The sequence below is a fragment of the Gobius niger genome (genome assembly GCF_951799975.1).
Source record: "Gobius niger genome assembly, chromosome: 6".
Classification (NCBI taxonomy): domain Eukaryota; kingdom Metazoa; phylum Chordata; class Actinopteri; order Gobiiformes; family Gobiidae; genus Gobius; species Gobius niger.
Window position 1 is genome coordinate 25,395,221 of NC_136857.1, and position 72,089 is coordinate 25,467,309.

Consider the following 72,089-nt stretch of genomic DNA (forward strand, 5'->3'; position numbering starts at 1 on the left):
TGTTTAATGTGATACAAATACTCTGCTTCCTAGTAAAAAATCCAGTCTCCTATGGCAATGGACAGCTGGTAGACTCGATGTTAGGGAACTAGGGAAGCAGAGCTCTGTATTAGATGACCTGTTAGGGAAATAAACCTTTGTGATTTAATCTTCTGAATCCTGGGTCATCTGTGCTGGTATGTGTTATTAGCTGGTAGTGTAGCGTTGTTTGTCAATAACTCTTCTTCCAGTGTTGAACACGCTTGGTGTTGTCCGACGTTTGGGTAATTAATTAGGAAGTGGACAACACAGGAGAAGGAGTGAAAAACTCCTTACTCTTCACCCTCTTTGGTCTGACGGCATCAGAGACACTTTGTTAGATATTGGGAGGCTTCACACAATTATGTAGCCATTTACCAAGTAAGCTAACGTCAACGTTAGGTCCGTACAGTTGGATACGCTTTGTCACGTTTAGTTGTAGCCAATTTATTAATCTCTTACTTGGCAAACTCTAGACTTCGTTTAAAGTTAATGTCAATGTTGGAGTTTAAATGACTTAATTGCATTTGAGCACCAACACTAGACTGCCTGATAAGGAACTAGCTAATTTCGCATTTAACAAACTTTTAAACAGTTGTACAAATAATACTCCACCAACCATGTACAACTTTTTAGAGGACAAAATTCGAATTTGTTTGAACTAGGTAACTATCCTGGTTCTATTTCACCGTGGCAAACTTGACCTAGTGAATAATCATCATGTTTTTTGCATCCAAAACTGCACCAAACCTGATACTGCAGACTCCGGCCGTGCCTCCATGGCCTCTGGTCTCCCGCTTCTTCCACGCTTCTTAAACGTGACTACTCTACATGTGATCCAGCCTGGACCAATCAGAACGCGCCATCTGAGCTGCGTCACCATTCACGTTTCACAGGCCCTGGCGCTGCGTTTGAGGCTTATCGGAAAAGACAGTTTATACTTTTCATAGTCGCAGCAATACCTGCAGACTATGAACAATACTGACGTTATCGAGGAAAATGACGGCTATCAGGCTGTGTCTAATACGAATGACACAGCACGTTGTTTAAAACGTATTATGACTTGCATTCTAACCATAAGAGGAACTTCCTGTGTAGAAATGTTTTTAAAATAGGACGATGGTTTTGCTGCGTGAGAATACAGTTCATTTTAAAACAGCTGAACCGACTACGATTGATTTTTTTTTTTTTTTACAAAGCATATATACATATTTATGTATCACTGAATGATTGCGTTTTAGACACAACATTGTAATCTGCACTTGCGTCTCGCCTAGTGTTGTTTTTAAATCCCGAACTTGAACGCAACGCTTGACCGGGGATGGAAGGCGGGGCATGCGCAGTGAGTCAAACTCTTATGAAACAAACCAGAGCAGCAGCAGTGGCAGCAGGTACACCACAGGCATACAAGAGGATCTCTCACGACTCCTACACCTCTGCACGCCGAAGAAATGCTACTTTCCTTGGGTTTGACATAAACTACACATCCCGGGAGCCAGTATACGGTAAGATCGTTGATATTCCGCTGTTTAAGCATTATATTTATTGTCAAAGTGATGCCAAACAGCGCCGCCGCTTTGCACTTACATAAGTTGCGTTCTGGTGACCCCATTTCTTGCGCTGCAAAGGTGTTGTGTCCAGTGTGTTAGGTACTACTTTCTTTGAAAAAAGATACACGAAGGCTTTGTCATAGATGGTATTGGTATTTGTGGCCATTTGTATTTGTGATTTAGGGTAATAGTTGTAGTGTTTACATTTGGAAGGCTGTACAGTCTTACGCCATGCCCAGGCAGAGGGAACAAACTGACCTAATTTCCATTTCTAGAAGTCATGCGAGGTGCCGCTCAAGTTAAGATTGGAACAATGTTTAATGTAAAATGTCAAATTGTATATTGTGTATAGCTTATATTATACTGTAGGTATGTGTGTATATGCTTTACAAGATTGTTAGGAGATTCACTTCAAAAAGTATTTCTCTACCTTTTTATCTATTGCATAAGGTAACTTTAGCATATTGCTTTTTATTTTTTATTTTTAGAAATGACAGTTTTCGGCATGGTTTTGGCGGAAATAGTATCTGGATTAAAAGTTACAGAGTGAACATTGTCAATAGAGGTCACGTTTGGAGGAGAAGGCAGAAGGAAATATAAATGGTTCGGTTGCATATTTGCATAGTGTAATCTCACATGCCTATCTAACTGCATGATCACTTGCTACAGAGTGCGGGTTTGGTGTTGCAAACAGAAGAAATTCCAAAAAGTGAATGGATTTGAACAAAAAGCCATACAGAATAATATTTTTCCATGACTGTCACACTAGTATTGATATTTCGGTGTGTGAAAAATAGGCAATGTTAGACATGAAATCACCACATTGTGAGATGTTTTATTTTAGTTGTGATAATAATTGTTTCATTTCAAGGCAATATCAAGAGATGACCAATGTGTTCCTTTTTGGTCAGGGCTTTTCCTTGTTTAGTGCTGATTTAGTCACGGATAACGTTAGACCGTTCTTTTGAATCTGTTTTGTCCATGTTTTTGTGAATCAGAAGGCTTCGCTGATGATAATTACGCTCGCTTCGTCACACATGCAAGAGCCAAGAATTTGCTCTGTGAAAATCTGTGCTTTTTGGCTATTTATGTTTCTGAGCATCTCAGATCTATTTCAGGCCAAACTGCAGATAATTCAGTTGTTCTGCCAGAGAGATTTCTTTGTTTCTCTTCTACTCTCAAAAGAAGAGAAATGGAAAGTCAGAAGGAGTTGAGTGTTGGTATTAGTAAAATAGAACTTATTTTTTGTTAAGATTGTAAAAAAAAAAAAAAAAGTCAAAATAGAGACGAAAACATGGTTGAAAATGGAACCCTAAAAGCAACAAAAACGTGATACTTTAACAATAACGCAATAATAAAGCAACGAAGTAAAAAAAAAAAAAAAAATGAACAAAAAAGCCACTAAAATGTGACAAAAGAAGCAACAAAGAAGCAACAAAAGAGCGACATAAACATGCTGGAAAAGCAACAATAACACAATTTTAAAAATGACCCAAAAGGTGGCAAAAAGTGATGAAAAACACTTTAAAAAAATGTGACAAAAAAGTTACGATGAGTTTTGTAGGTGTTACCTTTCAAATGAAGCGCCACACTGGCCTAGAGGCTGTAAGTTCTCTGGTCATTAAGCTTTTAAGATTCTGGTGATGCCGAACTGGGGATAATGCACTCGGTTAAGGCGGGGGTTACGAGGTTAAAAACATGAAAAAAGTATTGTATTTCTATAAAAAACAAATATTTAAACCTTCATTCATTTCCATCTCGTGGAGCAAAGAGCAACAATGTTTTACTCGGAGTACTGATGCTTCAAAAGTAGAAGTAAAATGTAACGCCTGATAAAACTACTTCAAGAAGATGCAGTACAAGCATTCTCCCACCAGCTTGAATTTGTTGTGTCCATGGCATCTGGTGTCTAGATTAAATAAAAAATTTAAAAAAGAACTGTTACTATTGTACAATCCAAAACACTTGTGGTGACAGTGCGTTACCCTGTCCATCCAAAGTTTAGCAGGCATTTTCAGGAAGGACATCTGGCTTCTATTCTACTAAATCTACGAAACACTTACCGTTTGTTTTGATGTTTTGTTTTGGAAGAGTTTTTTATATTGTTGTGGTTAATTTGGCCTAAAAGTGATCAAGAGCATCAAGTACATAATATGTTGTAGACAGAGTACCGCAAGGAGGAAGTTAACACTCTGACCCACTTTCACTACTGAAAACCAAAACATTTGTGTCACTTGTGAGTGTGATTGTTTGAAAATCACTATTGTGCACGCACATAACAGGCTGATGCCAGATAGTCTGTTCAGGAGGGATGATCTGCTGTGAAAACATGAGATTTCATGACACAAAATGGGAACAGCGGCATAGTTAGGGTTATAGTTTGAGTAGTACCTTTGCCAGATGTATCTGTCTGTCATCAATAATGTGTATGTCTCCTAAGTTATTTCAAATGCATGTTGTGTGAAGTTGATCTATATTGCAAATCTAACCATTGCAGTAATTGCCACTTCCAGAAAAATCACCATGAGGTTTATTTCCAAAATTGTGCAACCTTTCCAGTTGTTTTATTTTTTATCACAACTGTCGGTCTACAACTGTCCCCATGGAGCAATCTGAGTAGTGTTCTATGCAATGTGTACTTTATGCCACCAGATGATGACAAAACGCTCTTATTGTTTTGGAGACTTTATGTCCCCAAAAACCCTGGTAGTGGCCAGAATCTGATGATCTTTGGCACACTGTGAACCATCCTCTTGACAGTGAGATGATTCAGAACACATTCATTTTATGGCTGTACGGCATATTATCATTTGCAAATATGGAGGTGCCAGTATTAGCAGGGGAATACTATAGCTGTTTTTTGACTATAGTATACAATATCTGAACCCAAAACGGCTATGTATTAAATAAATTTGTTTCTTTATTAAGTTTCTATTGTGAAGTGATCATAAAATAGTTCCACTAAAGCTTACGGAGCCATTGCCTTAACTGATTGTATGTTATGGGGCTATACCATTACCACCAATTGTATTTTTCCCTTGTGAGACACAGGCCTGGAGTTGTGTTGTTTTTTTTTTTCAGTCACGTTAGCCTTTTTTTAATAATCTTGCATTTTCAACCCATTTCTCTGATTTATTTCGGCTCACAAATTGCCATCAAATCATGACCGAGCATTTCTCTTTCTGTCTTTGATGTCAGGTATAGGCTCTGTGCATGTTGTTGTTGCACTTACAGGTTTTATTAGAGAATTAGCCACTAGCTGAATGAGATCAATGTTTAAACCGTATTTAGCAGACAACAAGCAGGTGTTGGATAATTAAGTTGAGAAGTTCAGAACAACTGCTCTAAAACCTACTTTGACAATATGATCACTTTTTTAATACTTGTCCGATATCACACTTCAAGTTGAATCAATTCAGAAACAACAAATCACGCTGTAGGCCAATCAACCGCAGCTTCAGCTAAATGGGTCACTATTATTACAGACTGTCTCCATCTCGAAATGGCATGAAACCCACAGGGAACAGCTTGGTCAGTCTGGCCCTGGTCTTTTCTCCATCTGTTGGTTGTTGTTTCTGCTCCTGAGATGAACATGATCGCAGCAACACTCACACTCGCTGTGGTGTGGAGTCGATAGCTCCACGGTGAGTCAGCCGTGGGCCTGTGACTTCTCTCTCCTTGGCCACACGGTCCCCAGCACATGTCACTGGGGTTGAGTTTAGCAGGACCGGACAGGCAGGTGGCTGAGGTCAGGGGAACTGGGTGTCTCTTATCAATAAGCATGTCCCACTTTCCAGCACGGGAAAGTGGGACATGCTGTCCTTCCACCAGTGGAAAGATAGTTTAAGTCAAATACTTAACAGGACATGGAGTGCTATGCTGTAACTTTAGCTGCACAGAATACTTTGGAAATTGTCCTTAAAATTGTGGATTTACAATTATTATTATTATATAGAAAATTATTGTCTGTAACTAAAAGGCCTTATCTCTTCCTGACACACCAGAGGATGGAGAATAAACTCCATTTAATCACTAAAAAACTGTAGAAGTCATGTGTGATTGTCATCTTGCATTGTCTATGCCTTGTGAATGATTTTTCCGGCACACGTCAATTACATGACCCCATTGTCAGGTCTGTTGCATTTACTGAAATCTTGTGATCCAACTGACCTAGGAGTGTATTAGAGCTGGTACAATGTTTTCCTTGTGCACTATAATACAGTACGTCTTGTGTACATGTATCGATTAGGGCTGCATGCTTTTCATTACCGTTAAAGCAGTACTAAGTAACTTATTTACCTTAATAAATCCTTTCAGTAGTCCCTGTGGGGGTAATACAAGTGTTTATGGGATGATTGGAGGGTCTTTCATCTCCCCCGGTGTCTCTGGCCAGAAAGCCATGTTTGCAACTTGACTGCCCCCGGTGCGAAGAAAGCAATACACACTAATGGAATCACGAAGAAGAAGCTAGCATGCTAACGGGCAAAGCTAACTGCAGGTTAACGTCACTTTAAACAGTATTTACAGCCAAGTTTGAGTGAAAAAAAAATATTTCTATTGTATAATTGGATGTACAGTAACCCTCTGTCCCTTCGCCTTTCCTGTCAGTGTAGTATTTACTCTCCAAGACAATTAATAAATTAAAAAATCGTAACTTGCTACTACACCTGCAGTTGCGCTTATGGCCTCTATGGGGAAGAGTTACTTAGTACTGCTTTAACCGAGGATTAATTCTCGGTTAACCATTAATGTGCGTGCTAGCACCCCCGGTGTACCCGAAAGGGGAATTTCATTTTTTACACCGTTATTATATGGCTGGAACACATTTTGAAACTAGATTAATTTATAGAAATGAAACGCCGTGGTAATTACAGAGCAGTAAATGGTGAACACTGACTTTTGTGTTCGTGGCCCGTGAGCAAGGCATTTTAATAGTATTTGAGTTTATTTTGCCTGCAGTCCTTTAGCACGCCTTTTTAGAAACATTGTCGGAAGAAACAAGTCATTCATACGTCCAATAACATTCATCTCCACCCCTTTTTAACAATAAAGAAGAGAAAGATGTGTTGTGCTTGTTTACCTAGCAACCTCTTTAGTGATGCCCGGGTGTTGCCTGTTGAGCTGGTGCAACAACAAGCATGTACTTGAAGACGTATCCAAGCGCTGCAAAGCAATACTTGCATTTTGACCCGTCGTTCTCGTTGTACAGTGCACCCACTCTGTGCTTTTTTTGGCCCGCATCATATTGAAAACTAGCTAGCCATGGGATGGACTACTTCTCGTGGGCAAATGCTCTGGCGGTCTCTGGGTGTGGAAAAATGTATTACAAAATTAATACATTGTCAAACACTATAACGTCATTAAAACAGTTTCCAAGCTATTGTTCAAAACTAGTGTTCATATACTTTTCCCTATCCTGTTTAAATTCCCCTCATACAAACACATAACCGATAGTTCGGCGCGTGTTGCTCATGTTCTTGTCTGGATCTGTCTTGGCTGTGATTTGGAGCTCTGTTTTCTTTTCTTGGTGCCGCCTCGTCTGTTGGCTCAGGACCGTGCGTGGATGTATTGTTTTGCTCTACTTCTCTACTTTCTGAATGCGTCAGAGCACAGATTTCAATTTGAGTCATCTTGTAAACTGTGCCAATATCCTGCAGTGCCCAAAGGCAGAACAATCAGCATAATGATCAGTTTGCTTCGATACACGATGAGAGATTTTTCTTTTAATAATCAAGATGCACTTTTAAATACTGCTAAATAGTTACATGATCATTTTCCATTTGGTAACTGTCTCATTCCGATTGTTTTTTTTTTTCTCATTGCGCACACTCTTGCAGCGCTAATCAGCTGTAAAATCTTTGTTCTAGCGAGTGTTTTTACAGATAGTACCACCAAAAACACGAGCGTACTGGCCTACAAATCCCCATGAGTCACTGCAGGATGGCGCTAGTTAATTAAGTATTTAAAGCAAGACAAATTATTCACGTCTTCATGCTGATGTATATAACCCATTACACATATTGACATGAGCTTTTTTTTTTTCTTTAAAAATGGCAAGAAATGTGCAGCTGTTGGATAATTATTTACTACAGCATATATTGAACTTTTCACGGGAGACTTTGGTTTTATAAATGTAGATGTTTTAGCCTTGGAGCTAAATGCTAATGCTAATTTGACGAATGATGAACAATGTTAATGTATTGCCGCAATCTGAACTTTTTACTAAACAACCTCGACCTGACGTCAGTTAAAGTTTTTTCAGTCTTATTTAATTTATTTTTATTTTTATTTACGTTGCCAGATTTACGTTAATACAGACGGACAGGAAGTTGGTCAAAAATGTTCCGTATTTACTAACTTGTGTATTTATTTGTCTGTGTCTGTGCAGTGAACCATGGCTCCAAATTCCATCCACTGGTTCAGAAAGGGGCTGCGTCTCCATGACAACCCAGCCCTCCAGGAGGCGGTCCGAGGGGCGGGCACTGTGCGCTGCGTCTACTTCCTGGACCCTTGGTTCGCCGGCTCCTCCAACGTCGGGGTTAACAGGTGGAGGTAAAATCCACCGCTCATGTACAGCATAGGCCACTTTCAAAGCTCTTTCAAAGCTCTTTCAAAGCTCTTTCAAAGCTCTTTCAAAGCTCTTTTTGGAAGTGGCTCAAGTTGCTGCGCGACAGTAAAGGCGCGATAAATTAATCAACCTACAGTTGGTTTTTTAATTGACTCAAATTGCACTGATAGCAAATAAGATTGGCAAATAATTGTCTCCCTGAGAGGGATGCACATTTTATTAGTTTTCTTTTTTTATTAATTGGTCTATTTTGAAAACTATTATGAATTATTTGTTGACGTCCTTGTACATCTCAGCCCATTAAGGATAAGCTGAGCTCAAAATGCAACGAGATATCAACATTTTCTAAAGAGGACCCTTCATATGTCCTTGAAGTCAGTTGCCACATTTTGTTGACTTGGCTCAATTCTCAGATGGACCATATCTTTACCCCTCAATACAACAAAACAATTACTTGTTAGTGTCTTCTTTAATTAATCGATTAATTATGAGCCCCCCTACCCCTTGAGGTCTTATTTTGAATAATTCCTGCCTATCCTGTAGTTTTGACCTTGACCCTTTTGAACTTTCATATTAATAAATACACAAAAGAATGAATCGTTACTGTTTTATGTAACCTTCTTTATTTTTCAATAACTGCATCTCCCGGTCGGCAGTGGGCGGCCTTCAGCCTGCTTGCGTTTTATGCTCTTTATATTCCTCGATCATGTAACGTCCAGAAATTAGGTCAGTTTTTAAGTACTTTTATATAAAAGACAACCCAAACGGAAGTGCCCAGGGGAGTTCAGTCAGACGAGCAAACAAAGTACTTACGAGATCCGTCCTAGCCTCGTGGAGCGAGCGTCGGCTGCTTCACGTGACTCCACCTGTACATCGTCTCATCTTCTCCACAGGTGACAAAAATCGATATCTCCCCAAGGTCTAACAAGAATAGCATCGTAGCAGAGATTCAGTGGTGAACCGCACGTGAGCAGGCTCAAAAGTAACAGATCAAATTCTGCCGTATTGTGGCTTGTACCAATTATTCGCAATTTCAGGTTTTATGATCATTTTAAAATGAAACGTCGGCATCACGGCTACTTATCAACTATGGCTTGTCATTTGGCTAGAATTAGGTTATTCTGTACACAAGTAGATGAAGATTTAATGGTCAGACTAACGGAAGTGTGAGGTATGTACATTTCCTTCAGTGCGAGTGAAGACAGATTACTTTCCTATTGGGTCGCGTAGCAATGGTGTTGAAAAATGAAGGCAATGGATTTGTTGTTAGTATCGTGTCAATCCTGTAAAATGAACAGGAGGTGTCGTGCTGTGGGAGCCAGGCTAATGAGAGAGTTAGTCAGTCTTTCTTGTTCTAAGTTGGCTTGTTTAGTGCTATCATTTTTAGATAAAATTTTTTGACCTAACCCTCCATATGTTTTTGGGTCAATGGGTGGAAACCAGAATTCCAGGAGGACGGGAAACAGAACATGCAAAAAATCCACACGATAACGCCCCACACAGTTGCTCCCACACCTGTAGCTTATAGCCACGTGCCTTATCCAATTATCTACTGGCTTTGAACTTGGTCCTGTTTTAAAATGAGCAAACCACAACCTGTGTTGTTTTATAACCCCTCCATTTAGACGTCGACCTTCATACATCTCCACTCATCCGTATGGTTTGTAGCCGACGTAACCGCTCACCTGTTTGTCCCACTTATAGTGCTCTCGGCGCATGTCACGTGTAGAGTGTTTTTGATGCAGGCCTTGACAATAATCTGAAACGTAATGCAAGTACCATACTAGCTCGATGGCTGCAAAAGATCGTGACATAGTTATGAGAATGATAGAATTCTTAGTGAATCAATGGCTTCTCTTTCCAGCTGCGAGAACCTTTGTCTTCATGGGTTGGGTTCAATAGGTAAGGATTTGGGCAAGTTTGGGGGGAAAGGGATGGAATAAATATCCCGGCCCGGATACTACAAGACAATAGACACATTTTTATTTTCAATTTACAATAATGTTTTGCAGGATCACTTACCTTGAGCGCCTGTTAACCTGCTCCACACTTAGCTTCAATTGACCAGCAGATGTGTTTCCGAGGAGAGCGCTTGTACAGCTCCTTGCTTAGCTCCCGAGATCAGAAGACATTAAGGTGGCGACATCATGTTGCGACTTTGCTCCGTCTGATAAAATCCCACTGCTGAATCCAGAAAACGACATTTCGATTTACTGAAATAGTTGATGGTTATTTCAATAATCAATTATTTGTTGATTTAACAGTTTTTCCAGCCTGACTTTTAAATGCTGCGAGGCACAGGCATAAAAGCTGTTCATTCAGTCCATGGCTGTGTACAATGTACTTGTCATGCAAGGACAACTGTCGAGGGAACAACACAAACTTTTGCTTCGTAACATTAGCTCGGACAATATGATTAATATTACAGCAATACGCCTTTATCGCGATAGCAAGTACTGATACTTTAAAACTTGGATGCTTTCAATGCTTTTTAAAAGTAATATTTCTTCAGGAACACTTTTAACACTTTTGTTAAAACTACATTTTTCTGTATTGCCCTTTATACTCTTAACACTTCAGAAAATAGAATTTGTGTTTTCTTTTTCAAACGTTTCACAATATACAATGTATTGCAATACAGAAGTATCATGATATGTATTGTATCGTCCCTCCCAACCTTAATATCAACCAATCATTACAAAGCGTGAAAATATCTATATATTTTCCTTTAACTTGTTCTGTCATCTTAGGTTTAGGGTTAGTTATTTTCTCCAATTATGCATATCCAAATCTCAAAGTGTATTTACCTGAGAGCTCACAGCCCATTGCCAGTGTGATTTGAAAACCAAGACCTTCTAGTTTCTAGAAATATGTGTAAGATCTAATAAGTAAAAAAACAATTTATCCTAATCCTAACCCCTGACCCTAAACCTGACCCCCTTTTTGTTCAGTAGTGAAATGAGATGAGGTTTTGTCTTCCACGTAAAACGTGCCAATGAACTCATTCCTGTGAAGAAGTGAAGAACTGGGATATGTTAGGAATGAGTTTAAACGTTTGCTTCCGTCATTGACGCAGAATCAAATATTGGACCTTTTAAGTGAAAATATCCACAGTTGTTGTCTGTATCTCAAGTGTCCATCTTTCATCGACTGACCTCGCAAAGCTTTTTGCCGTTATGTGATTATAAAACATTTAATGGCTTTCTGCACTTCAGTTTCAGCACCGCTATTGTATTCCCTCTTCCCTGCAGAGCTAGAGAAAGAGACAGAAAAATGGTTATATATGTGTGAGTGTATCCTCATGTGAGCCAGTATCGAGGTCACTAGGCTAAGGGATTGTGCGCACAGATGTAGGGCAGTACAGTTATATAAGGCGCACAAGTATGACGCAGCAACATCAGGCGGACGCTGCCGCAGATGCATGAAGATGGAGAGAATACTGGAAGTGCGCAGTGATTCACATACACGCCACACGCCTGTAGCAAACATGATGACATTCAAATGAGCGACGTGCTTGAGCTGGTGCGACGGGATTGAAAGGATTAGTGCACGTGAGCTCGCATGCTGGCCGGACGATGAGCTTTGTTTTTACTGAAATTAAAAGAGCCGTCAATGTAAAAGGCAAAAGAAAAGGCAGAACAATGATGAATCCAAGTGAAAGCCTGTGATCTTTAGTTTCAAACAGTGGTACTTGGGCTTCTTTAGGTCATTATCAGCATCATCTGCAATTTTAGATTCAAGATTAGTTAGGGATTATTAATGTTTTAGTAATGCATTTAGGTCAGGTGTTTTGTTTCTGTTTTCATAATTTATTGCAGGACGTGTGCATTTTAGACACTTTAAAGATAAGATAATAAAAAAAATGGGGATTTGGTTAAAACATTTGAGAAAAACAATCTCATCTGTTGTTTATTCTATTTCTATTTTCTTGAAAAAAAAGGTGCCAAACGAGCGCAGCAAGTGTGACTCCATTTGCCACCATTCTTTTTACAACTTTTATTCATCCAGCTTTCATTTCTTCATACATTGTAGACATTTCCATTCAGAAACTCCCTCACCTCCATTGAGGAAAAAATCCCCCGCCCCCCTCTGTCTGTCTCTCTCTCTCTCCCCGACAGCAGAGGTCATTTGGCGCGTGCCGGAGTAGAACGGCACGTGCCCAAGTAGAGCTAGCTGCCTGTGTTCCATGGGGATTGGGAGCACCCGGGGCTTTAGCGCGCCACAGACGGCGGGACAGGGTCGAGCTGTCCCGCTAACGATCAGGTCAGACAGTACAGGCCGCACTGAAGTCTACGCCCACAACCACAGGTGGCTCGATTCACTGTGGAGGTTGAGAGCTACAGGCTACAGACCGGCATGAGAGTGCAAAAAGTTAGCCCAGCCGGGTCCAAGCGAGTGTTCGTTCAGCTTTTAGCAGTGAATAGAGTTGCATTAACCTCGTAACCCGGGCACATTTTCTCCAGTTCAGCGTTACCCAAATCTAAAAGCTCCTCTACTGGAGCTTACAGCCTATAGGCCAGAGTGACGCTTCATTCGAAAGCGTGTTGTCACTTTTTCGCTGTGTTTTTCATCGCTATTTCATAACTTTTTGTCACCTGTTTTGCTGCATTTTCGCCACTTTTTTTGACGCTTTTTCGTCGCGTTTTTTGTCGCTTGTTATGCTGCATTTTTTCCCCACTTTTTTGCTGCGTTGTCGCTTTTTCGTTGCCTTTTTGGTGACAGTTTTGTTGCTTTCTCATTGCGTTTTTGTTGCTCCTTTGATGCTTTTTTTTGCTGCAGTTTTAATCCTCATTTACATCTTGTTTTTTGTCGCTATTTTGCTGTGTGTTTTCAAGGAGCTTTTAGATTTCGGGTAAAGTCGAACTGGAGAAAATGAGCTCGGTTAAACAACAAAACCGACCTCATGAAAGGTTCAGCAGCTTGGCCCTATTCCTGACCTCGAGTAAAGCAAAAAGAGTCAAAACGACCCGCTCAGATAGACCTCGGTGACAATTATGGCGTGTTATGTTCACAGTCGTCATTCCCTAAACCATAAACACAAGTGTGCGTCACGAGTTACCTTGAAATGTTGAAAGTCTCTGCGTGCTCTACTGGTTGTGATAACTAATAAGCTGTAATTGCGTCCAGCGATATCTTCCTATGTGAGCAAACTTAGGCTGTGTTCAGACTTAAGTGCGATCTTCCTCATAAAGCGATAAGGTTGTACATGTGTTGGCTCTGATCCAATGTGACGTTGGCATATGAATGAAGTAGATTTCACACACACACAAAAACAACAGATTTGAGCATTGCGACTTTACCGTAACTTTGTAGTAAATGGTCAAACTGTGCGACTTGACAGCCTTGAGTCTCAGGGTCCCTTTAATGGGCCTTGCTCTGACGCCGCAGGCAAGTAATAATACAACAACATCATTTCAGGGAGACAGCGTTTTGTCCGTAATCATTGCTCCAAAATTTGACGGGGGCAATCTTCTCCCGGGGAGGTGAAACACGTCACCAAGTCTAAATGCCTCCCATCTTTCGCCTCATTTGCCTCTACTTTAGAGATGTCGGATGGAGCACTGGTGAACAGCTTCACTTTTGGGTTCGCAAAGTAACCACTGAATGATACTTACCATGTTTATTCTTCTTTGTTCTGCAGGTTTCTCCTACAGTGTCTTGAGGACCTGGATGCCAACTTAAGGAAGCTGAACTCGCGCCTTTTTGTGATCAGGGGCCAACCAGCAAACGTGTTCCCAAGGCTCTTTAAGGTAAGAAATAAGCTTCATGCGCTATTCTGTTCTATGGGCGAACGCTGTACTAATTTAGTCACTGCCACCAACTAAATATGGTGCAGATAATGTAAACATTTTGCACAAAGTACATAAAATGTGTGTGTGTGTGAATGTGTGTGTGTATAGGAATGGAAAATCAGCCGTCTGACCTTTGAGTACGACTCGGAGCCATTTGGGAAAGAGCGCGACGCAGCCATAAAGAAGCTGGCCATGGAGGCAGGAGTGGAGGTCAACGTCAAGACATCGCACACCCTCTACGACCTGGACAAGTACGAGCCACTCGAGCCTCGCATGCATTTAGCAAAGCGGTCGTGAAAGTGTGGGACATAGTTTTTATCAAAATATAGCTTTCTCTTTATAGATGTTTCCAACAGAACCTAGTGACCTAAAGAAATGAACAAACGTCCAGCCGATTTCCATGCGCGCTCAGTTTCATTTCCGGTTTTACCATAACATGACAATCGTAGCTGCACGTGGTTCTTTTGGGACTCTTCCTTCATTATAAACGAGTCATCTAAACAAATGAACAAACCTACCATGTTCTCGCACAGTTTCACTTTCATTTTTACCACAACATGACAGACGGAGCTGCACATGGTTCTTTTGGGACTCTTCTTTTGGTAGCGTCATGCAGTTATCACACAAAAATGTATTATTTATATGTACATGTATGTAATTTGACCCCCGCACATTGGACTATTGGACCTACCGCTGATTTTATGTGATTTTGGGGTGGATGGACGCTGTTCTTTTACCGTTCGGTTAGTCTTGACATCACTACTGTCAACCATAGCTTTGATAATGGGGAGATCAAGATTTTATTAAAGTGATAGACTGTAAGTTTGCAAAGTGAGGAGCGATAGAGTGAAATTTGAAAGGAAGCAACCAAATTCCTCTCCTATTTAACCACAAAGCTCCTCCCCCGCTCTCCTGATTGGCCCTGACAGGATTGTTCACAGGTAAAGCTCGTCTCATTGGTCAACGCGGGAGGATGCTAGACTCTGATTAGTTGCTGAAATCCGGGAAGGAGGGATTTTACAAAAAAGTTATATATATTATTACCTACTTAACATCAAAAGTACTCATTTTAAAGGAGATGTGCTGGTTTGAGTGAGGTGTGAAAGAGGGCACGACTAAAATCTTTTCTTCCGCAGGATCATCGAGCTGAACGGTGGCCAGCCTCCCCTGACCTACAAGCGTTTCCAGACCCTGATCAGTCGAATGGACCCCCCGGAGATGCCCGTGGAGACCCTCTCGGACGCTCTGATGGGCCGCTGTGTCACGCCCGTCGCAGACGACCACGGGGACAAGTACGGGGTGCCGTCTCTGGAGGAGCTCGGTGAGAACGCAAACGCACCTCTGCAAACTAAAGATCCCTAAAGCGTGTGGTTTTGTTGTTTAAGAAATGATGACAATGTTTTCGAATCTGTAGCGGCGGCAGACCAGTTATTGCGTATGGAGGACTAAAACCATTTATTATTTTGCCAGTTTTAGCCCTCCATAGTTTGATTTGGTTCAAACTACTCCCTTGTATTAGCTTATCTGAGGTTCTCAAACTTTTCACACCAAGTGCCACCTTGAGCACAACCAAAAACAAATGACTTTTCCTACACAGATATTGGGTCGGTTGATGTTTGATTTCTTGACCTTCGATCGTTGCTCTAAGCCTTGGCTGCAGTTAACTGCCTTGAACCGTTAAGTGGTTCCGATTTAGCCTTAAGTCCATCTCTTCCCAGCCTTCTCTATCGGATTATTTGGCTCCATTCACCTGCTGAGAGTTTCCATTCCCACTAAAGTTCTTATCACCTGGAGCTTGTGTGTCCCAACTGTTCATTCAGAAACGTCTCCTTATGGTCTTAGAGTCAACTCGTGCCACCGGGGGGGGAAAAAAAGAATTAAAATTATAATGCAACTGGTTTCTTGTGCTACATCGATATGTATTTCCCCTTTCCTTTAAAAAAATGTACAAATATATACAAAAATAAGAAGCAGTCTAGTCAATCACTTTCATAACTCGTCTTGCTTTCATACATTTCCCTCATCATTCCCTCAAAAAATGATTTACTAGCCGATTAAAAAGACATGTTTTTTTTAGCAGTCTGATTGCCAAAGTGATCAGGAGTCGGAGTCAATGTTCTTCTTTTTTTCTTTTTTTTTCCCAATCTGAAATAGTTCCAGGTACCCCCTGCTAGGTCCTCAAGTGCCCACCAGGGGTCCCCGTCGGCTCAAATAAATCATTTCCCCTACTGTTTCCCTCCCATTTCTTTCTGTATTGTTTTCTTTTCTTCCTTTTTACCACAAATTCTCCACAATATTCCCCATTTTCTACACATCGCTGAGAGAGAATGAACTGGATATTGTACATGTTTGCACATCCTTCACACATTATTGTCCGGTTCGCATTTCTATTTTTAAAGTTTTTTTTTAATGGCCCTGCTGAAAGTTTCCGTGAACATTTGCTCGTCCATTCACTTAAGTTTCCAAGCATCTGGACCCGTCTATTTGCAGACTCTGGCCAGTGTTAAAGTAGCATTAGTGTAAGTGCTTAACTTAATCTTAGCTCTTTACAGCCCCGAAATGGCTCCGTTCATTCACAACAGGAGGAGGTTCATTCTTAAAAAAGCTGCCGCCATATGCTGCCGACACCTGGACGCCCAAAAAACATGGACTCACTTCATCCCTTTAAGGCCAGCCATGTAGGGTAGTATTTAAAAAAAAAAAGAAAAAAAGAAAGCAAGTACAAGTCACAGAAAAATGCTAACACACTATGCTACAAATTGGAGATGGAGAAAATGCTGAGATGGTTCCAGGACCTTTAGTTTGTTTACTGCTAAATGCGTTTTGTATTAAAACATTTTGGTACAATTTATACCTTTTTTTCTCCGCAGGCTTTGACATCGAGGGCCTGCCTACCGCTGTGTGGCCTGGAGGGGAGACAGAGGCTTTGACGAGGATAGAACGCCATCTAGAGAGAAAAGTCAGTACTGCACCCTCTGATGGTAGACATAACAGTGGAACTGAACTTGAAGCTAACAAATCTCCAACAAAAACAAAACCTTCTTTATTTAATTGTAGCGTTTTGGTGTTTGTCATGCAACACAGAACACACTGCACTTTTTCGTATTTAATTGATTTCAGACTTGTCACGCAAATGTCTTTGTGCAGTTTAGTTCAACATCCAATAAAATTATGGTCTGAACTCTCCTCTGTGTCGTAGGCGTGGGTGGCCAACTTTGAGCGTCCCAGGATGAATGCCAACTCGCTGCTGGCCAGTCCCACCGGCCTGAGCTCCTACCTGCGCTTCGGCTGCCTCTCCTGCCGCCTCTTCTACTACAAACTCACCGACCTCTATCGCAAGGTAGACACACACACCAATGAGCTTTATGCTGTGAACTCACACGGCACTAGTTCACATTCTATCTATTACCTATTTTTCAGCTCTTAACCCCTCAACCGAGTGCTTTTTGTCTAGTTCAGCTCTACCCAAATCTGAAAGGTTACAGCCTACAGGCCAGAGTAACGCCTCGTTCGAAAGCTAAGACCTACAAAACTCATCTAAATAGCTTTTTTCCCTGACTTGAAGTGACTTTTTTGTTGCGTTTTTGTCACTTTTTCATCATTTTTTTCATCACTTTTCTATCATCACGTTTTCGTCGCTCTTTTGTTTCATTTTAATCCTCGTTCTCGTGTCATTTCTGTTGCTATTTTGACACTGTTCTCAAGAAGCCTTTAGATTTGGGTTAATCCAAACTGGAGAAAATGTGCTTGGTTCAGATGGGGGGTTAAAAGAAACATAATTCACATTTTAACCTTTTTTCAAACACAAGTAAGTGATGCATGACCTACTCACTGAAAATAGATTGATACTCCAGTGTCAGTGGCAGGTTACATCACTGACAAACATTTAAGGTTAAAATCTATTACTTTAACCTTAAATGATAGTGTTTGGTCCAAGTGTTTATATGTGCAGTGCTGCCCTCTACTGTCCGGACTTGTTCTTGGCACTCTATTGACTGGGAAAGCAATGGAGCGCTGCAAACTCAAATACACAACGACGACATCATCAAAAGTATCAATATTGGCATAAAAAGCAACGGTGTCTCAACATGCCGTTATAATTCACAATGTATCAACAAATAGAGATAATGGCTCACCCCTAGTGTTAAAGGAATAGGCCACCGTTTTTATATACGAAGATATGTTCTTACCTAACCTTAGTCGTGTTAATATATCCCCGTCTGGTCTTTGTCCGTGCGCTCTGTCACGCAAACGGAGCACATACGCAGCCTCTCCCACATGTCATATAGCTCCAAAAAAGCTCACGATAGAAGCTACCAAGCTCTTCCACGTGTTCCCTATTTAAATAAACTTACGTGAAGTGTTTTCATGCGAAGTATATTTACACAGAAATGTAACATGTCGATTTTATAAGCAAATAAAAAGGGGGACTATATTGTGAGGCGTAATGATACGAGTAGCAAAACTCCTAAAGGTTATTGACGGAAGTGAGCGGGGGAAGTCTTTAGGAGTTACTGCGCGGACGTTTTGCTACTCGTATCATTACGCCTCACAATATAGTCCCCCTTTTTATTTGCTTATAAAATCGACATGCTACATTTCTGTGTAAATATACTTCGCATGAAAACACTTCACGTAACTTTATTTAAATAGGGAACACGTGGAAGAGCTTGGTAGCTTCTATCGTGAGCTTTTTTGGAGCTATATGACATGTGGGAGAGGCTGCGTATGTGCTCCGTTTGCGTGACAGTGCGCACGGACAAAGACCAGACGGGGATATATTAACACGTCTAAGGCTAGGTAAGAACATGTCTTAGTATATAAAAACGGTGGCCTATTCCTTTAAAAACAAACCAAAGAAAAGGCTATATTCCAGATTACAGGCCTAGTATTGCTGGATAATACTGTATAATAGCTGTGTTTCTTTCCTTATGCACTGATTACTTCACGAGCAATGTAATCCAGCTTCCTCGGCGGCATATAATGTAAACAGGAAAATACTATTGTGATTTTTTTTTTCCAATAAATGTATAATAATGAGCTGGCACAAGTTTCTCAAAGTGCTACACTGTAGTCATTATTCATTCACTCCACACTCTTTTTCAAATTTGTTGTGTCTAGGGGTGAAAGGTCGATAAAATGTACATTTCTGATTTTTAATCTGAGTTTGTTGCGAATGGGAGCAATTTGTAGTTTGCGATAAATTCTTCGTAAAGATTGCGGCTCCGCTGCAAACAAACCGTAAAACATAGCAAAAAGATTTGGATAACTTTTGATGAGTGATTTTGAGCTCATTTGGTGAAACGCCCTAAGAGGAGTTTGTTAAAATGCGATGTCACCAGAGGTGTGTTTTCGTGTGCTCCATACACCTTGGTAGATTACAATAGGCCCTTGCGACGCCAGGCCGCTCAGGCCTAAAAACATTTCTGATGGTTTGCAAAAATATCGCTTTATTATCGTCCTAGCAAGAAAGTCCCAAAACCTTGAGATTTTCATTTTTGATATAGCCCTGTGACAATAAATAGTCTCAATATTTATAAAGTGCTTGGTCACCACCAGGCACTCTAAATCCTTTTCTCACTTCATTATCCTACAACGGTTGAAATGTTGAACCATTTGCTCTAACATGTCGTGTCCTCTTCCATCCAGGTGAAGAAGAACAGCTCCCCTCCACTCTCCCTCTACGGCCAGCTGCTTTGGCGCGAGTTCTTCTACACGGCCGCCACCAACAACCCGCGCTTCGACAAGATGGAGGGCAACCCCATCTGCGTGCGCATACCGTGGGACCGGAACCCTGAGGCGCTAGCCAAATGGGCCGAGGCGAAGACTGGGTTCCCCTGGATCGACGCCATCATGACCCAGCTGCGGCAAGAGGGCTGGATCCACCACTTGGCCCGACACGCCGTGGCCTGCTTCCTGACCCGAGGAGACCTGTGGATCAGCTGGGAGGAGGGCATGAAGGTACAGATCCACAGAGGGGGTTTTACCTAGGGCGGGCGATACCGGTACTTTAACGGTACTTGGTTTTCGATACTGATACCTTAACGTTACTTTTTCCAATACCTATATTAAAATATTTGTCATATAGAACCAAAAAACACAGTAATGATAATTTATTCCTTTTCCTTCCATTTCATTTGTTTTATATTTGTGTTTATTTGAGGTGAAACAACCAAGAAACAAAAGGGTGGAAAAAAACATTCACATTCAGCAAATTTTCCATATTTTTTCCACATATTTCCCTAACACCCATTTCCCCCCAAATTTTTTCCACATTATTCTCCTTTTTTCAACAATGTTCCCAAAATGTTTTCATTATTTATTTATTTTTGATTTCATCCCAAACTGTCCCCAATTTTCCATGTGTTTTTGCCCCAATTTTCCCAAAATTTAAAATGTTTTCCCCTAATTTGTTTACATTTTTAAAAATGTATATGTAATTTATTTAATAGAACAAGAACCCGCAATAGTGGCATTACATTTCACTGTGATGGTATTAAAAAGGTATTAAAAAGTCTTACATTTCACTTGGCCAAAGCTGGAGCTACCCTGGATACTTCAGAAATAGTAAAATGTGTTGCATTTGTGACAGTATCATGATAGTTTGGGGGCGTTGTAATGGCATTTTGACTTGCTGATACTTGCATAAGCCCTGATCTATGAGGTGGGCTAACCGAGACCTGGCCAAGATGGGCAGAAAGTTTCTAGAACATTAAAAACATACACGGCATTAGTTAAAGCCTTCACACACAAATGATCTGGACTGGATTTGACATCACAGGATGTCGATTTAATATTCTATTATTAACCGTTACCTCCCACCCACCTTCGTCCTTTCTTCCTCCCACTTTTGAAACCGCTGTTACTAAACCTTGAGTCAGGCTGGAGAACAAATACCATTCAAGTTTAAACACAAGCTTCTTTGAAGATAAACATAATCACATGCCCTTTCTCTTTTTACCACCCTTCAGTTAAGTTATGCGTGGATGGGTTTTTAAGAAGCCACCCGATACAGTGATGAATCAGGGTTGAGAAAAGGTAGTTTGTGGTTAAAGTCCGATAATAAAGCCGCATGACTCAGGAAGATCGGACCTTTTTTAGTATCTACCTGCATGTTTGAACACCCCTATAGGTATTCTAAATATAGTCATTAACGTGAGTCATTGACGGCAATTCGGACCCGAAGTGACAGTGCAGGATTTTAGAGGCAGTTGTGGCGAACAGGTCTGGGCTCATTCTACACATTAGGACATGGCTGGAACATTTAGGGGGAGGAAAATACATAATTTTAACATTTTTAAACTCCCTATAGTCCCTTTAAGTAGTAAAACTAACGCCACTTGTTTATCAACATACATGATCATGGGAGATATTGCGTGTATTTTAACATGTTTAGCATGACTCATTATATGGGTATGCCCTGGGGAAGGCCACGCAGGTCGAAATGTGTTGGCAATGACCCATGTCTAATAAAGGATTTTTTATTTCACAGCTAGAGTCGACTCACTATATATTGCAACATTAGCTGATGTGGGCCATTTGCAAATGAGGCAATGTGATGCATTTTAAGCTCATAGAAATTGGCAGTACTCGTAGTAATTAAATGGGATAATCATTAAAAATGTTCAAATTAATTAGAGCAATTTTCACAATATCAAGAACTAGCGCACTGGTCTTTTCTTCTACCCAAAAGACGATCACTTAAATGTCGTGGTCCATTTTGTTTTTTTATTTATTTACTCATTGACTTGATGAACAAGGTAAAATTACGTAAATGCTTGAATATCAACAGACCCCTTAGGAAATGCTATATTTTATCGTTAAATATTGTCAAAAATATTGTCATTTTATTATGACATTCACATTCTTATTTGGGTTGCGGCTTGCCACGACATGTTGAAGATACTGTTTGAAAATGAATCACCGCATTTATTATTTTTTTACTAACCTCAAGAGCTTAACACAAAGCATAACTTGCTTTCTCATACATGTTGTTTGGCTAGCTGTAAATAACATGCCAACAATACACTAAGACAAATAAAAAATGATGGTAATCAGCATGTTTGAAAGCAAGAAAGTTGCACAGTCAGTCATAAAGTTGTTCTTAAAATTAAAATAAATAAATGTGTATTTGGTCATGTTTACAAGTAATCTGTTTGCAAAATTAAAGATGCCACTAGAAAGCATTCTTAAAGGTGCATTATGCAACTTTTTATGTTGAAAAAAAAGTTTATTTGTGTGTATTCGACCTTGTAGTGACCCAGTGGCTGTGTGAGTGGTCAGCATGGCGCCTTTACTTTCAATCACGGTGGTCTCTACAGCACTCCAGGATCAATAGGTTTTCAGGTGGGAGGCTCCGTCAGCAGAAACCTTACAAACTAGAGACCACTGTGATTGAAAGTAATGGTGCCATGCTGACCACTCACACAGCCACTGAGTCACTACAAGTTAAATTATGCACAAATATCAACTTTTTTTTCACATCAAATGTTGCATAATGCACCTTTAATCAAATAAATTTAGTATTATCAACAACAATCAATAAATAATCACCTAAAATCCCACTTCCTCTCTCTTCTGAAACGTAACCCCCCCTGTTTTGTCCCACTCTTGTTGCTGTAGGTGTTTGAGGAACTCCTCTTGGACGCTGACTGGAGCGTGAATGCCGGGAGCTGGATGTGGCTGTCGTGCAGTTCATTTTTCCAGCAGTTTTTCCACTGCTACTGCCCCGTGGGCTTCGGCCGTCGCACCGACCCCAACGGGGACTTCATCAGGTGGGTACCACTCCTCCCCTTCGCCCCTAGGTGCTGATGATGAGGATGATGACGATGATCCGCTGGAAGGCCCCCCTGCTCCCCCGTCTCTCTGGGCAAAAAAAACAGAGATAGTGTGCAGAGTGTAAAGGAGGAGGGAACCTTGTAGAGTTTGAGTTTCATTCATACTGAAAGTCAGCACAAAATGCTAAAGTAAAGGATCAATCGCAATCAAATTGAAATGACAATTAGATTTAGCAAACTGCATCGACAGCCATTAATTGTAGTAATATTTGTCCAAAAGGATCAGATTTGTCGGAAAATAGTTGAGGCTTACTTGAAACCAATGACGAAATCCAATGATAAATACATTTTATGAGCAGAAAAATATAGTTTGTGCATAAATAGTAATTAATCATATAACTAGGAAAGAAAATTCATCTTGAAAGGCACCCAATGTGCACTTATCAAAAAAATGAATTGTAAATCGAGGTGACCGTTTATTTGTTGTGACAACCCTGGCGAGGAAAGCCCAAAGGAAAAATGACAATGCGCATACATGGACATAGTGGAAGTAATGACCTATTAAAAAACACAATATTTATTTTCGTAGCTGATAGTACAGACCTAGTGATATGGAATTTGTTTCTCTGCTTTGCATAGGCCACTGTGGTTTCTTTTTATAGGTCCACAAACATGCAAAACATGTCTGAGCCACACTGTAGCGGGCAACATGACTGTTACTGCTACAGTAGCATTAGCATACTTTATTATTAGCATTATGACTGCTATATTTGGATTTTGTTTTGCAAATTAAAGGATTACCTGTAAAGAAATCATATAAATGCCTTTTACCACCTAAATACACATGTGAGTTTAGTGTTAGCTTAGCATTTCATAATTCAGTCTGTTGTTATTATTATGATTAGTATTATTATTAATACTACTAAAGATGTTTAAAGTGTACACTGAACTTTGAAACTACTTGCTAATATAAACACAACCCCAATACTTGTCTTCAAATTTTCATTGGCTACTTCACCAAAATTGCTTAGCCCCAATTAGCATTTTAGCATTCGCGTGATTAGCATTGTTAACGGTCTTTCACCAGACATTGTGCAGTTGGTTTATTAAAATGAGTCCAAATATGTTGAAACTGTAGTAGAAATGGTTGTTAAGTTAGTTCAGATGGCGATCAGAGTTTTGCAATAATATAGTTTTGAGGGCTAGTGGTGGAGAGATGGGGGCAGACGGGGGACCTCTAGGCTCCTTGGTAAGTGAGGTACACAAGTCCCCCTTTCCCTGTTAAAGATTTCCCTGTTGGATAAATTGTATTTTAAACTGCAGCATGTTAGTTTTTGAAGCAGTCTTTTGTCAGATGTGTTCAGTTTTGTGTCTTTTGACAGTGAATGTGTGTGAATGTCTGTGACCTGTCTGCGTATTACTTTAGTTGATATGTCCGTTTACCTGTTGCCATCGGATACTTTTCAAGGCAGACTTTGCGCTTGTTAAACTTCTCTTATGTTGTGGCTGTGTCTGTGTTCGGGGGACTGGGAGAAAAGTTCAGCTGTCTCTGTCCTCCTTGTTGATTGTACCTGATTGCTTTTAAGCTGATCCAGCTGTTCTCAGGACCCTCCATTCCGGCACGGCCTGCCATGACCGCCCTGAATGGGACTAGGGTTGAGTTGAGACTCTATGGCCGCTTGGTTCTGTTTGTGTGCAACCCTGAAGGACACTTTGATTCTCGCTCGCGCCTCAGCAGCACCTTCTGGGCAGGTTTGGAACTCGGTGGCGTCTCATTTTGTCAAAGGGGATTCTGATCACTTGGTAGGGAAATACGAATGCCTGGCCTGCATTCGTTACTTAGAGGACTATGAAGCATTTCCCGGAGGGTAGTGAGGAGAGGCGTTGGACCAGTTGTCTGCCATCGCGGGGTTGCAACTAGCGCCGGTACTCGTTACCCACGCTGTGCCACTCAAGCCGGCCCATTGTCCTAGCGCTGGGCAAAGCCCCTCATCCGGCCCTTTGTGAAATGTTCTGTGGTGCTCTGCTTAGCAGAATGCAGACATGTTGGGGATGGGCGGCCCTGGAGTAGCGGTTGGTTAACTTAGAGCGAGCACGTTGACATGCTGTAGCACACTGCATTCTATACAAAATGACATAAATGTAAGTCGACTTATTACAAAAGCACATTCACAACCATCTTCCTAGCTAGGGTTGTTTCCGATGGGCTTTTTTGAGCTTCAATTCGATATTTTTGACACTTCATGCTGGCCGAGTATTATTGTAGTATTATATTTTTCATCATTCATTATTATCATTATATATTATATAATGTATTAATCATATATTTTATATATTCGGTCCATTCATTGTAGACCTATTGGATATTCCAGTAGTTTCACCAGTTTGGATTTAGCTTTGAATTTTAATTTAGAAAGTTTTTAAGAGGCAGCAGTTAAGCATTAGTAGCCTTAGCGATAGCATTTCACAGCTGTCTTTTGTGTCAGACCCAATCCATTCATTCCAATCCAATACGCTCAAAATTCCTGGATCGGAGACCGATACTGAATAACGGATCGGGACATTCCTATTCACAGCCCCTTTGAAACAACCTTGACAGACACATCACTTGGCTAGTCTTACGGATAAATGTGCTAAATCAATCAATCATTCATCATAATGCACCATGTGAATAGCTTCTGCATTTTTCTTTTTTTTTATTCACTTATACATTTCTCTGCTGTTTTATATCCATAACAACGGCATCCCCACCCGCTGTGCTCCCGGGCTGCTCGTCACTGGCAGGTCGACAATCTTCCTGGCAAAAGGGTTGTGGTCTTTTTTGGTGAAATGAGGGGGTCTCCTAGTGGGCCAGCCCAGAGTGCAGCGCTGTGGCTGTGGGAGGGAGCAGTCAGCAGGGAGGCTCTGGCCGGCTGACCCGCTTAAAAGACAACCACCACAGTCTGAAGGGGGAGCGCGGGGAGCAGGCATGAGCTGGTTTCTCACTCCTCCTCTGTCTGATCATGGGGAGGGGCCTATGGGGCGGGGTCGGGAGCCGTGTCGCACAGTGGACCACTTCTGCCATCGACCACACACAGAGTAGGTTTTACCTTTTTAGAAACTGAAACAGGAAGTGAAGATGCTAATGCCATGAGGAGAAGTAAGTGAATAAAGCTAACCGCACTCTTACCCCGTTATTAGGTATTATTATCCAAAAGCTTTCATGTCAATTTAACTTTGATTAAACTTTGATTTAGCTTGCAAACTTCCATGTGGCTACTATAGATTATACAGTGTGGGCTACACGCTAAAGGTCAGCGCTAGTTGAGCATAAAGCAATGTTGCGTATATTTCATCACCTACGCATCACTTACTTCCCCTATAAGCTAAAACCTTAACTAGTCGATACCAAGCTATCATATTAAAAAAAGCCATAGACTCGTTGGCATAACTGTTCCACTGTGCACCGGCTCTGGTCAAACAAGGGGTGGGTGTGCTGGGGGGGACCGGGGTGGGTCAATACTCTCTGCTTTCTAACTGCATATTACAGTAGAGGTCTGCTACGCCTCCATCCACTGGGAAGCGTGGTCGTGCCTCAGCGTCGGCGGTCCAAAATGGGAGTGCCGTCGTACCCCAAACCCCACCCCTCAACCTCCCCAACCATCCCTACCCTACCCCGCCCCGCACCCCACACTTCCCCGCCCACCCCTCCCTCCCTCCCCCCCTACCTCCTCGTCCTGTTTTTGTTTTCTCTGCTGCCTCCCAGAGCTGCACTGTGCTGCTCCCCACACAGCCTCCACAGCCCCCCTCCTCTGTCTGTCTCCTCCCTCGCGCTCTGGACTCTCGGTAAGGTCGCACCAAGTAGGTAGGTGATCTTTCTTTGTCAAACGGAGGAAATCCATGACACGTCAGACCAAGGAATACAAAATAAAGTACAATACCACTCGTTTGGAAGAATTTAGTGAATCTACTGTGAGACCTCCGGCTTTTAGACTCTTGGCTTACTCTTCTCGGACAATTTTCTATGGTGGCGTGTGGCTGCGTTTAAGTAATTGTTGCTTGGGACCACAGCCTTTGTCTCTCTTATCAGGATTGAGCACTGTGTTGTTTACTCACTCCAGTGCTTGAGAACCATACTATTTTGTGCAGTGTTGTGGATGTTTGTGATTTTCTTTTATTTCCCTTTTTTTTTTGGTGCCTTTAGTTTTATTTTCTATACACTTTTTAGGAGTAACAGCATGCTCTTACTACTCTCTTACTGCACAAGTGCATATACTGTATTCTCCTTTCCTTTTAAAAAAAAATACCAGTTTGTAATTACATTTTCCTATCAGACTTGACCTCCTATAAAATGTTTCTTCCTTGTACTGTTGAAGCACTCGTCGGCTCCGCACAAGCCGGCATGTCTGATTTCTCCCTGTGCTTTCAGACGTTACTTACCTATCCTTCGAGGATTTCCCGCTAAGTATATTTATGACCCGTGGAACGCCCCGGAGTCCGTGCAGGCAGCGGCGAAGTGCATCATCGGAGTGCACTACCCCAAGCCCATGGTGCACCACGCGGAGGCCAGCCGGCTCAACATCGAGAGGATGAAGCAGATCTACCAGCAGCTCAGCCGCTACCGGGGACTGGGTAAGGAAGGAAGAGATTTATATATATTTTTTTTTTTTTGCATTTTCTCCAGTTCAGCTTTACCCTAATCTAAAAGATTACAGATTATAACGCCCCATTTGAAAGCTCATTTGAAAGCTCATTTGAAAGCTCATTTGAAATAAAATTCCTGCGATGATGGCTCCACCTGCGGCTTACAGACAAGTGCGGCCTATTATCTTAAAAAAAAACAAAAAAAAATTTTTTCTTTAGTTGATGACGCTTATAGTCTATAAATGATGGTTTAAATGCCTAGCTAGATTAGAGATAGATTATTACCACGGACGGTAGTGCTGCTTCACCATTTGTTATCATTAAATTAGCATTAGTCTTTAGCTTCAACACAGAAGTCCTCTCCGGTGACGTAATTACATCCAAGTAAAGTTTTTAACATGTTGTAAAACAGCTGCCACGTTCTGTTCATGTTTATTTCAGTGAGACGCGGCTAACTCTCCATAGGAATAAAACACAGACAGGAAATGGGGCTCTTCTAGCATCCGGGTAATTTCAGTGCGCCGCGGATGCAACTATGGAGGCATTAGATAGCGTTTTTGCCTGTGAATGACAGATTGCGTTCGATAAATTGAGGTTTTCTGAAGTAAATCCTGCCTGTTGTGCGGTTGGATGTTCCATTTAGTCAGAACTACAGCTTCAATCTTGTAAACTGAGTAAGTTAATGATTAGAATTGACGTCTGCAGATCTAAAACAAATTGTGTTGATTATGTTTTAAAGTTTAACGTATCTGTGCCGGACACATCAGGCTCCAAATTCTACAATTCACTTTGCTTTAAACATAAAATAAATTGCTAATCAAGTTTAAAGCAGTACTAAGTAACTCTTGCCCCTAGAGGCCATAAGCGCCACTGCAGGTTTCGTAGCAAGTTGCGATTATTTAACTTGTTAATTGTCCGTGAGAGTAAATACTACGCTGACAGAAAAGGCGAAGGGAGAGAGGGATATTGTACATCTAATTACACAATACTGTTTAAGTGGCGCTAGCCCGCAGTTAGCTTCTTCTTCGTGATTCTATTGGCAGTTTGTACAAACATTCATCGAGACCAATTAAGTCCAATTTCTGTCTAGATCTCACAATCCAACAATTATGCTCCCTAGTTAATCCTCTCATATCCAATGACAACCACCAATGCCAACGATCTCCCGTTTTCAATGAAGCAGAGATCGATGTTTTTTACCTATAGTCTTCACCCTCCGCTGAAACCAGCAAGGAGAATATTGAATTTAACCTTTTACTTACTCTCAATCTTATTGTTTTTAATAACAGGTCTTCTGGCGTCAGTACCATCCACCAATGGGAACGGGAACGGAGGGATGATGGCGTACTCACCCGGGGAGCAGCAGTCTGGCAGTAACGGAAACAGCAATGGCAACGGACACGGTATGTACAGCCACAGACTGATTCACACCTGATCTGTCCTTCTGTACGTCATCTTCACAGTGGTATTTTTTACAATTTACAACTTAAATTTCTTCAAAACTCACAGAAAACCTAGCTCGAGCTAAATTGACTTTTTTTTCTTTTTTTACTAAGTCCAAGGCCGGCCTACATTCCAAGTCATTATGCAAACTTTTACTTGGAGGCGTTGTTTACTGTGGCAACCACAGCAGGTAGAAGCAAAACACATTTGGTTTCGATCCAAAACAGGGATGTAACATTCAAATCTGTTTCTGATTAAATGCTCATGTGGGCTGTTCAAAAGTGAACAATCAATGCCCAGGCGAAGGGAGTTCCCGTCGCTCCGGCACTCATTTAAATATTTTAGAATTTGCACAGATAATTAAATCTGATATGAAGGGGATTGCCCTGGTATACAGTATAGGCCGATATTTGAAGAAATTCAATTTGGTGTAATTTTTGTTTTTTATCTCTCAAATAGCCTATAGTTAAACATTTACTAGTATAGTAAAGGTTTCAACTGGGGATGAACCGATCCGATATCTAAGCCGATATCGGGAAAAATATTATATTGGGTATCGGCTACAAATATTCGATGCTGAACCAATTATTTTTTGGCTCTCACCGCTTTAAACAACACACCTTTCATGGACTAAATCGAAGTAGCTTTAACCGCATATGTATTTTGATGCACCAAATGATGCGGCTAGCAACAGTATGCCAAAGCTAGCAACAACATGTTAATGCTAACGTGTTAATGCTATCAGCATTAACATGTTAATGCTAACGCCATTTAAACAAGGCTGGGAAAGAAACTGAACGGATCACCTGAAAGTAGCTGGTTTGAGTTGTTAATATTATTGTAACCTAAATAGCCGGTCATATTTTAGTGTAGAAAAGTTATTCTAGACTTGAGTGAGGAATTTTCGCTAAATCTCAAAATCGAGACCTGCTTCGTAGTTTTGGAAATTTGCGCGCTGAAATGCTCAGGTTGAATGTGTATGAGGTCTTTAGAAGGTGAGAGACTGGATGGTCCATGGCTGCGAAGGTCCATTTATGAGGGGATAGCATTTATCACTAACTTTTATTACAATTCATGTGCATTTAGGATCTTTACATTACCTTTTAGAGCCACTTAAAAGCCGTCTGCTGTTTTTAAAGGTTGTCTTCTTGGCTTCTCCCGTAGTGCATGGCGTGTCGGGCGGCTCGGTTACCAAGGCAAACGGCAGCGGGAGCATCCTGTTGAACTTTGACAGTGAGGAGCAGACGGGCTCCAGTGCAGTGCAGACACCGCAGTCCCAGCAGACACAACAGCAACGAATACAGCCACAGCAGCATCATGGTTAGTCTCCAAACTCCCATTGGAAACTTTCTTTTCATACTCTTGGGCGACATACATCAGGTTTTTACAAGGTTGATCGTGGCATTACTGGAGTATTAATGCTCTGTTCTAGTGTCATGTATTGTTTCCAAGTAGCACACTAAATTCGTTATATCCTTTGTGTTCCAGGATACCACTCAGTGCCAGACACCAACCAGACCATCACCAGCAGCCGAATATTCCACGAGTTTGCTGTGCCTCAGCATCCAGGTCAGTTTTGAACCCTGAGCAATATATTATGACATCTTCAAGGCTACTTAGAAATGTCTTATTAAAAGTAAAATGTTATTATTTATTAGAATGCTGTATATGTCAACCTGTCTTGCTACTTTTGTCTAAATTTGAAATATCTTCAAATAATGTCTTTTCTCCATTTTACCCTTCAGGACTCCTCCACGCCAGAGGGGGCATCACAGGAAAACGAGAGCGCGAGTCGGAACGCGAAGGATCAGGAGAGGAGGAGCGCCCACCATGTTCGGTTCACAAGATGCAGCGGCAGAGTGCAAAGGTGACGACACTGACTACCGCACAACCACCTGTGGGAAATGTCAGAGCCTAGTTGGTGAATCAGACCTATTAGAAACTTTAGATAGGCCATTAGGAGAGCGCTCCAGATGAGAAGGATATTATTAGCCTCTACCCGCGTTAGGAACAGGGTTTTCTTCACTGTGTGCCAGGCTCAGGAAAGTTAGCTTGCTAGGTAGGCAATGTTGCAACTTAGCGGAGTTCATCCAAGACGCAGATCCTGAGCACTTTCCTCACAGTGATGAACAGAAGTGAAATAAATGACGAGCAAAAACTTGTGAAGAGTTAGGATCTGGACATTTAATTTATATTATTGTGTTTCTTTTCTCTTTTTTTGTCCGTGGGGGCGTGGTGTTGCGTAAGAAACAGCTTTAACTCGCCATTTCTCTCAAAGCAGAGTGGCTTCCCAGAGTGGCTTTTTAATTGGTCAAAATCGGTCCAAGGACGACTGAGAAACATCCTGATAAAGCCTTCAATCCGAGAACCAGGCTGTTTAAATGCACACGCGTGTCAACAATGTTATCGTTGAAAATTGACTTGAAACGAATATATGTAGGCATTTGCCTCTTCCCATAACGTTGGTGTCCGTCCAGAGAGGAGGAGAGAGTTGGAGAGAGGAGTTAATCAGAAAGGAGAGTGTTTACAAGTACATACATGAAACTACTGAAATCAAATAGCAGTTTCATATTCCAGTAAGACGGCAAATATGAATTGTAACGAGTGAGTAATCTATCAGTTTCACCACGGACCAAAACCTCTCATCTTCCTACGTTGTCCAAAGAATCGTTTTGTTGATAGGTCGTCCACTTTATGTAAATTTTCGGGTTAAACCAAAACAAATAAAGCCAGCGGAGGACACCAACTATTCAAATCAGCGTGGCTACTACTCGAAGCAGTAAAATAAGCTGACTCACAGTAGTCAACATGGGAACGTGGGAAAACCCTCTGCCGGACCAAAACTACTGTCCGGCATGTGATGTATGTCTGATACATATATCTGATATATTCCTATTAGTATAAATAAAATACCACTGGACATCGCAAAGTACATATATAATACATGTACTCTCTACACGATTCAAAACAATGGAGTCACGATTATTCAGAGGGAAAAAAATTGCGATTTTACAATTATTCACAATTATTGAAATTAAGGAAGAAAACAACGAGAATTTGTCAAATCTTTTACCGCACCTTTGCATTTTTGTGTTTAAGGGTTGTTTTTATTTGAAAATCTTTTGAACACTCAGCCTGTTACGTTTCATGTTTATACTTTTACCCTTACATAAAGATTTAAAAGAATCAATAGACAACAAGAAGCTAATTGATCTGATCTGTTGTCTCATGAATTCACTATAATGAAGAAAAGAGTTCCTAAACAAACAAACCATGAGCTGATTTCCATGTGCTCGCGCAGTTTCATCTTCTAGCTTGACATAACAAAGTTGCACATGGTTCTTTTGGGACTCTTCCTTTGGCCTAATAATTGCAGCATTTGACGCAATTGAAGCATTTCTGTTCAATTGCAGTTAATCCCTTTGCACAGTACGTCTAAAACAGACACAGATAAAGTTGCATACAAGTTTCTTGACACTTCCAAACACCAGTATTGAGTTTTGGAAGTAGGTGTTGTCGGTTTTTAGCTCAAGTAAAATGACGTAAATAGGGGCATATTGACAGGATGACTAAGTCACACGTGTCTGTGGTTGAGGAGAAACTTGGGATGAATAAACCAGACCTGTTTGAATAATGCAGTGAGAGTGTAGCAGATAAATGCGTTGTATAAAGTACATATTTTTAAAGATATGTACTGCCGACTGGATTTTTTGGGTCCGATACTGATATGAAGGGGGCTGGCATGGCTGATTTTTTTTTTTTTACAAATTTAATTTAATGTTGCTTTTTTTGCCTCTCAAATGGTCTATAGTTAAGCATTTATTATTTTTTTCTAAGGCCGATGCAGATGTGCAACGCTGTTACTTCTGGAAAATGTCCCGTCTATAATCCTGTGTATGAGGCTTCTAAATGTGTCACTGTTGAACTCTGACTGCGGGGGGCTCTGCATATTCAAGTTTAGTAGGTACTTCAGAGGGAGTTTGTTTGAAAGACAAGATTCAGTAGATTATAGAAAATAATGCGTTGATACTTCCTGGAGTGGGAGTGGGTATGAGCAGTAGGCGGGGCAAACAACAACATTGCCTTTTCAGCGCAGACGGGCTTTTTACAAACGACACTAAAACACTCTTAATGGTATTAATGTCTAATGTTGAATCTTATATTGACTTTTTTCCCCCCCTCATCTTTCTCCAGACTTAATCCCAGCGTTGTGCACTTCGTCACCATCTTCAAGTCAACTCCTGGCCAGCGGTGAGGAAATGGGGACTCCTCTCTCTTTCTGTCCTTAAGAACAGCAGCGACAGAGAACCCCGTCTCCTCCGGAAACACCTGTACACTCATTTTACTCAGCAGGGACAAAGCAAAAAGGTGAAAATGTGTACGGGCAACAGGGGTTTACTAAGAATTCCTTTAAAAACGTGTCAACTTCGTGATTTGACTTTAGCTCTAAGCCAGGTTTGTAAGATCTATTGACGTGGCTATTGGTGTTACAAACAACCTTTGCTCTATTACAAGTTTTGTTAGACGTGTGATGCATACGAATATGTCTTGAAATGACATGTAACCTGCCTGTATACAGCACCGTATAGAGGTAGTAGCAGCAAACTAAGCTTCAAGTCACCAAGCGCTCACGTTACCTCAATAGTAATAATACGGAAACAGTTTTTTTGTGTAATGAAAGTTATATACATTTGTAGCGAATGGTAGCACGCAGCAGTTCAACACATTCACAATGTAAATATTGTAAAAATGGATTAATAGTTATAACGACTTATACGTTTTCAGATTTTTACAATCAGGAAAGAATTTGATAAGGGTACTTTTATATCCTTAGAAAATAAATACTTCTGTAATGTTTTCAGTTGAAATGTATGAACTTTGGCAAGTTACTATACTGGCGGTATCTTTGAGAACGCCCACAAATGGTTACGCTTGATTGGATAAAACAAAAAAGGAAGAATAACTATTCTTTTCACCTACAACAAACACAGATATACAGATTTATCCACCAAGTTAAGATACAAAGACTTGGAGAGTAACTAACATAGTTCAAGGGCCCAAATGTGTATCAGCGAATTCTAACGTTAGCTCCATGCTACATGCTAACGTCTAGCTTCGAGTGCCGGTTTTTCACTTCTAAAGGACAATCTGCTGTTTATCGGACATTAAAAGCATTTAAAAGAAAGAGAACAAACATTTTTTAGCTTTTTAGATGTAATTTTACACTGATTTTCACACTGCCTTTTCGTCATCGGCAGCTAAACGATAAGCCTGGTTTACGCTCTGGGTGCTGCTGTGAATGTGTGAAGTCAGTAGTAGTAGAAGAATATGTCGTCACTCTGGCTGTAAGACAAGATTACAACGTGGCATTATGGGTATTGGAGCTCGCTAGCGCTATAGCTTTTTATACTGGACCTACCTATGTCAGCTTTTTAGACGTCTTTGTCGCTTCTCTAGGAGTATTTTTAATACATTACAAAACAAACATTTTGGCTAGTATTGCAGTTTTGGCTATTTTTTTAAATGCAATGATAAAACCGTTTAATATAAATACACACATTACTAGCATAGTTCATTGGGTTTAAGTTATATACAGTTATATTTTTTGGTCCCTTATAAAACATTTTCACCTCTCTGTTTGGCCCTGTCTGCTGGTGTATTTTCTATTTTATTTGAATTTTTTTTTGTAATTTAAATATATTCTTGATGTTACTGCAGTATCCTGTACATGTTCTTATACGACCAATAACTTCAGAGTATCTTTGAAGTATCTTTCTGTGGTGTTGGAGAATACTTTTTTGCTGTGCAACAATGTTCAACAACCAAAAAAAAAAGCAAATCGAAGCTGGCACAACCCGGGGGGCATAACACATGTTCTGACTCAAAGCTAACATTTGCCGTCGCCTAATTGTTGCAGACGGGATGGGTTTTTTGTAATGTTTCCTGTATAAAAATCGAAAAGGACGAAAAAATACAAAACTGGGGGCAACAATCTGGATTGAAAAAGACAGAAAAGTAACATTCCACTAACAGTTATAAAGGATTACTACTACTGCTACTACAACTTTGTAATTAGCTTAAAGGTATTATTAATGGCTTTGTGCATTGTTCCAAAGTACCAAAGTATACTGGGAGGGTATACTTTGGTCCGATCCAACTTAACTTGTTGATTTTATGCCTGAGAACTACAACAGAGAATGTATCGTTGTAAAATACCCCAACCCCTGCACACAATATCATCTTTACAACCCTTTTTCTTTCTTTGTGTTTGGGGGGTTCCTCCCAATGCCCCGCCCCTTACCTTCTAATTGATTGATGCCGTCAACTTGGTTACATTAGCTAGGCTTGGTAAACTCATTCACTCTGGAGACCGTCAGTCAATATATATGTTTTATAGATACAGACAGCGTCTCTGGAATTGCCCATATATAGTCATGCTTGAAGCAGTTGAGGGAGAAGACACAGTAGAGAAAAATCTAAACTTTTTATAGTTACTCAAACTATTTTAACAAATTGTATCTTTATTGGGGAAAAAAACTATATTGATAATTCAGCGACATGGGGAGAAGTAAAGAGGTTCAACAGCCCATAAAGCCATAAATAACAGAGAATGCTAGCATGATGCTTCATGTTAGCATCATGCTACATGCTAACGCTAGCTATGACTGCCGTTTCTTTGCTTCTACTGAACAATCTGCTGAGAAAAAACATCCATATCAGCCCGATTTAGACTTGACTTTAGTTGGATGTGATAAACAAGTTTATATTCCGCCAGAAAACGGCTAAAAAGAGTGAAAAATGGTGTTTCCCAAAACATACTTCCTTCCCCCCATGCTGACTGTATCTATAATACTGCATTCCTTTTTTTTTTGTCAGAGAAACGACAAATTTTTACATTTTCACTTATCCGTTTTCTGCACAGCTGCTTCATCTCCTCATTATGTATTCCAGTTTATTTCAACGACTGATTGAAAAGTCTTCACATTTAGTTTTTGCCACAATTTGTAGAACACAAACAGAAGGATCCTTAATTGGGCAGAGCCTTTTGCATTTGACATGTATTTTGTAAACTTGTACATAGATTTTTATTCTCCCCCCACTTTGTAGTATAATATATCAAAGGTCCTGAAACATACCCCACAAGCACATGATTTACAAAACTTATTTATAAGATTTCTGCCTCATGTACGAAAATGAATCAATAAAATACTTCTCGATCAAATATAAGTTAAAGCACAAACCTTTTTTTTTTTTTAAAGTGGACATAATGCAAAATCAACTTTTTTTCTTTTTTTTTAGCTTTTTGTTATTATGTTGTTCCCACATCAGACACATCCCAGGAGTAGCATTTCACTCCATTCACGCAGGACTGAGGAATCCTCGGTTAACCTTACTTAATTTAGCGTTTTCTAATGTCTAACGTATTTTTTCTTCTACGGTCTCGGCACTTCGTTCTGTACTTCCTGGATGCAACCGCGTCATTGTTCAAACCCCATAATCCAACATTTGATCGGTTCTGACCAGTACTGCGCTCAAAGGGGGTTTGTCGGGCCGTGCTAAAGTTGTAAACCACTCCGTACATCGAAACTGAAAGTGAGTTTTTTAAAATACATTATTCCCACAGCTGCCAGCAGTCAAAGTCTTCAGCAGCTCTAGAGCCTGAATTCGTTTTTACTATTTATTTCAAATTATAAAACGTAAAATATCAACGCCAACATGTTTTATTGACTTTTTAGTTTTGTTGTAACCAAAATCCAGTGCAGTTTTTTCCAAACTTGGCCCAATATTACATTTCTAATGTTTTGCTTGAGGGACACTTGGTCAGAAAAGTGCAGTAGTCATGTCATTACTACGTACCAAGTCAAAGATGGTAAAAGATAATTTTTCAAACTTCACTGACAATGCTACAAATTTGAGATTTGTAGATGGACGTTTGGGAATAGAGTGAAGCCATTCTGACGTGCATCCAGATTAAGGACGTGATCTTGCTTAAAACGGGGTTGGGGGAGAAGGGTCTTACAATACAATAAAATCTATTGTAGTGTTTCTGTATTGTATATCTGTATGTTCTCAAAAGGATATGACCATTGTTAGTTTTTGAAGCTAACGGGGGGAAAAAGAGACTTTTTTTTCCGCAGCTGTCATCTTATCATTACTGTATTATGCTCCGTCTCTCCTTGTGTTGTGAAAGGCTTTTTGTGCTTGATCATGTTCATGAGCGGAAATTAAAATTCGTTACATCTACAGTGACTGGTTTTGCCTCATTTTTGTTTATTTTTTTAAACATTAGGGTGAGATCTACGGAGGGTTGGACAAATGTTGCCGTTGACATAGGGGATAAAAAGAGTGAATCTTGAGAATAGGGGGGGGGTCTGAGTGCTGAGGAAAAGGTATGGGGGGGTGGAGTCCAGAATTTGAGAAACAATTAAGTTGAAATATCTCAGAATCAGAAAAAGGGTTCACACACTACTATAATAATAATAATAATAATAATACTTGATACTGTACAATTATAAAGGCATGCGAGTAAAAAATGAGCTAAAATAAACCTGACATTGATTACTCAGACATCAGGAAAGCTGCCAAATAGTCTGTGCTGTGTTTAAAGGCGGAAGACGGTGCACCGTAGGTGTAAAACTTGAAAGGATGATTTAAATGCAACCTGAAAAGCACATGATCATTCTTGCCTTCCTGAAGAACATGAGGTGGCATGTTCCTCATGTGATCCACAAATCAACAGAAACTACACATACTGTTATTACGACAGCAAATAAACTTGAAAGGCAATGTTTAACCTTTAGGATATTTCTGCAATTGGTGGGTTGCAGGTTCTGGAATGTGATGTCACCGGACCCAGTGGGGGGCAGGAGCCAGTATTTCCTATTAACAGCATTGCACTTTCACAAGTTGTACCAAAAAAAGAAAATTTATGATGTACAAAAAAAATCACTAATATCAGTCACTGAGTCCATGATCTCTCTGCACAAGACCAAAAATGTCCTCAAAAACCAAATAATTGTACCAATCAATCAATGGTTCTGTATATCCCAATATCATTCCTTAAATCATACCAGAAAGTTTTGATTTTACATCTGTCGCTTTAGCTTCACGCGCGCCTCTGGGTGCTACACATGCGCTGTGGTCGCCGGGAATTCATCTGTTTAGGAACTAAATTCTATTTATTCTATAGGACTGGATTTAAATTTCTCCCTTCTCTTTGGTCATGTGCATCCATCAAACAGGACTTGTTCATGACATCAGCAGGTGGAACACAGAGTTATGAGCTCTTGATATGGACGGGTAAATTGGCGGGATTACTCAAGTACACTTGAATAGAATAATATAAAAACTAAGTCAACGAAATTGTGTTCAGGTGTTAGTCCTGAGACTGAGCGCGCCGCCACATAATAATTAAGTGGCTGTGAGTAACACTGATTTATAAACGGTGCAGTCTTGCCCCAACTTGAGTGACCTTTTTTTTTTAATGATTTATTTATTACATCACTCTCTCTTTCTGAACGTTGTTGGGTTCCCCCTCAGTGCTTGCTGACTCAGTGTTTCGGCTGTAGACGAGTTGGCAGAGCTGATTTGCGTGTGTGAGCGTGGGTGAATCGAGAGGCATTGCCTTTAATCCTCCGCTCCGTTCTACTCCTATTGCCACGGTCTCCCAGTTCATGGCTTTTGTTTCTTCCACCGCTGCTTTCTTTGTTGCCAGTGTCAGTGATAATGAACGAATGATAATGAATTGCAAATTGAGATTCGGATTTGCCACAAAGTGAAAAGTCTGATTAATGTTAGGATTTATGTAGCATTTGAACATAAATCATAACGTCAATCAATCAATGGTTCTGTATATCCCAATATCATTCCTTAAATCATACCAGAAAGTTTTGATTTTACATCTGTCGCTTTAGCTTCACGCGCGCCTCTGGGTGCTACACATCACTGTGGTCGCCGGGAATTCATCTGTTTAGGAACTAAATTCTTATTATTCTATAGGACTGGATTTAAATTTTACCCCTTCTCTTTGGTCATGTGCGTCCATCAAACAGGACTTGTTCTCTAAAGACTGTTGTTTCTGATTAGACCCACACAATCAAAAGCACTCCTCAGTTGCTAAATGGAGGAGTAAAATGTAAACCCTTGTAATCAGACTAAATAGGTTAGACTGTGGTGCTCAGACTCTCAGCCACTGAATGTTTTGCTTGCGTATCAGTATGACGCTCTGAGAGGGTCTTTCTCCCTTTTCTGTGGAAGCATGGACAGACTTGAATGGTAGGACTAGCGCAATGTCTCGAGTTCACGTCTCCGGGTCCCGCACCGATGGTAAATAAACGTTTCCTATTTAAGACATCCGGACTGCTGCCTGTTTTTCATCTATCCTCTCGAACAACATTGTTAATTCTCTAACAACATGATTCTGTAGACTCTTTTAAAAAGCAGTTGAAGACGTTGCCATTTATTTGTAATGTGTGATGTTTGTTATGTTTAATTTCACCCATGCTACTATATGCAGCATTTTTTATCTGTTTATCTTCATACAGTGGGAGGGAACTGAAGACACCTTTAAGAATTTCTTACATTTATGCCTGAATTGGTAATAAAATGTGGTCTGATCTTGATCAAAATCACAAGAATGATTAAACAGTGTCTGCCTAAACTAATACCATCCATCCATCCATCCATCCATCCATTTTCTTCCACTTGTCCGTTGCCGGGTTGTGGGGGAAGCTTTTGGAGCTTCCCAAATCACATCGCACCAGCCCCTTATGGCTCCTCCTGCAGGTGGTGGGTCCACGGGAGGACGGCCTCATGATTAAACGGGCCTGCTGGTCTCTCATAAGGGGAAACTAATACCACCGAAAACAATTATATTTTATCATGCTGGCCATAACTTGCATACATTCACAGGACAGGGTGGAATTGAGTGAGAACACCCCCAGGCTAAGAGCTAATAAAACAAGTTTATGCAGACATTTAGAGTCAGGTGTGAGCCAACCCGAAGTCCAGTCACTGAGGTGTGGCTTCTTGCCACTGAAAAACATTCACTAGTTAAGAATTGTCTCTCGTTGAGAAGCATTGTCTGATGTGCACCATTAGCCTGGTCCAACCACAATGATGCCCCTCTGTATTTTTGTATATACTGCAGGATATCAGTCTGGGACCCGGGCCCTTCGTTGGCGTCTAATCTACAATTACAGGAAACGCCTGGGTGAAGTTATTGCTGCCTGTTAGAGAATTAACAATGGTGTTTGAGAGGATGGATGAAGAATAGGCAGCAGTCTGGATGTCTTATGCAGGAGAAGTTTATTTACCATCGGTGCGGGACCCGGAGACATGAACTCGAGACATTGCGCTAGTCCTACCATTCAAGTCTGTCTATGCTTCCACAGAAAGGGGATAAATACCCTCTCAGAGCGTCATTTGATACGCAAGCATTCAGTGGCTGAGAGTGGGCGCCTGAGCCTCACAGTCAAGGCTATGACAGAGATAGTACGACTGTACAGCCTGACCCAGTATGATAAATAGCGATTTAAATGTTATCCTCTAACACTGCCAAAGGAGGGTCAACCAGCCATTGAATCTAAGGGTGTACTCACTTATTCCATGCTGTCCTGTGAATGTTTACATGTTATGGCCAATAAAAATATGATAACATGTAATTGTTTGGGTGGAACTAGTTTAAGCAGACACTGTTTACTCATTCATTTTAAATTGGTCATTTTTATGACCAATTTGGTCATTTTTCTGACCAATTTAGGCAGAAACGTATGAAATTTCAAACAGTTCCTGACTTACTTGTTCTAAATGTGCACTGTAAACTTGAGATTTAAAGGCCTTATACCTGATTTCTTTACGATGAAAGAGGAAACCACTGTATCTGTGGTCCAAACTCAGTCCTAACTTTCCAAACATACATTTGTAGAATCCCAATTCTTTGCAGGGACTATTTCACAACTTGCGGGGTAATTTTCATAGAAATGCTCAAAAACTCACCTGCACGTTCATAAAATTGAAACAAATGTTTAATAAATAGTCTGAGTTTATGATATACTAAAGGAGGACAAGAAAAATGTGACAGACTGCAATCTCTCAAACTTGATCACCCTAGTAGTTAGGTAGCCATAAAAGGGGAACAGGGGCAATGTATTTGAATAATGGAATGCTAAGGGTGTAGGGAATCCCTCTATATCCACCGTCACATATGCAAAACAGCCCTGTCAGGTTGTTTACCGCGACACGCATGAGTCAGCCTGTAGAGCTGTAATAACACCGTATCATGTGCCAGGCTGATGGTCAGAATCACCGGGCTGGAGGGTTCACCTCTTGTTTTTAATGGTGGACGAAACCGCTGACACGGGGGAGAACATGCAAACTTCACACAGAAAGGTCCAGGTGGGAATCAAACCTGGGAACTTCTAGCTGTGAAGCACAAAGTGCCAATTTTTCTAATTTACAGTAACTTATCATATAATGCGGTAAAATGTGGGGCGACAGTAGCACCGTTAGCAGAGTGGGTTGTCTCATGATCGGTAGGTCGAGGGTTCGAATCCCGCCTCTTTAAGGTACACACTGTACCTTGAGCAAGACACTTTACCATTCACTTTGTATGAATGAGAGAGTGAATGGGTTAGTGGCTCCTTCCTGTAAAGCACTTTGAGTGCCTAATGTAGGTGGAAAAGCGATTTGTAAATAAGGTTAGACTATCCATCCATCCATCCATCCATCCAGCTTCTATCTATCTATTAGAGATGCGCGGGTCGGCTTTTTTTCTGACCCGCACCAACCCGACCCACACACATTAGATAAACTGCTGCATGAGTCACGCTGCATGTGGCATCACTCAAACGGGAGCGCGTCACATGACGGCGAGTTTACAGAGGAGAATTTGCACTTGATGCTTTGTTTTGCTATTGCGCTGCTGAGGAACCTTTGAAATCACTTACGGACTTATCAGGAAACAAGGAGCAGAAATTATCATGAGGCTTTACTTCCACCACGTCATGGACGAGTCTTTCTGTCAAAGTAAACAGAGTTTAGACTGAAGTGGAGGAGCTTTACCTAACGCTAAGAAGTTGCCCTCCTCAGGTCAGTAGGATACTTTGATTTTAGTTTCACCTTGCTTCTTGTTGATGCATTACTTTCATCACATGTGCGTGTCATTATGTGCTTGGGCACGGCTATTGTGACGCATTTGTAGCGGTGATCAAAGTCATACAGAAGTGATAGGCCGGGTGACATCTAAACATAATATGCTATGGCACGTTTACCCCTTAAAACTAAACATTCATCTAAACACAGTCCACTTTTGTGGCATTTATGGAGTTTGCAGTAATTTTGAGGTCTATCTGTCTGTCTGTCTGTCTGTCTGTCTGTCTGTCTGTCTGTCTGTCTGTCTGTCTGTCTGTCTGTCTGTCTGTCTGTCTGTCTGTCTGTCTGTCTGTCTGTCTGTCTGTCTGTCTGTCTGTCTGTCTGTCCATCCACCTATCCATCAAACTATCTATAAACAACATGCCTAGACCGTTTTCCCAGACTTTATGACTTGTCCCTGACCTTAACCAGACTCACGGATGGTGCACATTGTCACTGTACGATCTGTGTAACTGCTTATTCATACTTTGTCATCACTAATACATTGGTTAGTAAACTGCGTAAATGTTTTATAAAGGATGAATTATGTATGTTAAAATGCATTACGATGTGCTTCATAGTGTGCAATGATCAATTTCATTACAAAATGAGTTGAGAGTATTGTCCGGGAGCCGGGAGCTCATCCATCATGGACAACACCTCTCACTTACTGCATGGGACTGTAGAGGAGCTGAGCAGCTCTTTCAGTGGAAGACCGAGACACCCTCAGAGCAAGAAGGAGGTCCTTTATCCCCAGCGCTGCTAGACTGTACAACAAGACTAACTCATGTGCAATAACCACTATGCAATACTCTCCGTATCAGTACCACTTTGACTTGGACTGTAAACTTCACACTTCCAAAGCTGAATTTGATATTCTACTTTTTATAGTCTTTTTATAGCTTTTTATTATTACTCATTGTACATAAGATGCCTCTATTTACTACGTATTTAACTGTTTGCACATTTCCTGTCTATTTTGCACACCCTGAATGTTTTTATTTACAGCTGAATGTAACAAGTGAATTTCTACATTGTGAGATCAATAAAGGATTATCTTATCTTACCTCTAAGTATTATTTTTCATTAGAGTATACCTTTGGTCGTGGTAATGAACCAAGGTAATAATGTAATCTAATGTAAATTAATGCTTTGGAAATGGTAGCCTGGGGAGGGGGCTCGGCTCTCTGAATATTTATTACAAAATGCGGTTTTATTACACAATGACGTTAACATTTTTAACAGTTATTACAAGCGCTTGGAGAAAGAGAGAGATTACGCAGATCTTCTCACGTGTGAAGGATTACAAGTGAAAAACCCGACTCATGTTGTTGAAAGATTGCTCTATTACACAAGGTGAGTGAATCATGTGAATAAAGTAATAGAAAGTGTGATGAAGCTGCACAGTTGTTATTGGAAAATCACTGCATCTGTGACTGGATTTGCAAGATATGTTTGGAAATGAGGATTCTGCACAGTTTAGACACTTTTTGAAGAAACTGAACAATTGCAGAAAGTTTTTCATACAGTACTTTTTTACTTCTATTTGAGTAATATTAAAATTAAGTATCTGTACTCTTCCAAGAGTAATAAAATAATAACTTGTGCCACTGTGAGTAAATCTTTGACAAATGACAAGTGACAAATCTTTCCAGTCGGTTGGTGGCCTCACCAATACTACCCTGGATTGGTTCCGCTCATACTTCGCAGGAAAAGAAGCCTCACCATGTTTTAGATAACATCATGAAATCACCAATTAAGCTGACTCAACTCACGGACGCACTGTGGCGTAGCAAGGGTACCAGGGGGCCCCAAGCAGACTACATGTACAGCTACATGTCTTCAGAGACATACAACTACAACTTCTTACACTCTGCTGTCTTGTCTTTTCAGGGGGTATGCGACGGCCAATTGTCCTTGCAATTGGCCTGCTGCTGCAGTGACTGTATTCTCTTGGTCATTTCTGTCAAATCTGTTGAAGCCCCTGCGGGCTTCGGGGGCCCCAGGCAGCTGCCTGCCTTGCCTAATGGCAGGCTACGCCTCTGTAATCACAGTGCTTCAGTCAACTGTTAGAAAAGCTAAATAAAACAGGACACCAAAGCTTTAGGGGCTTTAAGCTGACTAAAGCTTTCGGGCTGCTGTGTTGATTGGAGCACTGCACAGACCAGTGCGGGGCTGCGCCTAATGGACGCTGGCTGCTCCGCCATTGCTGCAATACCTCCATATCGCCACTAGTCATTTCACCCATTGAAATGCATTGGACTTTAGATACGTGAAAAACACCTTTAGAGCCTGGTCCCTAATTTTCTTTAACTTTCTACAGCGAGATATTCAATCAATCAATCAATCAATCAATCAATCAAACTTTATTTATAAAGCGCTTTTCATACCGAACGGCATCACAAAGTGCTTTACAGATTACAACATTTAAAACAATACACCTGGCACAACCTCCCATATATATATTTTATATATTAGGATTAAATACATAGATTAGTCAGTTAAAAGCTAAGCTAAAAAGGTGGGTCTTGAGCCTGCTCTTAAAAACATGAACGTTCTCTGCAGCCCTGAGCTCCTCCTCAGGTCGTTCCAGAGGCGAGGGCCGTAATATTGGAAAGACGCATCACCGTGAGTCTTTTTGTTGACTTTAGGAATAACTAGGAGACCCCTGCCGGAGGAGCAAAGGGGCCGGGAAGTTTCGTAAGGTAAAAGCAGTTCTGAAAGATAAGAAGGACCAAGACCATTAAGACATTTAAAAACCATTAAAACAACTTTAAAATCGATCCTGAAACACACGGGGAGCCAATGCAGCGATTCTAAAACCGGTGTAATGTGGTCCCGCCTCCTGGTCTTAGTCAGGACACGAGCTGCTGAGTTTTGTAAAAGTTGTAAACCTGAGATACTCTTTTTGAGAAGACCTGAAAGCAGGGCATTACAGTAGTCGATACGACTGGTGATAAAAGCATGCATTAGCGTCTCCGTGTTGGCCCGAGAGAGAATGGGGCGACTCTGGCTATGTTCTTTAGATGGTAAAAAACTATCTTTGTGATATTCTTAATGTGTGAAATAAACGCCAGCTCAGAGTCAAAGATCACACCCAGGTTCTTCACCTGTGAGGAAGGATTAATAGACAGTGACTGTAGTTTGAGTAAAAGTCTCTCTCTCTGGGCCTCAGGGGCGATGATTAACATTTCAGTTTTGTCCTGGTTAAGCTGGAGAAAGTTTTCTGCCATCCAGGATTTGATATCTAAAACGCAGTTAAAAGTGCATCTATTGGCCTGGTGTCATCTGGAGACATGGAGATGTATAACTGTGTATCATCAGCATAACTGTGAAAGCTGACCCCGTGTCTCCTGATGACATCACCAGAGGGAGCATATACAGATTAAAAAGCACTGGGCCTAAAATTGAACCCTGGGGCACACCACATGTAATTCCATGCACCTCAGAGGAGCAAGTATCCACACTTACCATGAATGTCCTGTCTGTGAGGTAGGAAGTAAACCATTTGTGTGCAGCACCAGAGAGGCCGATGTGTTTTAAATGAGTTAAAAGAATAGTGTGGTCGACTGTATCAAAGGCAGCGCTCAGATCCAGAAGAACCAACACTGTGACCTTCTGTGAGTCATAATTTAATCTAAGGTCATTTAAAACCTTCAAGAGGGCCGTCTCGGTGCTGTGGTTTACCCTAAAGCCGGACTGAATTTCTCAAGGACATTTTGTGCAGTAATAAAATCATTAAGTTGGATAAAGACAAGTTTTTCTAAGATTTTGCTTAAAATGGTAAGTTGGATGCTGGTCTGAAATTGTTAAAATCTTTACAGTCCAAATTGCTCTTCAGCAGGGGCCTCACCACCGCCCCTTTAAACGCAGCCGGGAAGACCTCCGTCTGAAGAGAGCAATTCATCATATTTAGAAGCTCGACTCTAAAAGATCAATAAAATGTTTTAAAAAACAGGGTTGGGACCGGGTCCAAAATACATGTGGTGGGCCTCACTGAGGAGAAAGCTTTATCAAGCATCTCAGCATTAGCCAGGACAAAACTGTCTAGTGTTTCCTCTGGAACAAATAGACCATCAGATGTACGTGTTACTTTGGGTAGATAAAATATTACATCTGATAGTGTCTATCTTTCCTCTGAAGTGGTCTGCAAACTCCTCACAGAGGGCATCTGTGGGGCTAAAAGGAGTTTTGTTTAAATTAGGGTTTAAAACAGTTTCTATCGTTGAGAATAAGACTTTTGGGTTATTTTTATGATTGGTGATTATTGTGGAAAAGAATTTGTTTCTTGCATTTCTTATTGCTGTGTTGTAGGTCTTTTTTATTCCTCCAATGATAACGCTGGGTTAGTTGCAATTAAAGAGACCAGGCTGGTTTTCGTAAGGAACAATTTGGAAATCTCGTACTAATGAGGGCCGGACTGCTAGCATTTGAGAAGCGCGAACCAAGTCTACAATGAAGATCCCGCCCTTATGCCCTTTTTAGGAACATGCTTCGTCAGAGCTGGGGAGGGGGAGTCTGTAAACCTGCCATGATTTCCCCCTCGCGCGTGGTCATTGTGGCAAACGATAGAGACGAGACGTCTATTCTTTTTAACGGTCTTCTTGAAGTTTTGAATTTAGAAGATAAGTTGTATTGTAATCTTTATGTGGGACAATTTTCATTTTTTCATTGTGTGCTGAAATATGTTACTTATTAACTATTTTATTAAGCCTTTGTTGCATACTTAAAATATGGATTTATGCTTTTTGTTGGATACTTTTAGAAGTTTAATGTGAAACATTTGTTCAAGTAGTGGTCACGTGACAGTGACACAAACTGAATAATTTCAGTTATTGATACTAACAATGCTAAGGTTAATTTGACCTCAGACACTAAACTATGTACAATTTGTTATGAGAGCGTAGTACAGCAGCACAGCTGCCTGAGAACACGATACGCTACGCTACGGGAGTTATTTGTTACAATTTAAACTTCCACACAAGTTATTAATTTGCATGTTCTACCTTCTTCTTGAGGAGTCCAAGGCCAACAGTTGTTTCAAACCTGTTTTGTGAGCACCATGTAAGGGTCACTTTCACGTAGTTTAAATATATATGAAAATGAAGCGCCTGGGATATTGTACCGCAACAGGCCGCTTCCAGAAAACACAGCGGCATTGTTTCGGTTCGACACGAAGTGCTCCAGCAGCGCATCACAACACTCTTCACACATTCCTCTTTGAAACACATGATCATGAGCTAACGATAAACATTTTCTCCCTAGCCCATCCTACTTTGTATTTAGATAGCAAGAAGTCATTTTTTCTGTACACACACACTTCACATGGGGCAGCACGGCCGTGGCTGCAGAAGGCACTTCCTGCTGACATTTCTTCAAATAAATGTACCAAAATGAGAACTTGTCTCACTGCCTGTCCTTTCAGGTATTTTACGGTAAGAGTGGAGCGGGACGTCATGGGACCTTTAACAGCCATAAAAGAAACAAGATGAAATCCGTTTCTTCTTTCTTTGTGATCGGGCAGTCCTGGAAATTCACTCTATGGGGTGAACTTTGTCTGACCTCAAACACAGGGCGAGGAGTGAAGATTTCAGCTGAGTCAGTGGCCACTTCCCCCCATTCCAGTCCTTCTTGCTTAAACACAGGAGTGTTAAGTTCAGCATTGAAAGAAATTCTCTTCTCTTCCTGGCTTCTCTTCCTCTTTCCTGGCAACAGGAAATAGAAAGAGGTGCCAGTCTGGAGAGATGGGAAGTCATCTGACTTGTTGATTAGACGCTAGGAGTTTAATTCCAGGAGAGGTCCAAAGAGTTCATATGCTACACAAAGCAAGCAAATACCGTAACTCTTAATTATTATTTTGGTTTCTTGGCATATTTGATTTGGGTGAGTGTTGCTGTGAATGGTGCGAAGATGTGTGGGTGTGTTTTAAGCAATTGAGAATAATAAAGTCATTTTAACTTGTTTTGCGAACCTAGGATTTTCTAATTATAAAGTGTATGTGTGCATGCACTGTTCCAATGTTCCTTGTACTATGTACTTTGTAACATGTTCCTTTGTACTATTGTGATATGAACATTTTTTGTATTGACTTCGGGGGTGGGCGCTCATAAGCTTTAAAGGGATATTTCAGGATTTTTGACATAGGGCCTCATTTTATAGTTATCCAGAGTGTTGTTGATTTCTGGAGATTTTTTTATTTATTTTTTTATTCATGCATATTTGAAGAGATTAATGACGCTAAGCTAGTGGTAGGTTAGCGCATGTCTATGGTAACTAGTAGCCTACATTAAAAACAGTCTGACCCAAGCACAGTGCACCTGAGGCAAATCACTTATAACACCAAACTACCCATATACGTAAATGTCTGTGTCGACTGAATAATGTTTGAAATATAATTTTGCATTTAAAAGAACTTATATTTGAGCAGCATCAGCTTCCTGGTTGTAAGCTACGCAGCGGCGGAGTGATCTGCTCGGTTACCTGCGGCCGGGATTATTACACGTGGAATTCACAAAGGAGATTTCTACAAATCAGATATGGCAACGTTTGGAGGACGACCCCATGATTTTGAGGTTTTTAATGCAGGCTAATAGTTATCATAGACATGTGCTAGCCTAGCACTAGCCTAGCACCGCTAAACTCTTCCAATGACTGCATGAATAAAAAAATAAAAAAATCTCCAGAAATCAACAACTCTGGATAACTAGGAAATGACGCCCCATGTCGAAAATCCTGAAATATCCCTTTAAGCTTCGGCCCACTCCTTTTGAGCAGAATGTTAACTGCTCAAATCAATGAACTAAACTAAAAAACAAATGTAATATAAATGAATGAATTTTCTTGTGTGTAGTTCTTCCCAGTTCACGGACCTGTGTGAATCTTTTGTTGCAACTAAAGTTTAAAAAAATGCCCTTTCAGAACCACCACTGGCATTTTGTATTATTTTCTTATGGAGAATATTATCAAAAGACACAACAAAATAAAGAAGTGTGAAATTAATTTGTACTTTTGGAAAATCTTTTTTTTCTGACAATGAAAAGTGCAAAGATAATCACTATACATATTTTTGTTTTGCACCACTAAGTACGAGATGATTTGTGTTTTGCACCAACAGAACTAGAACAAAGACAGTTTCATGTTCAGTGTTAGACCCAGTCTTCCGCAGCTGCTCCTCTGTTTCACTCTATGGCTGCATCCAAAACGAGCACATTGGCAAGAGCTCTTACGCCAAACCGGATGTGCGTCAGCGTCCGCCATGGCAAGATGCTTCCGAATTGGTCTGTCAGTTAGGAAGTAGTTAGGAAAAGGAGCCTCGATGCTAACTATCATGGCCACTTTAGCATAGGGACCTCTGGTGCTAACTAACCGGTGATTAGGAGCTATGTGCCATCCCATAAGGCACTGGGGCAATCCCCCCACCCCCCTCGGCCCCACCCTCAAGTGACTCATGCGCAAAAAAAATAAGATTCTGCACAAGCCAAACTTTATAAAAGTGACAAAATCCATGTTGTCGTCATCACAGCTCAGTCACATGTCAATGTTAAAGAGTAAACTCAGTAAACGGATTAAAGCAGTACTAAGTAACTTATTTACCTTAATAAATCCTTTTCATAGTCCCTGTGGGGGTAGGCTAATACAAGTGTTTATGGGATGATTGGAGGGTCTTTCATCTCCCCCGATGTCTCTGGCCAGAAAACCATGTTTGCAACTTGACTGCCACCGGTCCGGAGAAAGCAATACACACTAATGGAATCACGAAGAAGAAGCTAACATGCTAACGGGCAAAGCTAACTGCGGTCTAGCGTCACTTTAAACAGTATTTACAGCCAAGTTTGAGTGAAAAAAAAATCTTTCCATTGTATAATTGAATGCACAGTAACCCTCTCTCCCTTCGCCTTTCCTGTCAGCGTAGTATTTACTCTCCAAGGCAATTAATAAGTTAAAAAATCGTAACTTGCTACGACACCTGCAGTTGCGCTTATGGGAGAAGAGTTACTTAATACTGCTTTAAATGCTTTTGTTTTCATTTAGTAGAATAAATAATAAAATAATAAAATAACACTAAAGGGAATTGTATGGATCATTTGGATTTTTTTTCCTCCTTAAATGTCTTTGTTTGGACACTATGTTGTTGTTGTTGGACACTGTACAGTAGGGGGCTTTTGTTTGGCCTCACTCCACCAATAACTTTAAAGAAGAAGAAAAACAGCTGTTGGTGATGTCACTTCCCTTTCCCCTGTTTAAGGATGGACGGATTGTTCAAAATGCTGCTGAAGCTCTAGTTCACTAACTGCATAGAGGTCTTACAGTTGACCCCATGAAAGGTTAAGGAGTTAGTTGCTAGTGTTAGTGCTTAGAGGCTACAATTTGATGGTTTCAGACGCAGCCAATGAATGACTGACGTTCTCCTGTCGTATGGTCCTCACAGTCCTGAATCTTCTCTCCATCAAATGTCCACATCCTGGGACATAACTGTCTGTCCGAGCCAGCGAGGGTTGAGCTTGAAATAAACAAGCAGTAGCAAAAGCAGACGAGCTAGTTAGCATCATAATGCTACCTCCAGCGAAGTCTGTTTGGACATGACTTCTGACTGAAGAAAGTTGGCAAAAGTCCATTAGGTTTACTGTAAGTATTGGAGACAACTGCACGACAACTTAGTGTAGTTGTTCCCAGACGTGGACAAAGAGGTGCGGAGAAGTGGTTGAATGAAATAAACAGTAACTTTGGTGTTTATTTACAGCAAAGGATAAAGGTGACAAAAAAGTGGGAGAACAAGACTAACTAATACAATACAGTACATGCAACTAAACTAAACGGAAAAGAACCCATCGCTCTTATGTTTTCTCTGTGCGGACTCGAGGCTGCATCGGCCACACACTCAGTTAAACTCTCTTCTTATTGTCTCTAGTGGAGAATCAGGACAGTAGTTTGATGAATAGATGAGAGTAAAGTCGTTGTCCGTGGCCTTTTTGTCTCAAAGAGGAGTTGAATCCACATGGTTCTCATGAGCACAGTAACTTCAGGTAACTCTAGTTCTCTGAATGTTCACAGTCTAAAACGAAAGGCTAATTCTCAGTGGTCAGACATAAATAACCGTCAGGTGCAGGTTTCAGTTAGTTTTAAATCAGCGGTTCCCAAACTGGGGGTCAGGGACAAGAGGTGAGAGAATGGGACCATTTACCATTTTAAACAGGGGGGGAAATAGACTATAGTAGTCCTAAACCCCAGTCCGACAGTGGCTTAGTGGTTCTCACACAGTGGGGAAGTGTCTGAATTGAGGTCATTATGTTCCACTTCTGCCCTGCACTGCCGCACAGTGCAACTGTTTTTGACCGTAAATGGATTTGCTCTTCGTCAAATAGCCATGGGATATACTGTAGGGCCCCGTGTGGATTTTTGCTTAGGGCCCCAGAAGGGCCAGCACCGGCTCTGCACACACAGCCTCAGCCGTAACAATTAGTTTGACAAAATCCTTTCACCTCCTCTCAAGCAACAACACAAAGCTTTTCCTGTATCTCAAATGAGTATTTTTTTCAGTTATAGCTCAGCGCTAGCTCCTCACACAAGATACTCGTATTTTGTTTAGAGTACCGATACTTACGCATGCGGGTGACATACTAAAATGATGGACAGCTTCCGTTGTCCAACTATAAAAAACACAGTAGCAAATATTCATTGGCTGCTAATCACAGTGGGAGAGTCTAGGAGGAAAATGAAGGTGACCACTAAGAGAGAAGCCTGTGATCCAAAGGTTCAGGTTCACTTTCATCAGACCGGCGTCAGACCCTCCGTTTAAGACAATGCGTTCACACACACTAATGCATGAATCCTTTTTAAATAAATCTCTGAAAGGCTTTTCTGAAAATATAATGCAATATTTTGTAGTATTGATATAAGATAATGATGACATTTTTAGAGCGGCGGTGCCAGCGCCCCCTATTGACCAGCCGCCACTGATCTGATTTACAGAGTTCTCAGATTATTGCAATCTGTGCAATCTGTGGTGGTCAGCGTGCAGAATGCGTGACCCCTCATTATCCATCATTTACTGTGTCGTTCACTGCGCTGCAAAGCGTGATGTAACAACCATTAAGATAATGTGTAATCTTCTCGTGATCCTAATATGCCGTAATCTTCAGCCACAAAAGATGAGGAAAGTGATACAAGTGATGCAAGTGTTACTCATATCCTGAGCTAAAATAACCTCGCTGATCGCCTGGAGGCGGCTTCTGACAGGGTGACAGCCGTGTCTCAACTTGCTCTTATGAATGATCTAATTGAGAAATGTTGAGGAAAAGTTTGGGGATTTGTTAGCCATTTGTCACGTATACTGTAAAGCCCTTTGAATTGCTTTGAGTTATTTATGTTTTCACTTTGACAGAGTTAGTGCAGACAAAACATTTAAAGGTGAAAGGTCTGACACACCCTGAGAATACTTTATTTATATACATAAAGGGAAGATGAGCTGCAAAGACAGAAAACAGTCAACTGCTTTTCTCTTTTGCGTGTTTACTTGCTGCACCCCTATAAATAGAAAAATGAAATTGTGCAAGTACAATTAATAAGCGCTGAGTGAGAAAACTGTTTTTCTTTCAATCACTATATTGTAGAATACAAAGAGTAGTAAAACAGAAATATGTTCATTACAATCAAAAAAGAATTTGAGTTTTTGGGTCCGCTTCTCTCAATATTTCACAACTTAAAATCATGTTGAAAGTTTTGATACAGCAGGTATAAAGATATACAGGTATTTGCACATCTGTCCACTGGAATGTTTTGCATTTTAAACATCGGTATCGCTTTAGATTTCATTATTAATAAGCATTAGTAATCATTTTAGGGTTAGGGTATAAGGGTTGGCTAGGAATAAGTGTATTATTAATGGCCTATTATGTATGTTAACAGATAAAAGTGTAATAAACAGTGTGTTAATACTTAATACTGTTAATAAATATTATTAATGCTTATGAGCACCTTCCACCTTAAAGGGACTATACAGAGTTTAAAAATGTCAAAATTATGTATTTTCTTTTTTTTTTTCATGTTCCAACAATGTCCTAATGTGTAGAATGAGCCCAGACCTGTTCACCACAACTGCCTCTAAAATCCTGCACTGTCACTCAAAAAGGTGTTAATTCGGATTCGGACCTTAGCTTTGACGAGTTCTTTAGGACCTGTCTGGTCTTCCCCCGTGCCTTCAGTCACGTAAACACAGCACAGACGGCATTAGCATTTAGCCTCTCCCTCTCTCCTCTATAGCTCCAAAACTGGTCAAGATAGAAGCTACCAAGCTCTTCCACGTTTTCCCTATTTAAATATGGTTACGTGAAGTGTTACACTACACAAGTATAATTACACAAAATTAAACAATGTGGATTTTCTAAGCGGATAAAAGGGGGAACTATATTGTAAGGCGTAATAATACCAGGAGTAGTTCGAAATCCGTGCAGTAATCTTCACTTTTCTGCGCAGTAATCTTCACTTTACTGTGCGGTATAGTTTGCTACCGGGAGTAGCAAACTATACCAGGAGTAGTTTACTCCTGGTATTTTAACAGATTAAGCTGTTCCCAGAAGATGGAGAAAGTTTGTTGTGGCTCGGAGGGAGCTGCGCAGGAGGAAGAGGAAAGAGGAGGTGGAGCTGACCAGTGCAGGACACCATGCTCTGAAACAGGGACAAACCCAGGAGGTTCTGCACTGTTTCAGAGGATCAGAGGAGACTAAAGGTAGCCAGGTTTCATTCGGGTGCTACGGTTTCCCCGACCTCCGGGTCAGGTCGGCCCACAGTGGCTGCACGGCTCAGTCGCATCGGCTTAGGACTAACACCTGAGCATTATTTTGTTGTACGCTTGTACAATGACAAATGAAGCATTTGGTTACTTACCTACTTACAACGATTTAAACTTTACACCGTCATTGAACTTTACTCCATGGTAGTATGTTCCCTCTTCAAAATCAGAACTGTAGTAGTATCTCACTTCATTCATACAGTATCCCGGGTTCTTATGCTGTATTCATGTTTGGCTTTATTCCAAATCTAAATGGGTCTTTTTGCCTTGCATTGTTGCTGTGTTGTCATTAGATTTTTGCCACATTTTCAGAACTTTTTGTAATTTTTGTTATGTTTTTCAATTTGCTGTCTGTATCTCAAAAGCTGGACTTTTGTTGTTAATTTAAAAAATATATATATATATCTCATAGTTGTTGAATATATGTTGAATATTTACATTTAAAGTCGGGAAGTTCTTTTTAACCCGAGTTCCTCAGTTGAGCAAGTTTTCATGTTTTCATGTTTTCATGTGCTTTATCCAACTGGGGAAAACATTTTTCCCAGTTCCAGAGGATCACCTGAAAGGGGCATTATTCTTCTGTTAAAATGACAAGATCTGTACTTCCTGGTTGTATTGAGAATGAAAGATGAAAAACTAATTTCTCAAATATATAATCAATGTTGATTGTTGTGGTTTTAAGTTTTAGCATGTTTTTGAAGTGTTTTTATAGTTTTCTAATAAAAGTTAAAATTTTACACAATTTTGTAATTTCTTCCATTTTAGTATAGAATTACATGTAACACTTACATAAACTTTAACTAAAATAATGAATCAATGCTACTGTTTATGTGAATATTCCCTTAAAGGTTAACTTTTTATATCACATAGATTTATAAAGATTAAGTTATTTGAAAACGTAGAGTTTAAGTGAACCTTTACTTGAGAAACATGATGTTTATGTGATTTAACTGGCTAAAGTGTACTCATAGAAAGTCTTTAAGTTTTACTGCATCACTTAGATGGCATGTATGTGATAAATTCACATAGAAAATCCGCACCCGATTCAATCACTAAAGTCTGTCTTTTTGGGTCAATTATTGGGTCAATTATTTTTTTGAGTGTAGAACTCGTCAAAGAACATATCATATATTGTATTGATGCATTTTTGTTGCTTTTTTGCTCTTAAGATTTAGTCAAAGGGTGAAGGCTAATGCATTTAATAAAGAAACCGTCTTCCCTTCTTTGGGAAAAGAAATGAAAGGTTTAAATCACACAATTAGGTGCATTTAAAGGAAGAGTTCACCGTTCTTCCATACTGAGATATGTTCTTACCTGAGCTTAGACGAGTTGATACGTACCTGTCTGGTCTTTGTGCCTGCCCGTGGAAGAGTGTGGTCGCTTCTAACCTCACCCCCGTTTGGAGCCATAGGAATACATTGGGAGAGGCCAAATGTAGCAACATCTTTGGTCGTTTTGCGTGACTGAGGGCACGCACAAAGACCAGACAGTTACACATCAACTCGTCTAAGCTCAGGTAAGAACATATCTCAGTATGTAAAAACGGAGGACTGTTCCTTTAAGGTCAAATGATTCCATACTTGTTTTGATATACTATAAGATAATAACACACTATGCTACATGCGAGACAAATTCAAACTCAAGCAAATTGATATTTCATTACATTTCTGTCCCTTCTTCTACCGATCTTCAAACTTCTCCACCCACCTGCATTCCATCTACCCTAAGACATTCTTTTCTTTTCTTTATTTTTTAAATGTCAGTTTTGGCTGTACGTGTGAATTAATGATCATTAGTTTTTTTGTTTGTTTTTTTCCGTGGGAGGCGGACTGCGTGGTGAGATGAAAAGGGATCGAATAACTCACGCCGGCACTTTGCATAGCCCTGTCATGGAGCCAGCATTTCGTCACCGCTGCCAGATGTAAATAAATAGGGCAATCCCAGAGTCATTCAAACAAGGCCAGGGAATCCTCTGACGCGATCACACACACTGCACTACTACGCTCCGAGCATGGAAATCATCGGCGTTCTGCTGGTAAGTGCCCAGCGCAGATCTTTGTAGTTTACTCTCAAATGAGCTGTTTCAGGTTCTCACGGGGGGGATGACGATATATCTCTTCAGGGCTGCATTTTTTTCTGTTATCCTTTTTCTTGCAGTCGCAGTTTCTTAGACAGTGCTCGTAGTTTTTTGAAGTAATAGTAGAAGTAGTAGCTGGGGGCATGACAGGCGCACTGAGTTGTAGTATTCTGGTCGAACTTCAATGCGTTTTCCCCCATCGTTCATACATAATAATTGACAAGAAGCGGCGGTATTTTGGAGAATTTATGTCCACCCATATACTGCGGTTCGGCTTTACCCGAATCTCAAAGCTTCTCGACTGCGAGCTTCGTTGCCGTGTAATCGTCACCTTTGTCTCGTTCTTTTTCATCTCCATTTTCTGATGAGGTTTTGGTCGCCTCTTCAATGACTTTTTTTCCCTTTTTTTTGTGTGTTTGTCACATTGTTGCCACTTTTCTTTTTGAGTTTTTGTCTCTTTTTGTGTGCCTTTATTTCATCACTTTTTGATGCTTTTTTTTTGCCTTTTTTCCTGCTCCCATTCTTCTTGTTTTTGTTGCTTTTTTTAATGCTTTTTTTTTTTTTTTTCCTTTTTCCAAGAAGATTTTAGATTCGAGATCAAGCCAAACTGGTTCGGGTGGAGGTTAATTCCATATTATGTGTTAATCTACAATGTGAACAGTCTTGAAATCAAAGGTCAAACAAATCCACAAAAGTGGAATTTACAAACTGTGCTGCCAACATTCTTGTTTTGTTCATGCACATCGTGATTTGACGTTGTTTCCTGTTATGTCTGCGCGGCTGGCTGCAACAGCGTCAATTTCCTGAAATGAATCACCAACAGTCTTATCTATCCATATCTGTTTGTTTGTCTGTCCATCCGTCCATCCGACAATCCCTAAATGAAACTGGACTGAACGACAGCACTAGTAGTAGTAGTAGTAGTAGTAGTAGTAGCACGAGCAGTAGTATTAGTCGTCCTGCAGCATGACTGACTCAGCGATGAGCAAGCCGTGCAGGAGAAATATCTTGTTCGAACTTGAGCCCTGAGCTATTTTAGGCGATGCGGTGACGCCACAATAGGGATTCTCCCATGCGTCTTTTTTTTTTCTTCAAAGCAGTGGGACGTCAAAACACTGACACCAGCAGGGTTTTGACTGAACATTGACATGAATGAAACAAAGCTGCTCGTTTTGGCTGCAATTTATTTCTGATTTCTGTGGCGTTTCATTTCAGAGTTTGATGGGGATGGTTGAAATGGCGTCTGGACACCCCGTTTGCCCAGAAGGATGCAAAAGGAGTTCTGACGCCACATGGCCACATCTTCTCCTATCTGAGCAAAATCAGTCCATCGCACCCTGGACGATCGAGTGAGTCACTGTTTTCCTCCACCGAAAGTCACTTCTCTTCAACCATTCGGCCTCTTCAGACTGATTTAACAGCACTAGTATAGTCAAATATGGCTTTGTTCAGTGACAAGTTGAAGGATTTTCCCACCATTATGTGCCTATTTAACTCCATGCTCCCTGCTGCACCTGCTAACGTTACCTAACAAGTGCTGTTTTTGGCTTCCACTGGACAATATGCTGTGTAAAACATCCATATTGACCCGATTTTGGCTTGACGTTACTGGTGTGTGATAAATATGTTATAAACAATATCTGACATCAAGTGTGTGTAAATGTGCAAAGCCTTGGTGGAGCTACATTGAAAAGGGTTGGGGAGTTACTGGTTGGAGATGAAAAGTGAGTGAAAGTCTTGTGTGTGTTTCTCTCTGTAGGGTGGCCCACACGGGTGGGCGACTAATCCCGAACGCTCGCTGTGGGAGCTGCAATGTGAGTGGGTACAAACCCATAGAGATCAACGTGACGCTGTACTTGCCCCAACCGAGCAAGCCCAGTTACAAGACACACTGCCTGTGCCCCTTCCCAGTGACTGTGGGCTGCACCTGCACTAAAGACCCGAGTGACCCAGTCTGGCAGAGTGGAAGTGCAAGATGTCACTAAACAAAAGCTCATTCACTTTGGAGATGTGAGCGCAGGTGCATGCTGTATGTCATGGCTTTTTTTCGTTAAACAAAAAACAAACAAACAAAAAAACACAAATAGAGCTTAGGATTGTTTAGTAAACTAATGTTGATTTGACTAAATACTGGAGTGGTCGATGTATTTACCAGTAGTTAGTTGTTCTACGGCTTTTTTCATTACTTTTACTCTCTGTTTAGCTAATGTTAGCTTGTACCCACTATAGTGGGTATATATGTATGGCACGTGATGTTAACTTCCTGTTTCCTGTCTGTGGTTTTACTCTTATAGAGAGTGTGGTTCTTTCCTATGGAGAGTTAAGTTGCTGAAATAGATAAACATTTAAAAGTACGGGGCAGAAAAAGACCAGCTTTTGTATAATAGTGGTATAAAAGTGGCTTCTGATCAAATGTTAAACATATTCAGTGTATACTTAGGCTAGTGTGGGGTCTAATACCCCACAGTAAGTTAATGATGGACATTACTGTCAATAAAAAAAAAGAAAAAACTTAAATATATTAGCTCAGAGGCTGGAACTCAAAAGCTTCATTATTGTATAAGTTAGTGCAGTGGTTCTCAACCTGGGGGTCGGGACCCCAAAGGGGGTCGCGAAACAAATTTGGGAGGTCGCCAGATCATTTTTTCTTTGTTTTTTAAGAATAATGTAGGCTAATGTTCCGATTTCTCATGGTGTGACATGGGCGGAGGGTCATGAACCCCTTTAACTGTTATAAGTGGGGGTCGCGGCTCCAAAAGGTTGAGAACCACTGAGTTAGTGAATACTTGATCCTATGGATTAGCTAATACAATCCTGGCCATTATTGGTAGCTCACAAAAGGCAGCATTACATTTTTAAGAATTTTCCAAGAATTGCACATATTTTATGATGGATTATTTAGCCATATAGGAATAATAACCTAAATAGTAATTTAGAAGATGTAGCTGGATGAACCACATGTTATACTTATTTTTGTATTTGACTAATAAACATGGATTGCTTTTAACTTTTATTGAGCACTGTTACTGTGGAACTGCTCTCATGGACATTGCTAATAAAAAGAAATACACTAAATAATGTTGATATGTGGCTTCCAGCGTTTTTTCTATTGTCACATGATGTTTTTGCACTGGAAAATAATGCTGAATGATTGTTTTGTCCTAAAGAGACGTGCCACATTCTCATTTCTAAAAAATACCATTTATTGTTCATGTATTTATCATAGTTTCTTTTATTTGTTGTCTGGGTAACAACTGTATCTTTTCTGTATGGAAAAAATAAACAATAATGAATTCATTCTCATAGCATAATTGCCTCAATCATATTTTACTGTTTTTGGAAAACGAGAAAAAAACACATTATTTAGAAAGACCATTGATATTCTATTATTGATTTAGTAACAATACAAAATGACTTAGGCAATAAAACTTTTAAGCAGAACGTTTGTACACTAATGTCTTGTTTTTGTGTCATATGAGGGTAGATCCTAAGACAGATTCCATTGCTCGGCCGAGTAGGGCCTCCCATCTTCTCCTCAAGTACTGACAACTACCTTTAAGTGCATGTGACACATTAGACAGGTTAAAGGTTAAAGCTAAGGCAAAGCACTTATGCTCATTTTTTCACTCACAGTTAGTGGTTGTGTGAAGCCATTTATCGTCAAAGAACGGACTTTGTTCTTTTTATATCATAATGATGAATGCAACTGCCAAAATGACCCTGATCAAAGTTCTTAATACTGTGTATTGCCCCCTTTAACATCAATGACAGCTTGGATTCTTTTGTGGTAGTTGTGGATGGGCCTCTTTATTTCCTCGGATGGTAAAACTGGCCATTCTTTTTGGTAAAAAGCCTCCAGTTCCTGGGATGTCTTGCATGAACTGCACATATGGGCTCAATGATATTAAGGTCAGGAGACTGAGATGGCCACTCCAGAAGCTTCACTTTACTATGAGAGGTAGACATGGCCTTGTGCTTTGGATCATTGTCATGTTGGAACGTCCAAGTGCGTCTCATGTGCAGCTTCCAGGCTGATGAGTGACGCTTTTCCTCCAGTATTCTTTAATAACATGCTGCGTTCATCCTGAAATCAGTTTTGACCAAGTTTCCAGAAGCTCACACATCCCCAAAACATCAGTGATCCACCTCTGTGTTTCACGGTAGAAATGGTGTTAGAAAAACAAAAAAACAGTCTGAATTAGTGTACAGGATCAAAGTAGAGCACAAGGATGACAAAAAAGTGTCCGCAAAACTATACAGCTCCCAAAAAGTATTTCTTACTTACACCATGTAACGTTTCGGGCATTGGCCCTTCCTCAGACATGAAGGACTAGGACACATGCACACAGTACTTATAGGGTGTGTTTGATGAGCAGTCACATGAACATGTTAGGGGTTCCAAACTTATTGCTGTATCACTATGCTTTCTGCTTGCATCACCTAGCACAATGGGCCCTTCCACCAGAACGGGCACCTCCCTGGTATGAGCTTGAGGCTCATTTATGCCCCACGTTGCAATTGGTTTCTTACTTCCCTACCAAAGAATGTGCGTACACACCCTATCTTGACTTGCTTGAAAACTGTATGGCAGACAGCTGCACAAATCTTGCACTTTGACCACCTTAAGAATATCTCATCAAGTATATGGTATAACAATTCCTTGTGTATTGGTAAAACACCTTTTTGCTGGGGGGAATGGGTCCAAAAAGGTATTTCAACACTTAATGATCTCTTCAAAGATAATAGATTGAAATCATTTAAGATTCATAAACATCAATATTGGCGCTACATACAAATCCATAACCAATTGAATTTAACTTTCAAAAAGCAGCTCCCCCACAAAAGGATGAAATACCCGCATTAATTATGTCACAGCTCAGTAAAAAACATGAAGTGTCCTTTTATTATGCACTACTTTTAGACAACATCAACTCTGCTAGTGCACTTAAAAATGCATGGGAACAGGATTTAGGATGCTCTTTTTCAGACAAACAGTGGAGGGATATCTTAGGAATTATTAAAAGCATGTCAAGAAATATAAGTACTAGAAAATTGTCAATAGCATATACTGGACACCGTCCAAAATGCATCGTCTTAAGTTAAAAGAGGACCCTTCATGCTGGAAATGCACAAATAATGGTACATTGATACACCTGCTGTGGTGTTGCCCTAAAATTCAACTTTTCTGGAAATCTATTTTTAAATCCATAACCTCTATTATTAAGCTTAAAATTCCATTATGTGCTCACTTGTTTATTCTGGGTGACTCATCAACATTAATAGGACTAATCCCTAAAAACTGTATAGAATTTGTTCAGACTGCACTGATGGTTGGTAGGAGACTCTTAGCACAACAATGGAAGTCACAGTATGCCCCAACGGTTGCTGACTGGTACAACTCACTGTCCACTGTAGCAGCCTATGCAATTAGGTAAGGGAGAAAAAGACAAGTTGAAATGGGACTGTTTTTTGGAGTATATACATGACAACTGTGTAATTAGTTACCACAACGCAGGATGATCCCATGTCGGACATTTTAATTATCCTTGATTGAGTAAAGTTGCAACCATAGCTTGAGAGGCACTGTAATAGAGTAATGTGTATGGTAATGCTGATGTGCATGTCATAGGGCTAAAATCTCATATCTTAACATTCATGCCATTTTTTTTTTTTTTTCCAGAAAAATTAAATCATAATATAAAAAGAGTGCAGTTTTATTGATGAAAATCTATATCGCTTATATCTTTCTTTTTCGATTTTAATATTCTGAATGTTCATATCTCGATATCAATACGATTACGATATATCTTGCTTTTGCGATATTGATATCTTGAATGTTCATATCTCGATAGCGATATGATAACGATATATCTTTCAGCCCTACCGTGTAATACATCATGGACTTTGATGATATATATATATTACATGCCCTGATGTCCTGAGTTATCAGGGCATAGAGTTATCCCTGATGGCTCGGGGGTAGTCATGCCCTGGGTTGTCAGGGCTTGGGGCGGTACCCTATATCTTTATGATGGGGGGTGTGGCCTCAAGGCTTGTGTATGTGTGACTGTAAAGCAGGGGTGTCGAACTCATTTTGGGTCGCGGGTCGAGGTTCGGCCCCCACGGCGGGTGGCTGTCCTTTTGCCACATGGCTGTGTGGTGTGTTGGTTTGTGTCCTGGGCTTGTTGTGTTGGTGCCCTTTGCGGGACACATGTGGAACTAGCATATTAGGCATATTCAGGAAGTCGTGTGCAGGGGCTGGATCCGCGGGCCTATGTTTGACACCCCTGATGTAAAGTAAAAGACAGCCTCCAATAATTATTTTTTATTTTTATTTCATTTTATTTTATGTTGTTTTATTTTATCTCTTACTTTAATTTGTCTATTGTGTTGTTTTGTTACATTGTCTGTCCTTAAAATAAAATGACTAATCACAAAAAAAAACAAAAAACAGATCACATGTGAGGATGCTTACCTTTAGTAATCATTCCAACCCGCTTGTGTCAACTTGCGTGCATATTCAGGCCAAGATCACCAGGGTACGTACACTTTTGATCAGGGTCATTTTGGTAGTTTCATTTATCATTATTATAATGTCAATTGGCTAGGGCTAGCTGGCCATTGACTGGGGGGTGGGGCTGAGGAAACGTGTTGAGACGCAGAACGACGGGGGCGTGGATAGGGGGTAAGTGTGTGCAGTTGTTTACAATCATGAAATCAGTGTTTTGCAAATATAGATAAGTGGAAAATGACTGCTCACCAAAACCCTCCGTCAAAACCCCTGAATAGTCTGATGTGCACAATTGATGTAAGGGATACACATCAGTTATCCTCCACCTCACCCGGTCATTCATCCAGTGCCATTTAAGTCCCATGTGATCGGTGCACCATCCGGGTAGTTAGCACTCCCGCTGGGCCTTTCCGTGTGAAGTTTGCATGTTCTCCCCAAATTTCTCTATGGAGATTAACAAACTTACATGAGAAAGTCATCTAAATGCACCTATATGCTCATACTGTTCTGTGTCAAATTGTTTTTGCTTTTACCATCAATTTAAATTTAATCTTAGTCTTATTGTTTAAAGTTTTCTTAGTATATTATTTAGCTAAGTCATGTGTTATGTTTTACATGTCATGTTGCACGATCGACCGACAAAAAATCCTACTTGTGAACCTGTGCATAACCATGGCAATAAATACAATTTTGATTCTGGAGCCCCGTGCCCTTGGCTCGGCTTTCCCGCGCTGGCACACCCTGTCATGTCAGGCGTCTCACTAGATCTTATTTTCTACCAACTAATTAATATGGGGTGTTGTGAATTTTCTTACTTAAAAATAGATGTTGTCTAGTCAAAATGTGAGGTTATACTGTATATATATATGAACACACAAAGCTGTGCATCAGAGTTCTGCCCAAGTCAGCTTTGGCATCACCTTATAAAGGTGAGCACACCACAGGCAGAACAGCATGACAGGGGTCAGGACACAGTTGGTGGATATGCAGATCACTAGCGTCAAATGCAAATTGTAGGTTTAGGTTTATTACATTTGATATTGCAGGAAAGAACATAATGTTTAACCTGAATTGTGTCAATTACAATAGCATAAAAACAACAGTATACAAAAAAACAAAAACATCTATAAAACAGATTCATAAAAATGCTCGTGGAATAAAAGACATTTCATGTTTTTTGTGTTGCTCTTCTTGGCTGCATATGGTCTTCGGTGCCTGAGCTGGTATCCAATGGTGGGGGCCTGAGTTATGAAGGTGTGCAGAGGAGAGGAACTGTCCTTCAGGATACTCTGGAGGGTCTGCAGTGTGGCCATGTCCCGCCTCTCACTCAGAGATTGGATGGAGGATGGTGGGATACCAATAATCCTGCAGCACCTTTTCTGCACCTGCTCCAGTTCCCCTGACAGGTTCTTAGAGAGGCCGCCCCACACAGGACCTGCATACTCCAGCACAGGTCTGATGAAAGTCAGATAGATCATTTTGAGGACATCAGAGGGAAGTCCAGCTCTCCTGGCCACACTCAGGTAGTATATCCTGGGGCGTGTTTTAGAAAGCATGTACCGCACATGAGCATCCCAGGAGAGGTCCGATGATATCTGGACACCAAGCAGTTTGAAGGTGGTGACTCTGCGTACTGCCTGACCACCAGGCAATACGCAGAGTCACTTTGTGGAGGGCTGCAGCGCCAACAAACAAACTAGAAACAACTAAGCATGACAGCGGCAGCAAGTGACTTCGAAATAGAAGAGGAAGACCCCCAGTCAGTAGTGGGGCAGCATTTGGCTTCCCCGTATTTACAAAAGAAAATGGTGAGAAAACTAGGGACTTAACAAAAGGCACCGGACCAAGACCACCAGCACAAGCTTATTGTGGGTGTTCCAACGCACTTCACAGACATGAAATCGGCACACAGGACATTGTGAAACTTCTGAAACCTTTCAAATCTGCCACCACTGTGCTCAGTGATGAACATAATCCCACAGCATCCCTCATTGTGCCCCATGATTGATAGGCCTACATGATTGAGCAAAGCATGGAACGCGATGAAGATGACTCAGTGACTGCTATGAAGGCTGCCATCCTGGGCCATTTCCCAGCAGGTGTGGAGGGAAGTACAGCCCCCTGTTGGAGTGAACTGTTGACCTCAGATGTCACACTCTACCCAACCTGGAGGAAAACCAACGTCAAAATGTTTTCCACGGGATCAAGCATAAATCTGTGCAGCTTCTCAACCAGGTATTAACTATATTACATTTTTGTTATGACACATTTTCTTAATATTGCTTAATATTAATATTGCTATGGTAGAATATGTCGAAACAATAATGAAATAAATTTTCCTAACAAAAGCAATGTTGTGTGTGTTTTTACTGCTGTACAGTCCAGCTTATCAGAAAAAAAAAGGGCAGAAACAGAAATCATCAAGTATAGAAGTAAAGGGAAGAACTTCTGCTGTCCACTGGACTAATGAGCATGGTAAGATCTACCCACTACTTTCTCCACTTGCTAAAAATCCTCCCTCACAACACCAGCAACTCAAAAATGCAGATCAAAATGATTTGTGCATTTTCATGTCTTGTAATTGTGTTTGTAATGTAAGTTGCACGTTACAAGGGTAAAAATGCAGATGTTAAAATAAAATAAAAATCTTTTTGGTTACAACATAAGTAATACTCATTTTGTAAAGAAAAAAGAAATCTAAAATAATAAAAAGAGCGCAATCGAGAGCTTAAAAATCAAAAATCGAATTGAATTGGGGCTTGAGTGAATCGTTACATCCCTACTGGAGAGCTTCAGGCCTCATTTGAAAGCTAAGACCGACTATGCTGATCTGAATAGATTTTTTTTCGCCTGCCGTGTTGTCGTCACTTTGTTATTTCATCGCATTTTTTCCATCTTTTTTTTTGGTCTTTTATGGCTTTTTTGTCATGTTTTTGCCACTTTTTGTTGCATTTTTGTCACATGTTTGTCACATTTTCCTCCATTTTTGGTCACATTTTTATTGCTCTTCTGTTGCTTTTTGTCCCTTTTTTGATGCTTTTCTGTTGCTTCTTCAATTTCAAGAACCTTTTCGATTTGGGAAAGGCCAAACTGGAGAATATGGTTCAGGTGGGGATTAAGAGGATAAAAAAGTACATGTTAATATACATAATATTATACATTGTGCATAATGTGTCAATTCCAAGAAAACTATTACACTATAGACATTCTTCTGTGCCGACTGAATCCTAAAACATTTCTAAGTTTTGTGGGGGCCATATTGGACTCCATCTTTGTTTATAGGCTGCTCTGTGAAATATAAAAAACAAATCCTTTTACCTTTACTGGTTGACTCTACCATTAAGGGATATTTCAGGATTTTTGACATAGGGCCTCATTTCCTAGTTATCCAGAGTGTTGCTGGTACCTGGAGATATGTTTTTGTAATTCATGCAGTTCTTATGTTTGAAGAGTTACGTGGAGCTAGGCTAATGCAAGGCTAGCGCATTTCTACGATGTCAGCTAGCCTGCATTAAAAACAGTCTGACCCGCTCCACAGAGCACCTGAGGCAAATCACTTATAACACCAGACTAACCATATAAATGTCTGTGTCGATAGAATATTTTTTGGAATATAACTGACCTTGCATCACTTGAATGATCGCATTTTGAGGGACTATTTTCTAGCAGATCACTTATACAAACTTATACAAAGCTTATACAAACACGAAGCTGATGCTGCTCAAATATAAGGTATTTTAAATGCAAAATGGTTAAAATGGCTCTATCGACACAGACATTTAAATGGTTATAAGTATGTAAAGTCAAAGCAAATGCATAAATAAATGATCAGAGACACGCGAAACCTATGATTAAAACTGGAAAAGATTTTTTTTTTTTAGTGAACACCAAGTAATTTTCAAAAATTGGTTGATGGAGAAGATACATGCCAAACTTCATGCTTGTTTCACCAACCAGGTGAAAAAATTACTTGCACTATTCAAAACAAACATGATTAACCTTTTGGAATAACTAAAAAGATATTATGTTTGCATTGTTTATTCATGACATGCTAACCCTCAATTAAGAATAGATTGACCCAAAAGCAATACAATTGTAGTAGAGGAGCGTCCCCTATCGTAAATCAATGGATATGGCAAACACCATGGCTGTAATGACGCATATTGATCACCAGAGGGTGCTGGCGGATCATATGTCTCCCTTCTCAGCAGCTGCACGCCTGATTTCGCTGCTTTCTTTCCACAAAATGTATGTACCGACTGGACAATAGTGCCGTAGCTTTGCATTCTTGAAAGTAAATGTAAACTATTGATGGCGAGTTAAAGACATTGCTGTCCTCATTTGGAAATGTGTGATCGCAGGGAAGCTGTCGAAATGCCCACGTTTCAACATTTTGGCCTGAATAAAATAATATCATTTTGGAGGATTTGCAAGGAATTCAATTAAAATATTCAATATATTTATCAGGTCCAGCCTACAACTGCAGACTTACATTAAAGCAGTACAAAGTAACTTGTTTACCTTAATAAATCTTTTTCGCAGTCCCTCTGGGGGTAATACAAGTGTTAATGGGATGATTGGGGAGTATTTCATCTCCCACGGTGTGTCTGGCCAGAGAACCACAATTGCAACTTTGCTGTCACCGAGTCGGAGGCGCAATACACACTAATGGAATCACGAAAAAGCTAACAGGCAAAGCTAACTGCGGGCTCGCGCCACTTGAACAGTATCTATAGCCAAATTTGAGTGAAAAAAATTATGTCCATTGTGTGATTATGTACAATATCCCTCTCTCGCTTTGTCTTTTCTGTCAGCGTAGTATTTACTCTCACGGATTATTATTGAGTAAAAACATTATTGAGTACACCTGCAGTGGTGCTTGTGGCCTCTAGGGGCATGAGTTACTTAGTACTGCTTTAACAACCATCAGCCTAATTTCTCAGATGGACTAGGCCTATTAGGCCTCTCGTTGCATTACAAATGCACTTTGCAACTTTTCATGTGGAAAAAAGTATGTATTTACTACAAAACAACTGATCCTGGAGCGTTGTAGAGGCCACCGTGAGTATAAGTAAAGGCCCATGCTGACCACTCACACAGTCACTCAACGCACCTTCAAGATTAAATTTAAATAAACCTAATTTTTACATCTTTACTCGCTTACAACACTTCTACTGCTGAGTTCACTTTTAATATCTTTCTTTATTTTATTGAGTGCAAACATATGAATCATATTTAGGTGGTTTCGTTGCTAAAAAAAAAAACACGGTTCCAATTGCATTATGGGTAATATTCAGCATAAAAACTGTGTCTGTCCCATAAACAAATGGCCCTTGCCCTCCATCAAAGATCGTGGCATCCTCCTAGAACGCTGATGAAACCTGTAGCAGTGAAAGTGTCCATAGGGGGCAGTGTTGAGTTGCCTTGCTCTCGTGTGGCCCGGTGAGTCAATCTGTCTGTCGCGAGGCGTATTGGAAATCAATGGGGCATCGACGGAAGTGTTCGCTCTGTGCTTTTGTTTACATGCTCAAGGACGGGGCGCGCCGGGAGCTCTTTGCCTTAAATGAGAGCAACATTGCAAAGGCGCAGTCCGTAAAATGCAAGCGTAAACCGGGTTTGGAGACGAGAGCGGCGGGAGCTTTTAAAGGTTGGCAGTTTATGGTGAACTGGAGGTAAAATAAGGAGAGGAAACAAAGTAAGGGTTATCGTAGAGAATGCTTAAAATAGCAACAAATTATATAAATAAAAAATCTGAATGTAAAATCTCTTAAACTTGACATTTTGTGGCTCATGAGCCTGCTTCTTGGCATCTCAGCATTCATTTTTATTGAGAAAATACATCATTTAGACATAAAAAATAGTAGACTCCTTCTGCTCACTTCACCGGGTTTACGTTATTGACAATAGTTCGATCTGGAGTCCAATTTCCCACAGGAGAAACGATGAATCAGTGAATATACACCCCTTATTGTGAATATTACATCATTTACTTGTTTCCAGTTGAGAGCAAACTGACCTAAAATATAAAAAAGGGTAAAAATATATATATATTAGTTTAAAAAATGTAAATTATTAACGCCTATGCTGCGTGTTGTTCATGTTATATTTCTTGTTTCCTCGACCTTACTCTTGCATAACACTTTTAGGGCTTCGATTTGCCCTTATAGGATCCTTTCCTTTCTTTGATTGGACTTCTGCAGGATCACATTATATTCTGAAACTCAAATATGTAGTAAAACATGAAATATACAGAAAATTAGGTAACACTTTATTTTACACTACCCTTGATACATTTTACTGAACTAAATTGAGCACAATGTAATAGGCTTTGTAACAATGTGTAATAAGTTGTAGCTATGGGTTATATAGTACACAATGGGATAATATGTATTTGTAGTTTGTAGGTAGGCCTACATAATGTATTAAGACATAACTCTAACCCTAACCTAAAGCCCTAAGGGTCTCGTGTCCTATTACATTATGTACTTACAAAGTACTAATACAAGTTATTCCACTGTGTATATACTACATGGGTACAAGTTATTACAGATGGTTACAGAGCACATTACATCATACTAAATTTTGTTAGGAACAATACCGAAAATTATTATTACAATTACATAATGTATAAGTGTGATAATCCTCAATTTAAACACAAAAAAACCAAAACATGTCAATTATATCTGATGTAGAGTCATGGTAGGTCATGGTGAACTATCACAGATAAGGACAGGACTGTGGTACATGTACTTTTACTATGGAGACAATAGTCACTGTAGCAACTGTGTTGACTGTCTGAAACATCTGTTAAGAAACAGTGCCATTGATCATATATAAAGTTGTCATAGCAACGGAACCCATTCAAAAGCCCAAAGGTCCATCATCCCACTGCTGATTGGTCATTATACTTTCAAAAGAAAATTGTGGGGGAAAAGTAAAAGATGAAACAAATCACAATGCACAATTTACTCTTGCGTCTCTGTTTTTGATGTCGAAAATCTGCAACAGAACCCCCGCTCCACTGAGCACATTTTCTCCCATTCGAAATTACCCAAATCTAAAAGCTTCTTGACAAAATAGCGACAAAAACAAGACAAAAACTGACAAAAATTTGATGAAAAAGAAAGTTAAAAAAGTGACGACAACACGAAAACAACAGGAGGAAAAGATTTGTAGGTCTTAGCTTCCAAATGAGGCCTGTAGGCTGTAAGCACCAATTGAGAAGCTTTTAGATTTTGGGCGAAGCCAAACTGGAGAAAATGAGCTCAGTTAAAAAATGCCAGATCAGGCCCGTAGAGTCAGTGATAAAAAAGCGCAGCCTTGATATACTGCCAAACAATTTCTCTTCTTGGCAATTTTAGCTCCGTCTGTCTGCGAAACCAAGATCTTTTTTTTTTTTTTTTTTTTCACTCCAAGGATTTTCCAAATGGCAGGTTGTCCGAGCAAAGCTGCAATTTCACCAAAGTGTATGGGACAAAGATCAAACAAAGCTTTCTTAAAACAGCTCCTTCCTCCAATGTCCCTTATAAACCAAATTGCTGCTGTTGCTGAGGGAACAGTGAACAGGCTTTTGAATGACTTTGACCTACAGTTTATAATCCTCTGGCGCCCCCTGCTAGTGACATTTATTAGCACAGAACACATCACACATTGTTAAAATCCTTTTTGACTTTTCCTTCTCCGCAATGTTGATGGGCTGTTAACCTCTTGACCCCATTTTCTCCAGCTTCAGTTCAGCTTTATCCAAATCTAGGAGCTGACAGCCTATAGGCCAGGGTAACGCCTCATTTGAAAGCCAAGACCTACAAACCTCATCTAAATGGATCTTCAATGAGTTTTTTCTAGAGCACAGTGGTTTGTTCATCCTGCATACTGAGCCACGTGGCCGACAAAAGGGCAAAACACAGGATCATTGCCTAGTTTTAACATTCATTTCGAGGGGGGACTGCTTTTCTCTGTTTCGGAGGGACAATAAACCCGCGTCTCGTCTCTTCTGCACATACTCAGCCGGAATGAGCGAGCTAAAGCCGGGTGTCTCCACCGTGATCCATCGCACAGCCCGGCTTTCTTTTTCTCTCACACGGACTAGGATCTGAAGCTCCGGCAACCGAGAGCACGTTTGCTTCGGACGTCGGATGTGAGGATGTTGATGATCGGAGGAGAGAGATACAGTGACAAGTGCAAGAGGACCGAGGAGTACAGAGACAGTGAAGGAGCAGAGCGGACGACACAGACCCACGGCTGGCAGACCGCGGCTCCATGTAGTGATTCTTGAGGCACAGGCACAAAAACACTGAGCATTGCCTAAAAAAATAAAAAAGAGACAAGAAAAACAAACACATTAGTAAGACTTTCAGGGGGAGTCCAAGGCCAGTTAGAATAAATATGTTTTTAAATGTGTCTTAAACTGCGTTACGGTGGAGCACAGTCTCAATTGGAGCGGTAGGTTCGGTCCAGAGCTTTGGGGCCGCCAGAGAAAAGGCTCGATTGCCCCTGGTTTTATGTTGGGTTTTGGGGACATACAGTAAGTGGAGAGAATTTGACCTGAGTGACCAGGGTGCCCCCTCCTGGAACCGCCACCTTAACGTGGTGGACGGGTTTGAGCATCCGAATGATCCTAGGAGCTACAGTGTGTTGTCGGGGGCTTCGTGCCCCTGGTAGGGTCTCCCATGGCAAACAGGCCCTAGGTGACGGGTCAGACAAAGAGCGGTTCAGAAGCTCCTTATGAGAGACCAACAGGCCCGGTCAGAACCATGAGGCCGTCCTTCTGTGGACCCACCACCTGCAGGAGGAGCCATAAGGGGCTGGTGCAATGTGATTTGGGAAGCTCCAATGGCTGCCCCCACGACCCGGCAACGGACAAGTGGAAGAAGATGGATGGATGGATGGATGACCGGGGTGCAGAGTGAGGGGTTAGGAGATCAGTGATGTATTCTGGTGCAAGTGCGTGAAGTGATTTAAAAACAAACAGTACAATTTTAAAATGTACATGTGATTAAAAGCCTACTAGGGTTGTTCTGATAACATCACAATGGAGAGTCATCGTCGTGATGCCACGCCCCCTGCTGTCAGAAACATTCTCTGATCTTCTGTAGGCCTAGTAAACCTAAACACTCTGGCAATGTAAAAGTTTAAAGAGGGGGCATTATGCTTTTTTCAATCACATAGCACCAGTCTATAGCACACTACAATGATGACGAAACCTTCTGTTGGTCTGTAAATGCAGTAATTTAGAATAACTGCCTTGTGTAAAATTGCTCTCTCAAAATGGCTGTAGCGAATGTCTTGAAATAGGCCTCTGTCTCTTTAAGAACCTCTGACTCTTTCCGACATGCCCCCTCCACACGCTGTCTGTGGCATCAGTGGGGAGGGGGTTCTGCTGAGGAGCAGTGGTTGGTTACTCGGCTGGTGACGAAAGCTCGGAGGCGTCTCCAGGAGGTGGGGGCGTTCCTAGGAGGACTCAGGCAAACCTATCCCTAAAATGGCCGCCATCAGAGTTTTTACAGATTACTCAAAAATCAAGAATGTGCCAAGGCAACACTTCAGGCATGTTTTTAATGAGGGAATGACATAATAACATGATGTAAAGCTTGAAAAAGTCGATTTTGCATAATACCCCCCTTTAAGAAGCTAACGGAGGAGCACATTAATAACCAAATCATTTTGAGAGGGAAGAGAGACAGTTTTTTGGACTATGGACTTTTGTGGAGCAGAGACAGCGATGTCTTTGAGGAGAAACCTGCCGCTTTGGATTTCAGCCATGAAGAGGGAAAGGTGAGCGGCTTCACACACGCTGAGTTCATCTTAACAA

At 40.6% G+C, this 72,089-nt stretch overlaps 1 protein-coding gene across 1 annotated transcript; it reads left to right on the plus strand.

Moving 5' to 3' along the window:
- The first annotated feature begins 1,378 nt into the window (after positions 1–1,378).
- On the plus strand, positions 1,379–33,423 carry LOC306964117 (cryptochrome-1-like). Its single transcript, XM_079558025.1, has 15 exons — positions 1,379–1,523; positions 7,957–8,120; positions 13,778–13,886; positions 14,037–14,179; positions 15,065–15,249; positions 16,799–16,887; positions 17,128–17,268; positions 19,578–19,889; positions 22,551–22,702; positions 27,114–27,316; positions 28,618–28,731; positions 29,936–30,091; positions 30,260–30,340; positions 30,517–30,638; positions 32,966–33,423. The coding sequence occupies exons 2-15, from the start codon at positions 7,963–7,965 to the stop codon at positions 32,969–32,971; spliced, it is 1,971 nt and encodes a 656-aa protein (XP_079414151.1). The 5' UTR covers positions 1,379–1,523; positions 7,957–7,962; the 3' UTR covers positions 32,972–33,423.
- The last annotated feature ends 38,666 nt before the right edge of the window (positions 33,424–72,089 follow it).

What these genes read in the sequence shown, in the direction of transcription:
- LOC306964117 (XM_079558025.1), top strand. Translation starts at nt 7,963, where the DNA reads ATGGCTCCAAATTCCATCCACTGGTTCAGAAAGGGGCTGCGTCTCCAT. An exon ending in GCTGGGAGGAGGGCATGAAG is followed by an intron (nt 19,890 to 22,550) that starts GTACAGATCCAC and finishes TTGTTGCTGTAG; the next exon opens with GTGTTTGAGGAACTCCTCTT. An exon ending in TGCTGTGCCTCAGCATCCAG is followed by an intron (nt 30,341 to 30,516) that starts GTCAGTTTTGAA and finishes TTTACCCTTCAG; the next exon opens with GACTCCTCCACGCCAGAGGG.